Source organism: Strongylocentrotus purpuratus, unplaced genomic scaffold (assembly GCF_000002235.5).
Source record: "Strongylocentrotus purpuratus isolate Spur 01 unplaced genomic scaffold, Spur_5.0 spur5_scaffold_18, whole genome shotgun sequence".
Taxonomy (NCBI): domain Eukaryota; kingdom Metazoa; phylum Echinodermata; class Echinoidea; order Camarodonta; family Strongylocentrotidae; genus Strongylocentrotus; species Strongylocentrotus purpuratus.
In genome coordinates this window covers 25,968,772-26,029,719 of record NW_022145603.1, presented here as the reverse complement: position 1 = coordinate 26,029,719, position 60,948 = coordinate 25,968,772, and the positions used below count along the sequence as shown (strand labels likewise).

At 37.6% G+C, this 60,948-nt stretch overlaps 2 protein-coding genes across 3 annotated transcripts; both read left to right on the top strand.

Moving 5' to 3' along the window:
- Window positions 1-13,010: 13,010 nt before the first annotated feature.
- Window positions 13,011-25,816, top strand: LOC100893352 (indoleamine 2,3-dioxygenase 2). Its single transcript, XM_030989613.1, has 13 exons — window positions 13,011-13,337; window positions 13,822-13,917; window positions 14,853-14,975; window positions 16,211-16,344; window positions 16,943-17,063; window positions 17,868-17,964; window positions 18,546-18,597; window positions 19,289-19,364; window positions 21,767-21,848; window positions 22,352-22,444; window positions 23,301-23,397; window positions 24,450-24,532; window positions 25,133-25,816. Exons 1-13 carry the CDS (start codon window positions 13,269-13,271, stop codon window positions 25,186-25,188), a joined length of 1,179 nt encoding a protein of 392 aa, XP_030845473.1. The 5' UTR covers window positions 13,011-13,268; the 3' UTR covers window positions 25,189-25,816.
- Window positions 25,817-41,109: 15,293 nt separating this feature from the next.
- On the top strand, window positions 41,110-57,134 carry LOC105439248. 2 transcript variants are annotated; one of them, XM_011668035.2, is made up of 6 exons: window positions 41,110-41,213; window positions 46,207-48,392; window positions 49,448-49,498; window positions 51,483-51,530; window positions 52,917-52,969; window positions 54,510-57,134. In XM_011668035.2, the coding sequence occupies exons 2-6, from the start codon at window positions 46,326-46,328 to the stop codon at window positions 55,624-55,626; spliced, it is 3,336 nt and encodes a 1,111-aa protein (XP_011666337.2). In that variant the 5' UTR covers window positions 41,110-41,213; window positions 46,207-46,325; the 3' UTR covers window positions 55,627-57,134. The 2 variants fall into 2 exon arrangements, with proteins under 2 accessions (XP_011666337.2, XP_011666336.2); XM_011668034.2 differs by having other exon boundaries at window positions 41,116-41,223.
- Window positions 57,135-60,948: the final 3,814 nt, after the last annotated feature.

Below are 60,948 nucleotides of genomic sequence, written 5' to 3'. Positions count from 1 at the left end.
TTATTTATTAGGCCAATCATAAAAGCACAATACAAATACATTTTGACAGATCATGCAATACATAAACAATACAAGAGGAAAAGGGAGGGAGCAACGTGTGGGCCAGGGCTCACAAAAGTGAAATTCAACACTATTACCCGGAGGCATGTGAGCCCTCACATGTTGCTCCCAAATCAACTTATATATATTATAAACATAACATTGACTTACATACAATATTGCACATTGTTTGAAAAAAATACATCTTAACTCCCCCCCCCCCCCCTCTCCTTCCAAAAATTAAAACAAAAATGACAAATGTATTACATCGCATATTCCTACAAAGATGGATATCACTTAGATGTACCAAGGAAATTATAATCATTATGATACATGCGGCATTATATTAAAATAATAAGGAATTCAAGATAAAGAGTAATGGAGGCTGGTATCTTCAACAGGGTTGAGAAAATCATTGAAATCAGACATAGTGTATTAGTTATAAAAGACGCAGGATATAAAGCTTAGAGTATACAATGCCCTAAACAGTATTAACATGCAAGTGTATAAATGATGTAAGATACAAGTTTAACGATAATAAAATATAGTACCTAGCTCAGTGTTTAATATATAGGCCTGAAGAAAGCATGTCAATATATCAGTAATCATATTAATATGTAATAAAAAAGTAAGATTAATTAAGTACAATACAAATAATCCAGCATCATGCATGGTATATAATAAGAAAAATAAACGGAAAGTAATCAGAGGGTATAAAGTGAAGTAATTACATGTATAACCGGATGAGATAAAACTACAACTACGAACTATCTAATATTGCTGTTTTTGAAACGCGAAGAAAAGAAGACAGAGAGGATATCACTGCCTCATCTTTGACACTTATGGGAAGAGTGTCCCAAAGTCTTGGAAGTCGCCTTGAAGGAGAAAAGAACAGAGTATTTGTACGAGAAGGAAGATGGCGAAAGGAAAGAGTGTGGGGATGACGAGGATTGATGAGCATGTTATCAAGGAGAGCTGAACAATTACATAGACCGTATAGACATTTCATGGCAAAAGAACACAAAAGGTAGTCTCTACGAGAAGCTAGTGTATACCAATTGAGAGAGCGGAGTCTCTCGTTGTACGGCATCACTCCACGAGCTTGCTTCAGTGCAATCCGCGTGGCGGTTCTCTGGATCCGTTCAAGTTTGTTTTCCTGGGAACATGTCATTGGGTGCCAAGCCGGAATGCCATACTCTAGTAACGGGAGTACTAGTGCTTTGTAAAGACAAAATATGGAGTTGGATGAAGCGCCACGTGCAACAAGTCTTATGAAGCCAAGGAGGCGATTCGCCCGAGACACAATCGCATCCACGTGCGAATTCCATGTCAGGTCGGAACTTATAACTACGCCAAGGTATCTAAATGTGGAAATGGGATCTATCTGGGTAGCACCTAAAAGGTAAATAGGAGGTTCAATTCGATTTTTTCGTATCACATGCATAATCTTGGTCTTTGCTGCGTTGAATATTATGTTGTTCCTAAGGGCCCACAAATGCAGAGCATTTAGATCATCTTGGATCATCTTGGAGTTGGACTTCGTCCGTCGGAGATGTGATCTCTCTGAACTAAAGTACATCGTCAGCAAAGTGATGCATTTGTACATGCACCATACCGGTTAAAACTAAGGCTAGATTCAATTGCGACAGAGATTTGTGTTATCTCGTTCTTCCCATGTCTCTAGATGTATCTGAATTTCATTTCAAAACAGAGAAATCAATTTTTGTTTAAACCCCCCCCCCCTCCCCTAAAAAAAAAAAAAAAAACCAAAACAAGGAGGAGATAATGAGAATCGAATATAAACCCAAGGAATAACACAAAGTTTGTGAAGCAAATTTAAGCCCCCAAATGAAATCTAATAAACTGAAATAATACTCAGTCGTGATTTGTGTTCAAACTATCTAACGTGACCAAAATGTTGGCAGAAAATTAATGAAAACTCATATGATCCTTTCTTAGGTTTTAATTTTGTCAAGCGAGTCGTAACGCCCGGATGAGATCCTTGGAGCGTTCTAACAGCAACGAGACGTGAAACAATGTAGGCCAAGCCCGAGTGACTTTCTTTATCAAATACTGTCTAACTGTATTCACTATTTGGAAATGAGCTGTCTGGAAAAGCGTCAAATCGATCTTTCCAAATAATTTCTTTCACTTAATTTGATTTTTAGTTTGAATTTATTTATTTATACAGGCCTTACAGGTTTCCCTCAGTCAAGAGGCCGTTTTTCAGTTAAAGTGACTCGACAACATTGTTGTAGGCTGATGAAAATACTGCTAATAATTATAAGATAATTATGATTTTCTTTGAATTTGAAGGCATCACTGTGCAATACCCTCTAACAGTAAATTCTCCTAACCACTTTTGAATTTTCCAATCGTTTTTTCCATGAAAGTAAGACATAAGACAGGCTTTAAAAAAAATCTTTCAACACTTAAATGTCTGGAATGGTATAAAGAGCCAATTCCCTGCCTTGTGACGATTTACATTCACCTAAAATGGAATTAAATTGTTATAATATAGTTGGGAGTATTAAGGAATCTATCAGATCAAATACCCCCAATTTGTATCGTTAAAAATGGTCTGTTTTGACTCAATCTTTCAGATTATCTTTAATTGTACATTCATCATTGAAGTCAGTACCTTAGAACCATTTTCTCTCATCTGAAAAATATTACAAAGTCAATAAAATACAAGTAAATAGAAAATAGCATGAAATAGCATGAAATGCATCAGTCTAAAGAAACATTTTAAAGCCTATCTGCACTAGTTTGGCCAGGAGGGATAAGACCTTCCTGCAGGGTCAATGACAGGTGGTTATCTCATCAAATCAGCTTTAAATTAACATAAGAAAAAGAGAACCATAGGGGACCAACGGTCATCGGTTAGGCATTGATTGCTATATAGAGGGCTCAAGTAGCTATAATTAGTGCAGTGGAGCTTTAAAGAACACAACTGTACACATTTGTGCGAAAAGGTAAATGGATGACGATTTTATTAAAAACAGAAATGTATATCATACAAAACAGGAACAAATATATAGTAAGATTTTGATTTCAAGATAACATTATTTTTTATATCAACATTTTGTTTACTTTTTTTGTCTGTTCCACATGGCATAGCGGAGATAAGATATATAGCAAACTGTCATTGGTTGGGGGTAATTATGATATGTAGTGTCAGCTTCTACCATGCTGGTACCGACCTTAAAAAAAGATATATATATTTCCTAATTGTATTTGGTCGGTATGATTCGTTTTAAAGCAAAACAATATATCATAATTCAATTTTTTGGAGGTGGTGGTCCAGAAAGCATCGTTGCTACTTGGGTTTCCCCATCTGAGGCCCAGCTCAGAGGGACAATTGCATGTTTATCGTGTAAGACACCCCAAGATTGCCAAGCTCGGATCGGGAAATCCCGGGCTCGTTTTTTGTTGGGATTGGCTTCCTTTTAGACTGAGTAGTCTGCTGAAAAGGGTGAAATTGTTTAATTCTTCCACTATGATACAGAATACAACATAATTCACGTTCACGTAGTACATAGAACATCTGTTTCAACTTTATTAAAACTTCACTTGCTATGTAAATATAAATCTTTTAATGTTTTATTGACAAGGCTATTGTCTTAAAAACAAATTTATCTACATAATGTTACACTGATAAAACACAGTTTCATTTCGGAATTTGTTATTATATACTACATTGTTTTACTGGTTTTTATAAACATTAATTTTAAACAGTTATTTTAGTGTTAACCATAATTCCTTCTTCTTTCTTTCTTTCTTTATGTCTTCATCCTTTTTTCTTCTGTATGCACCTCCTTTTAATTTGTCTTCCTTCTTTCTGTACTTCTTATCTTTATTTCTATTATCACATAAATTTAATTACTGAATGTCAAATCATGTTTTTGTTTTGCCTTTTTACATTGTGCCATTTGCATGAATTTTATATGTTGCAATTGTATTTATGAAATCAAGATGAGTCAGCTTTTAGCTTTGACTTGGAATTTTATATCAATAAACCTCGGCGATTCAATTAAAAAAAAAAAAAAAAAATCCATTTGTCACTATCAAAAGGCGCTGCAGAGCATAAATGAGGTGGGGTGAGGGTTTGGGCATTCAAACGAGCATTCAGGTATTTACCGTTAAAGGGAACTCCAATCTTAATAGTAAACTACTCTAAAAGGAAACAGAAATAACCAGATAATCAGATTGGTGAAAGTTGACAGAAGGGTTATGGTATTTGAAAGTTGTAATCTAAATACGTATAGGCACTTCTCTTCCCATTTGTTCCAACACAAAATGACTAAACTTCCCATTTTTCAAAATGTATGACTCAGGAGGGTCTTTTCTTGTTAGGGAATCTTTATCAATATATGCAACCCACCATATGTTTTGAGACATGCCCCAAGGGAGAAGATTTTTCGAAGAAAAACCAAAGTTTATGACATTTTTGTACTCGACAAATGGGAGAGTTGTCCGTGTCTCTACGTCAGTGGCGTACGCAGGATTTTTTCAAGGGGGGGGGGGGGGGGGGTTAAAATCGGGTCCAAAATTTCGCAACGACTCAGGAAAATTTGAAAAAAAAAATCGCAACGACTCAGACAGCCGAAAAGTCGCTCAGTGGGGGGGGGGGGGGGGGGGGGGGGGGGGGGGGGGGTAAGAGGACACTCTTTTTTTTTTTTTTTGGTCTCGAAATTTGAAAATTTGACATTTTGCTCCGTTGGGGGGGGGGGGGGGGGTAAGGTCACCTTTCTTAGGTCAGCCATTTTTTTTTTTAATAATTAAAAAAAAATTCCAAAGGGGGGGGGTTAACCCCCCAAACCCCCCCCCCCCCCCCCCCCTGCGTACGCGCCTGCTCTACGTCACAATCCAGTGACAAAATTAGTAATTTGCGATTCGCATAAGTTCAAACAGTCATAATATGGTCCAATTTATTTCAAACTTTCTCCATTCTGTTTTTTCAATTATATTTCTTCAAATGTCAATACATATTATGCTCTTTAAAAGAAGTGAGGACACAGCCCGGCTCCGTGCCCCTGCTTGTGATCATTGCACACACATGACCAAATCACAGATACAGCAGAAAGGAATGATAAAAACAAACTTATTTCTGAATTAATTTGTTCTTATCTAACCCCCTATCAGTGATTGCCCTTCATAAGGCGTCACGACGAATTGGATTTCAAACGATACGTCTGGTTGGTGCCATTAGGGCGTTAGATGTTCTCGTACAGTTAATGCACATACATGATCATGTTTCCGTTCGATAAAGAAGTTATTGGCGCAAACAAGTAAAAAATAATTTGTAAAAGATGGTTCGATTTAAAAGAGAGAGAGAGAGAGAGGGGGGGGGTGATGATACATTCAGCATAGTGTACACTCGCACTGAATCAACTAAAGAATATCTTTTCAAAAAGATCTATGACATGATCAACCATGCGGTTAATGAAAATGCGTTTTAAATATCGTGCGATGTTTTGTACAAATAGCAGCTTCCATCAATCAGAGCACAACTAATGTAATATGTAGGGGCCGGGATAAAAGGATGTGAGAGGTACAGGGGTAGCAGGGGTTATCGCTTTGCAAATATGGGAACCCCCGGTGGACAATGCGCCCCAAATAATGCTCTGTGATTCCTTTTGTTGTTGGTGTACGTGTTGAGTTGAGGAGGAATAGAGAGAGAGAGAGAGAGAAAGAGATGGATGAGGGGAGGAAGGAAGAGAGAGAGAGAGAGAGAGAAAGAAAAAGAAATAGAGAGAGAGAGAGAAAGAAGAAGAAATAGAGAGAGAGAGAGAGAGTGGGGGAGGAATAGAGAAAGAGAGGGAGTGAGAGAGAGAGAGAGGGGAAGGGACAATGGGAGATTATAGAGAGAGGGATGAAAGGGAAGAAAGGGACAGTGAATAACAACGAACAAAGATGACAGGATCCTTTGCCGCACCCCAGTGGTTAACATGTTAATCAATTTCTATTTGATACCAGCGTTTCGTCAGTATGATTTTTACATGCCCCTGCTCTCTATACATTATGGAACCTGCCCCATACATTTCACCCCTCTCTCTCTCTCTCTCTCTCTCTCTCTTTCATTTCTCTCTCTGTCTTGTTACTTCTATATAAATATTGTAGCTTGAACTGACTCTAAGAACCAAGTTCTAGCTTGTTTTATTTTTTTAAATTTAGTGTTTTCAAAATTATCTTCAGATTAGTACTATACCTTTTCCAAACATTTCAAAACAGGCTCGCATCAGGAATTAGTACAAAGTTGTTTATCAGGTTTATTTAAACGTATATGAAATTAAGAATACTATAAACATGTATTTGATTACACAACATTTTTATTAAAAAAACTAGCACATCACTGAAGTTGGCCACTCATCTGGCTCAAGAACCATTGTCAAGGCCCTAGTCCACAATGCCACGTTGCCAATTTGACAACCAATAATCATATCCAAGTCATCCAAACGCCTGGTGACCAAAGGTTTCGGTGCGTATGTGTCACAGGTATTACAAATTATATCGCTCTTTTTTGTCAAATGTTAACAATGGATAATTTATCGAATCTATGTTAGAAGATAATAACAGATCTTTAAAAAAAAAAAAAGGGACATTGTGAACAAATGTGGGGAAGTAGTCTTAAAATTCATAACCTTCCTCTCGGAATATGGGATTACGGTATCAAAAGTAGATTGTGTAAATCAATGTTCAGCCCAAGCTAAAAATCGCCGATTCGAATGAAAATTTGATAAATGACAGTAACCATAACCACAACCTGAAGTCTGTGTTCAGTCGTACACTCTAAAAAAAAACTGCTCAATTTGAGTAAAAATGTTACTCTTTTGAGTAGTCAAAAGGGAACCACCCGACTTTTGAGTAAACTTTACTCAGCATGTGTTGAGTAACAAATCTACTCATCTGTTGAGTAAAAATATTACTCAATAAAAGACTAAATCTCTACTCAGTTTGAATGAGTCAACCTTTACTCAATATTTACTCCTTTGTTGAGCGGTTCCCTTTTTTTACTCAGTACTGGGTAGAAACGTAATCAACTCATGTCGAGTAAGAAACTGCTCATGAGTTGAGCCAAATTTTACTCAATTAACGAGTACATGTTTCGACTCAAATTGTTTGAGCAATTTTTTGCTCAAATATTGAGTATGATGTTATCTGGGTAACGCTTAGTTGCTCAATCAATTTTTAGTAAAAACATGTACTAAGTTAAGTACATGTTTTTACTCAATACTGACTAAAACAAAGGTGGATCCAATTACGGTCTTAACTTTTTGACTAAGGGTTTAACTAAACCGCTGATATTGTTTTTTTTTTTTAACAGCTGTTAAGTAACCATTATTTGTCAATAGAGAATATAAACCATAATTTTGCCTGATTTCTAAATTTAGCATTGATTTGAAGTTCTTCACTCACACACTATGCAAATAACATTATAAGTCAACGACATTTTAAATTCAGTAACATAATTTGTGGACTTTAATTTCCGAAATCAGTTTGAATCACAGTGAAAACTCAGAGTTCTCTCATCAAAGAAAGACTCTCATTATTAGTCCATCTGTACTAGGGTCCATGGTTTAATAAGATCCTTGGTACGAATTCCATAAATGAGACGATCAAAGAAGTCCCATATGACAGCTGCCTGGGCAGGGTAATCCAGCCGTAGTACTTGAAACATCTTGTATGTAGCAGTAGTCAACTGCTGCTGTCAATGAAGAGCATGAATAGGCGCTTCTCTCGAGGACTATATAACACTGTCCCTGGCTTCCTCGGTGCTCCTCAAAGCACCAACAAAAACAGTGGGCTCCTTCCTCTGAAGGAGGCCAGAAAAAATGTCCAAGCCAGTTCCTTCCTAGATGTCGGTTGGAGCTCTTCCAAGCTCGATCCATGAGCTCAGAATTTCTTCCCAACGTGTCACAATCATCTATCTCAGTTCTTTCGCATCTTTCTGCACGCGCACATGCATGCACGAGACATGCATATGGCGGACAATGAAAGATGGCAAAATATACAGTTCCTTAGGTAGACAAAGGAACATACAGCTGCAATTATGTAAAAATGTGTAGAACAGGTGTCACATGCATATTGACAGCTAGTTGCAATTTCCATTGATCCAACTTTCACTCGCACCCGAGGTAAATTCGGGTAAGAGATCAATGTTGAGTTAATTATCACCTGCCGCCGCGTAATACCCAACCGTAGTTTACTCAAAATTGACACAAACGAAGTTCTTACTCAATGTTGAGTCATTGATTTACTCTTTATCAAAGGTAACAAATTACTCGGATGACGAGTATCACTAAAATTGACTTCTTACTCCAGCTTGAGTACTGAATTGCTCATATTTTTGTTACTCAGCTTGTTTTACTCGGCACAATTTACTCGTTGACATTAAGAGTGTATCAAATATATATTAACACGCAGGGAAGGATGAACTTAATTATTGTCATAAATATAAAACAGATGGGTGTCGACGCTCTCATGTAATTACAGGCTTTTATTTCGGTTGAAGTTTTGGAAACCTGAGCGTTGTTCTTTGCCGTCAAAATGATTCTAACGCGCACCCTAAACAATATATTTAAAAAATTGTAAACCTTTCCCCAATATTGAGTAAAACGAAAACTTGCATGTTTGTTAGGTGACATCGTATGTGGTATTGAATTAATTGTTATCTTTTATTATCTTCTCATTGTCGATATATTGCGACAAACATCTCGATCGGTGCTGTATGGACAGCATTATAAGAATATTTGTTTGCTTGTAGTTGAGAAGTCGATTGGGTACCAACGATTAAAAGCAAACGACACAAAATTTACATCGACTTTATAAATCATTTGATGTGTACATGTAGCTTCATTTACGTCGTGATGAATGGTGTGAATGAATATACATTCCACATAGTGTGCACTTACATTGAATCAACGGATCAATCTTTCAAATCAATCTTTCCAAAAAGATTATGTGACATGATCATGATTGATGTTTTTCAATCAGAGCACAAGTAATATGTAGGGGCCGGGGTAAAAGGAGGTGAGAGGTACAGGGGTAGCAGGGGTTATCGCTTTGCAAATATGGGAACCCCCGGTGGACAATGCGCCCCAAATAATGCTCTGTGATTCCTTTTGTTGTTGGTGTACGTGTTGAGTTGAGGAGGAATCGAGATAGAGAGAGAGAGAGATAGAGAGGGATGAGGGGAGGAAGGAAGAGAGAGAGAGAGAGAGAGAAAGAAGAAGAAATAGAGAGATAGAGAGAGAGAGTGGGGAGGAATAGAGAAAGAGAGGGAGTGATAGAGAGACAGAGAGAGAGAGAGAGAGGGGAAGGGACAAGGGGAGATTATAGAGAGAGGGATGAAAGGGAAGAAAGGGACAGTGAATAACAACGAACAAAGATGACAGGACCCTTTGCCGCACCCCAGTGGTTAACCTGTTTATCAATTTCTATTTGATACCAGCGTTTCGTCAGTATGATTTTTACATGCCCCTGCTCTCTATACATTATGGAACCTGCCCCATGCATTTATCTCACCCCTCTCTCTCTCTCTCTCTTTTCTTTCTCTCTCTGTCTTGTTCCTTCTATATAAATATTGTAGCTTGAACTGACTCTAAGAACCAAGTTCTAGCTTGTTTTAATTTTTTTTATTTAATGTTTTCAAAATTATCTTCAGATTAGTGCTTATACCTTTTCCAAACATTTCCAAAACAGGCTCACATCAGGAATTAGTACAAAGTTGTTTATCAGGTTTATTTAAACGTATATGAAATTAAGAATACTATATACATGTATTTGATTACACAACATTTTTATTTAAACAAATAATAAGGGTCATCTGCTTTGGTTCCTCGTAGATTGCTTTTCAGTGCGTATGTATCACAAGTATTAGAAATTACATAGCTCTTTTTGTCAAATGTTAACAATGGACAATATTATAAAATCTATGTTAGACGAAAACAACAAATCTTTAAAAAAAGTCATTGTGAAAATATGTGGGGAAGTAGTCTCAGAATTCACAACCTTCCTCTCATAATATTGAATTACGGTATCAACAGTAGATTGTGTAAATCAACGTTCAGCCCAAGCGAAACATCACCAATTTGAATGAAAATTGTATAAATGAAAGTTAACCATAACCACAACCTGAAGTCTGTGTTAAATCTTATCAAATATAAATTAACACGCAGGGAAGGATGAGCATAATTATTGTCATAAAATTACACCGATGGGTGTCGACGTTCTCAAATACATTACAGGCTTATATTTCGGTTGAAGTTTTGGAAACCTGAGCGTTGTTCTATGCCGTCAAAATGATTCTAACGCGCACCCTAAACAATATATTTAAAAAATTGTAGACTTTTCCCTAATATTGAGTAAAACGAAAACTTGCAAGTTTGTTAGGCGACATCGTATGTGGTATTGAATTAATTGTTAACTTTTATTATCTTCTCATTGTCGATATAATGCGACAAACATCTCGATCGGTGCTGTATGGACAGCATTATAAGAATATTTGTTTGCCTGTAGTTGAGAAGTCGATTGGGTACCAACGATTAAAAGCAAACGACACAAAATTTACATCGAATTTATAAATCATTGATGGGTACATGTAGCTTCATGTACGTCGTGATGAATGGTTTGAATGAATATACATTCCACATAGTGTGCACTCACATTGAATCAACCGATCAATCTTTCAGATCAAAATATTATGTGGCATGATCAACCATGCGGTTAATGATAATATCGTTTAAAAAAAGATTATGTGACATGATTAATCATGCGGTTACTGATAATATCGTTTTAACGAGCGTGCGATGTTTTGTACAAATATTAGCGTCAATCAGAGCACAACGTAATATAAAGGGGCCGGGAGAGAGAGAGAGAGAGTGAGGGAGGGAGAGAGGAAGAGGGAGGGAGGGAGGGAGAGAGAGAGAGAGAGAGAATGATAGAGATAGAGAGGAGACGTACACGGGGTAGCAGGAGTAGAGGTCCATGGATTCAGGGAAGCATAGGTTATAGCTAGCTTTGAAAGTATGGGCGACCCCGGTGCGCATGCACAATGCGCGCCAAATAATGCTCTGTGAATCCTTCTGTTGTTGGTGTACGTTTTTTTTTTCTTCATAGAAGAGACCGACGGACAGAAGGAAAATGAAAATGAAAAATAAAACAAATTTAACCCCCCCCCCCAAAAAAAAAAGAAGAAAGAAGCGGAAACTGTCACTTTTTGTACATTAATAGCGGTTCTAGGACACCTGCCCCGTTGACAACCACCCTAGGATAACCGCCCCTAGGATAACCGCCCCTAGGATAACCACCCTCTAGGACAACTACCCCCTAGGGCAACAACCACCTAGGACGACCCGCCCTCCCCCCCCCCAAGGACAACTACCCCCAGACCACTACCCCCTAGGACGACTAACCCCTAGGACAACTACCCCGGACAACTACCCCCGGACAACTAGGTGTCCGGATACGTCATATAGCACCAGAACAAAAAAAGGGTGAATACATGCCCTCAAGTCCGACATATTACCTGGAGTTTTACCTGAAGATGGCGCTGTGCAGCTGGGTAAGATTTATACCAACAACAAACAAAAAAACAAAAACAAAAACAAAAACAAGAAAAATACAAATAAGAGAGAGAGACAGGTCATCATAATTAAATTTAACCCTTCTGTATACTGAGAACTTGTTCTTTTAGTTTTGAAAGCCAAGTAAGAAATGATAATAACGCAACATCAGTATCAACACTATATCACCATAAGTACTGTTTCGAACTGACTAATTATAAAATGGCATCTTCAAGTTGAAGTGTGGCATAGTGGTTCATTCTCTTGACTCTCAATTCAAGAGTTGATGATTCGAACGAGTCCTCGCCAATTTTGGTGTCTTTTGGTATTCTTTTTCTCCATACATTCAAGCATTCATGGAATAGTGCCTACGAAAAAAAATAAAAGAAATAAATATTGCCTGTATTCTCCTTGATTGCAATTTGTAATGCTTTTAACAAGGACTGTCCACGCAAAGATTTTCACAAACGGGGCTTAACTTGTCGCTGTAGAGAGACGCATCCTCCTAATGCATGTATTATTCCATATTATTAGATGTAACAACGCTAATTTGTTAATCTTTGCTAATGGATTGTTACGCTTATATATACCCTGTAGAGTAATTTTCTTGTCATGTCATTTCCAGTTGTTGGGCAGGTAATACAGTAGTGGGATTCCTACTCGTTCACACCCGGGTTCGAAATTAAGTCGATGCGCTCGTCCCAAGTCGGTATTAAGGCATTAATTCTCATTGATATGTCCTTTGGAGAGAACTTAAAATCGTCGGTCCCCTGTTTGCTTTCTAACAATCATGCACACGCTTGCTTAACAGTCATGTAAAACAAGCGAACAAACGCCCCCGTCAGGCTATACTAATTGATCATTGAATTTCACTTAGATGGGGCGGGGGTAAAGAATGGTAAGACTACAGAATTCCTTTTGAATCACAAATGCCTTCACGAACTGCTACGAACGCCGTACGAACAATTTTCGGACAATTGAAATTCGGGAAGACAATGGAAAAACAGGGAGATTCGTACGAAATGATCGTTCGTACGAACCTTTGTGACCGTAGCATAACTAAGCACAGATTTGACTACTATTTTCAGGCAGGTCCTATTATTTCATGTAAATGACTGCAACCCCCTCCCACCAACTCCCAATTTTCTCAAAGATGCGGCCCTACTTCCCAGGATGAAGGGGAGGGAAGAAGAAATTAATAAGCTCAAACAGATTATAAATTTCAGTCTCAGAAATGACTGTGTTTTACAACTTGCATATAATAATTATGTGTGTCACCAGTTAGATACGTCGGACGCTTTCTTGGTGATCAATTGACCTTTGACCCGTTTGTCTCGTGACATATAGTTTGCATAAACGATTTTGGATACAATGACCATCATGCTATTTGAATGGACGTGTATATTGTCATACAATATTTATTATCTTAACACGGTCCACGGTCCATCATATGTAACTTACTAGTAGTAAAGTACAGTTGATTTCAAACTTCCTTTGCATAGGTCCGCATATGCGGTGCAGGGTTTGTACATTTTGCGCGTTATATTACCGTCATATTGCCACGCATCGATTCTCCATTGCTTATGATCTTGGAAGAGATTGTTGTTCAACATTCAACTAGGTCAGAATTTATTCGGTTTTCAGCACGACGATCTTCGGAGTATGGCCGTTCCTGACCCACTTGATTATGACATTCATCCCAAATTCGGGTTTGTTCCCGAAAACCCTGCTGTGAGTATAATAATACAAAATATGTGTGTGTGTGTGTGTATGGAGCTACTATTTCATGAAGTCTTAGGTCGGTGTATACCACTGGACAGACTGCTATATGTTAGTATTATGTGGAGTATTCAACACTAAGCAGTCTTTAAAAAGGAATTCTACCCTGATATTAAACAGTTGGTTTAAAAAGGCAGAACAACTAAAGAGGTATATTTATTTTGTCGTAAAGAGATGGGCGCGTACCTACTACTGCAATCTGCATTATAACGTCTGTCACATACCAACACGTGCATGCCCCCACCCCCATCTCCCCCCTCTCTCTCTCCTCTCTCTCTCTCTCCCTCTCTCTCTCTCTCTTTCTTGATCTTGATATTCATGTGCATAACTCACTTCTTTCGTTCTTTCTCTCTTTCTCTCTCTCTCTCTCTCTCATATCCTCCCTCAATAGTATGGTAAGACACATATCTATCATTTTCGTTTTGTGTGTATGCAGAGAGAACTTCCGTCATACTATTACCCTTGGATGACCTTCACGGTCAATGTCCAAGATTATGTCCACAACAGGACGATCCGTGACAAGATCAAAGAGGTAAATATTTCCTGTTTCTATCTGAACCCCCCCCCCCCCTTGGATGACCTTCACGGTCAATGTCCAAGATTATGTCCACAACTGGACGATTCGTGACAAGATCAAAGAGGTAAATATTTCCCTTTCTCTATCTGACCCTCTATCCCCGTCTCTTTCTCTCTCTCTCTCTCTCCCTTGGCGTTCGTATACATACGTAATGATAGTGTATGAGAACTCTGTTTGTGCATATATATGCACATACATGTATACATAATACAATTAACAACAACATTTTCATACACTTACTGAGTTCGATAATTTCTGTGAAACGATTAATTTGACATCATTTATGTTTCTTGATATTCAACGAAGGCCTTAATTGAAAAAGTGCTCATTTCATTCTAGAGTAACAAAAAACATACAAAACACTAAATTATATGTATATGTATATATACATATATACAATACACATTTATTATGTGTAGATGTTTCTAAGTAAAGCATATATGGACTAATTTAATCAATATTTTATTTAAAAGCATATATAAATCAAGGAATTATACTAAATAACCCATTGCTTACTGGAACCGGGTGCTCCATGTATTAAGCCTATGGGAATTAGAGAATTCAGTAGTCAACGGGTTAAATAGCTCATAGTTTGTTCACAGCAACCGTTTGTTTTTGGGTTTCGTTCTTTATTCTAGGACGCACTGTATGTAATAGTAGTGGTAGCTATAATAGCAGCAGCAGTAGAGGTAATAGTAGTTTCGCTGATTTTGTGCCCGAAGCTCGAGTCACTAGAATCAGTCCTAATATCGAACATGTCGAATCTCTGTTTTACACTAAGTATCATAAATAACACATTTGATTCAATCTTTGATTGCTTTTAAACGTATTATGTATTTAGCTTATATTCTCGCAAATATTATATTATCATGATTTATTCATTATCTTAGCTACCGTTGCTAGACCACGCCCACCTTGGAGATGACGTCAGACTTCTTCGACTTGCCCATTGTCTTCTGACTGGTTTAGCCCAGTGTTATATATGGGTTGATGGCTTTGAAGGAGTCCCGGAGGTAAAAATGCCAGCACACTACCTTTACAAAAAAATAGAAATAAATAATTTAAAAAAAATTAATAAAATAGTTTTTAAATACCATTTAGCACGATATGATGATAAATAAATAAATAAATAAATAGCCTAAGTAGTAAATATATGATACTAATAACACCAGTTAACAGCAACAACAACAGCATTGATAATGCTGATGATGATGGTGATGTTGGCGGTGATGGTGGTGATGACGATGATACTACTAGTACTGCTACTACTAATACTACTACTACCACTAATACTATCGATTATGATGATAATAACAATGTCGATAATAATGATAACAAAGTAACATCAATAAGTAAAATAATGAGGGGAAGGATGATAAAATTATGATGATAATAATGATGATAGTCATAATTAAACAATATTGAAGATACTTTGCTACTTTTTTTGGAAAGAAAACCTCTTTTAGTTTGGGAATGTGTCTGTACTTCTTGCCTTTCCTGTGCAGTCTTACAATTATTGACTTACACATTATTGCATCCCTTTTTTTTCATATCCAACCAAGCAATAAATATCCAGCCACTTTTTATGTACAAGTAATGTGCAATGACAATGACAATGTCAATGACAATTTATTCTCATGTCACCCACATTGGGATATTGGAGAAGTTTACAATCAGTTTGAATTTGTCAATTAACACTGTACAATATGCAATGCAAATCGAATTAAAATTATTCCAAAAAATATAATTATCGACGATAGTGAGAAAATTTATGATAATAATAATGATAGCAATATAAGGGAATAATAAATATAATAAATACGCTAGTGTATTCCCTTGATACGTATCTCATGTACAATTTCGAGAATGAAAGTTTCTCGCACACCTCCCATAACTCTTCCCATAACTGCACAAAAGTTGCACTGTGTGTGGGAGGGGGGAGGGGGGGGGGTTTACTAGAAATATAAATCAGGAACATAATTGTTAGCTTATTCTATGATTGAGTCAGTATTTATGCGAGGCATTTAAAAACGATGTGGCGTTGCAAGAATGGACCGGGAAGATTGGTATACTTTTTGTTAAAGAAACATCTATCGTCTAGCTCATCACTCTCTATACCCCCTTCTCTCTCTCTCTCTCTCTCTCTCTTACTTCTTCTTCTTCTTCTTTTTCTTCTCTCTGTCACCCCCTCTCTCTCTCTCTCTCTCTTTCACCTTCCTCTTCTCTCTGCCCCCTCTCCCTCCCATAGATACTTCCCCGCCAGATTGCGGTACCTCTGAAGGGTGTGTCGGACAAACTCAATTACCCACCGAGCCCTATGTATCACACCTCGAGCTTGTGCAATTGGAAACTCAAGGACCCGGATGGTCCTATTGTTCCAAAGTATGTTATTATGTATAGATTCAGATTACATAATTAAAAAAAGCAATATTTAATAGATTCCTCTAATCGTAAAGAATCAACGCTGTTTTGTTATAAGACTTATCATTACTGGACTAAGGCTTATAGCGGAACATTCTTATTTCATCTTCCTTTCAAGGTTGTTATAATTATTTATTGCTTTTTTCTCAATGAAAAATCAGCATGTGTAACCGACACATGACCCTCTTTATTAAAATCAATTCCGTTATACATTTGTCATGGTCCTCCACTTTTTGTTCATAATATTTCACTGCAAAGGCACGATAAGCTTTCCCTTAACATGTCATTTTATATTTTCTTTAGCTTAGGACAATGTGAATAACATTTAAAGACAAATATCAAAATAGCGGCACACTAGCGACGCGACACTGACAGACGAGATATTGAATTACTTACTTTGTTTTCTCTTTTAATGTGATCCATTGTATCATAGCCAATTTGTTAACTGTTTTTAAAAAGAGGACCTTTAAATCTATACTAATGAAAGTTTATAGTTTTAGATTTTGATGCAGATGGAAGATATGTTGATTTTATATTCCTTTATGATGTTCTTTAACAGAAACGTGGAAACGATTTTTACAATGAACGGAGGTGAGAAGGAAAGTAATTTCATGACGTCGACGCTCCCGTACGAATTTCTTGCAACTGAGGGGTTATTTGCTGTCAGCGACGCTCAAAAGGTCCGTTACCGATAAAAAAAAACTCTTTTCATGTATTTAGTCAGCACAGTTTATCAGTCTTGCAATTGTAATAACGAATGTCCATTGTCTCATAATGCCTGATGAATTATATGTTCCTTTCTGTATTGTCATTTCCACTTCATGCTGTTTTTCCCCATAAATCATTATAGTTTAAAGGCGAAGTCCACTCTGATAATATGCTGATTTTTATAGAAGCAGGAAAATGAGTGGAACAGGTCAGTGACATTCTTAGCAAAATCCGATTGAAAATGAGAAAGTTATGAAGTTTTAAATCAATCAAATTCAAATTGGGACTCTCTGACATATCTTGCGACCTCCCCTCCATTTGCCCCGTACTGAAATAAAACAACACATTTATGATTTCCTACAAGAAAATGTTCAACCATACATTCACCGTAAATACAATTATTCCAAATAATTCAATGTTTCTATTCAACCCCTGTCAGTATTCCGTTATCATTATTAACGAAAACAAGAAAAAAGGAATGTGTATGTACAGAAAAAATTGGAGAGGAGCTCGTAAGATAAGTCACAATGTTGCCAATATGTGTTTGATCTTTTTTACGGTCTCATTTTCAAAATATAATAAGTTTATGCAGTATAAATTGGTTAAAAGATAAAATTTAATAAAATAAGGGTCGAAGAAATATGTCACTTTCTCCCTCTTTGCATAATACATACGCGCGCTCAGGCACGCACACAAAATCACGCACACGCACATATATTGAGTGACATACGTTATAAACCTGGTAGTTATATATTTTTCCTTTTGTGTAATTGCAGGCCGTGTTACAAGGAAATGGTGATAACCTAGCCATTTGTCTGGAAAAACTAAAAAACTGCTTACAAAGCTTGAAGAAAAGTCTCCTGGTTGTTCGAGGTGATTAATGTCTCATTGGTGCATGTTCTTAACAACATTTTTTATTGTATCCATTATTATTCTTCCAAAGTTTTGGAATAAACTTCCACTATACATAAGAAAAGCCTCATCTGATGCTGTCTTCAAAGCTGTGTTGAAGACGCACATGTTTTCATGATTTTTTTCCTTCATATTTTCGTTCTGCTGTGTCTGTAAATGAGCACTGTTAGGAGCAGGGATTTCATTCCAACTCCCTGGTTAGGAGCCTTGTTTTTATTCGGTGTAGTAGAGTATATATCGCTATATAATTTGATCGAATTGTTATCCTTATTATAACTAGGTCATTATGTACAAGCATTTACTATAATTATTGACTAATGCTGAAGTTGAGATTATTGTTTTCACTTTGTGTGTGTGTGTGTGTGTGTGTACATATATATATATTTATTGTTGTAACGTGAACAGCTCTACGGAATATAGTTGTGTTTTCTTCTATTAATCCAATCATATTATCCAACGATCATTTTTGTTTATATCTTAAAACAATATCTCTCTCTCTCTCTTTTTTTGTCTGTTTCCCTCATCTCTTACTGATTATGAAGATGGATGCGACCCAGAACATTTCTATCACAAAATCAAGCCTTTTGCCGAAGGGTAATGTTGTCTTCTTGTTATCAGATTCATAGCAAAGAGAATTTATAGCATGCTTGATAGAATGTTATACTCATATCAATACTGTGAGCACCCAGCATTTGTCTTGAGTTTTGCCACATAACAAATACAAAAATTGAAGCTAGATCATTAGGATAAGTGTAGATGAAGAGTTCAGTTCCATATAGTTCAATATGATACATCCACTTTTTATCAAAATTGATTTTGCATTTATGTCCTAATTTTCAGTAGATACATACATTGACACATTAAACAATTATCCTCAAGATCCATAAATGATCAGTCATGAAGAGTAATTTTCAAATGGCAACAACTTGAAAGAAATATATCCACATTCTTATTTTTTCTAAAACAAATTATATCTTCCCAATTGCTTTAGAGCACACTGTCTTACAATTAACGATGAGGGCTCTCTATTCACTAGAGACATTAACATTGAAAGGACTATTGGGATTACACATGAAAGATGAGTAATTTTACGATGTAATATTTAGAACATCAATAGATCTTGATATATTATTTCATCATGGCATTACATGATCGAAATGTTATAGAACTAAAGCAAATATAGTTCTCGGTGTATAATTAGGGGACTATATTGTTGTTTCAATTGTTAGAATGTTGTTTAATTGTTTGTTTTTTGTCTTTTTGTTTATTTTCATTTTATCTTCAGCTGGGATTCTCCTCCTTTTCACAAGAAAAATCTTAAGGGCATAGTCTTTGAAGGTGTTAGTGACGAGCCCATTGGTGTAAGGATAATTACTTTTCTTGTTATTTTACAATTAGAGATAAAGAGGTTAATATCGCCGCGGAAGTGGCGGGGATGTATATTTTCACATGCCCCCGAAAAATCTCCTTTTATATATATGTCACATTGCAATTATCATGGAATAGAAATAACAAAGTCTTCGAAATTCTTGACTGTTTCTAGAGCGAAATTAATCCATACCGGGGTTGAAATATTTGTCACAGAACTAATCAAGACCGGAAATGAGTAATTTTACAAAGCCATTGTGACGCACAAAGGTACCCGTTGTGCAAATTTGCACTTTGGGCTGTGCAGACAAGCGAATAAAGCAACCGAAATGTCAACAGTTTTGGATTTGGGCATATAATAAGTTTTGTCAACCTTAAAGATAAAGTTCAGTTCAGGTCATGCGATTGTATTGTGAAAGAAAAGGTGTGGAATGGACCAGAAACAGTTGATCATGTAGCATGTAAGTATTGGTATGTACTGCAAGGTTCTGGAGTCATGGTAAAGTAACAAGCACTGTACACAGAAAGATATGCACGGGACTACAAAAATGGTGTCGGGGTTAGTTACTTTGATTTCCTTATTTTTCTATGCTCATCACTCAGCCAGTATACATTTTTTACCAAAATTTGTTTGGCAAATGACATTTATTTATAATCTTAAACATTCAGTGTAAGATTCGTTTAATTATGTGAGAATTCATTTTCTTTTCTTTTTTTTAACCAGAACTCAAGTTTATCTTTAATATCTATCAGGGGCATGTGCCTATAAAGACGGGTGCCTCCAAAACCCAATGCTCGTTGCTCACGAAGCGTCATTTGTTACTGGCGTAGATCTGCGTCTGTGCGATTTTTGATACTACATCTGACGGTGACATCCTTCAAAATATGTTGGATGAAAATGAAGTCTGGAATATTTATTTCAGTTACTATTGTATAGGTGTCACGGTCTAATGCATACCACAGTGGATCACATGGTTTGCGGTTCGAATCCTGCCGCGGCACTGTTAAAACAATAAGCGAGTTCGTAAATAGATCTGGTACGCATGACCCCAAAATATTTGTATTTTCCTGCGGTACAACGTATAGCAGGAAAATGTTGGTCTGGCAGGCTTTCCCATAAATTTTGTTATTGATGTAATCTGTGAGTCATTACCTGAGTAATGAAGGATGAGAATATACCCACAGATCTTTTACACGATGGATATACGTCCCACATGTGCATTTCAGAATAATCACTGCCAAAGGGATGGAGGTGCTTCATGAATACCTTTTGTGTGCCTCTTGAAAAGAATACTTCCACCTGTGTATCATATAAATGTACTGTTGGTGCATACATGAATACTGATTACATAACTTTCATGAGCACGATCCGAGTATTCATCTCAATGGTTTTACAGTGTGAGTACGAATGACCTGTATCTGCCCATGCGCAAATCCTAATTACGAACTCGCTTAATTGCAACTACTTTCTAAAAATCAATCTAAGGTAATTTCAATAGCCTCGTGTTTGGCTAATTGAAATATCCTAACATGGCAATGACGTATTACGTAATCCTGGCACGGAATCGCCCTTGACTTTATTTTTTAGAAATAGTTGCTATCGTGTTTAATGTTCTTTGGCAAGAGATTCCTCTATATTTTCCAACCTATAACGAGGTATTTAATTGGTACCCGATAAAATGCGAACGTTAATATGGCCTGTTTGACATTTATACTTATAGATGTAAGGCGCCTGGTGGAAATATTCCCCGGGGAGCGGAGCGAGTGCACTTTCATGTGTAGATTAGCAGTTGAATCCAATGAACGAGGTAATGATAGTTACAATTTAGCGCTTAGAAACGCAGTTTTAAGCGCTAAAACATGTGACTACTATTATCATTATCGGCCAGTTGCCTTCGCATGCTTGATATCGAAGGTATTACAGCAACAACATGACGCCGTGTGCGCAAAAGACATAATCAATGTTTGTCGTGTTTAAATTTAAAGAACTCTCATTCCAAGATTTTCTTTTCTACAGCACTGCTGCTTCGGTATTTGAAATATTTCGGTAAAGGCGGACATACAGCGATTTCCGGGTCCTGTACCCAATCATCATTACGCGCGGGTCATCAGTTGGTGATGCATTATGGGACGTCAAATAGAAGCTAGTATAAACGTTAATCTGAAATAGAGTCAGTAGAACACCCCGCCTTTAACAACAATACGAAGCGTATACTTAACACTTTCACTAGGTTATTATACCTACATATAAATATATATATACAATTTCATTTTTAACCAATTGCGTATCTGAGCGAGGTTTTACTCTCTCTTTTATTCAATGCCACTTCTTTCCAGTTTTCCGATGTATATCTTATAATTTACATTTCATATTAATATTTATAATATTTTCCAGTGCGGACCACTAACAGCCGCCCAGACGCCAACATTACCCGTCTTTGATGCCGCACTGGGTATCAAACACACACCAGAAGAAGGTACTTAAATTGGCTGCAGAGCCACTCTCCACCCAGGTGTGGTAAATGGGTACCTGACAGGCCGGAAGAAATTCCTGGAATGATAGAGCGCCTCACTGTAGCTCGGCTAAAACCGGGGGTAATGATTATAACTGCAGGATTCTCAGCGAGAACAGTATTCGTATTGATGGGGCTATCCTGGGTTAAAAAAAAATATATATCTCATTTTTCTTACTGTTATCATTATCTTTAATAATGTCTGAGTTACATAAACAAGTACTAATTCAAACCTTTTTGAACCTAATACGTCAGATGATTTAGAAGTTTTGGACTGCCAAGGATCGACCCGAAAGTCATGTTTAGTATTGTAATTATGAGGCAAATGAATAAACTAACCTAATGTTGTCATAGAATAAAGTCAGTTATCTTCACTTTTATTTTACTTAACAAATTATGGTGATTGATTACATTTTATCATTCTTCCCGCGATTTCAAACATTTCCCTCAATCTCTTCCTGTGCTAGAGAGGAACCGTCTTCTTCTCCGAAAAGCCATGCCGCCTGCTCATGTCCGCTTCATCATAGCAGTTGAGAACGGCCCTTCTATCAAAGACTTCGGTAATATCCCAATCCTAGTTCTCCTTGATACGTATGAATATGATATAGCGTTGACAAGAGACATAACTAAAGCTTTTCGACGTGCACTCATCAGAGTAAAACGCAAAAATGAAACAGAAAGCCGAAATCGATCAATATAAACGGAAACTAAAAGGAACAAGCAAGGCGCGAATATAACGAGCGCTGATTGGATTCTTGCGTTTTACTCTGATGAGTGCAAGTCGAAAAGCTTTAGTTGTGTCTCTTGTCAACGCTATTCTCCGATTATGTAGTACCAATCATCTTTTCAGAAGATAATATACATTATCTATATTTAACCGGTTCACACTCAGTTATAAGGTTGCAATTCTGCCACAGTAGCAGCGCCCTCTGCGAAATACGCGTAGATGGATGCAAATCTGCACCCCAATTGCACCCTTATTCCTTAGTGTGTTGAAGTCTTACGCATCTGTTGATCCGAAATTTGCACACACACGCAACAAAAAAAATCCCCATGTGCTTTGTACACAATACATGTACCAATTGGTAGAGCAAAATATGTGCTATAGAGATACAACTTTTTCCTCATGGAATACTCTGTATGATGCCAAGTTTCAGATTATTTCCTCATTGCATGGCCGAGATTCCAAGACAGGGGAGGTACATATTTATTTATTATTGTAACGTGAACATCTCTACGGTATTGAGAGAGAATGAAATTAACCTGGCCTTTTGAGGGTTTTAAGCTTAAACGATTCCATTGTCGTTCACTCTGTGGCAACAGCATCGTTTTCAGCTCCTCTTCCTAACCCCTCCCCCCCCCCAAAAAAAAGGTTTCATTTTTATCTTCTTATCCACTTGTAAACACTCAATACAGTTGAATCAACGAAAGATCCGACCTGCAAAGACATGTATAACAGCTGTATCCATGCTATAAAGGACTTCAGAAGTGGTCACGTGCAAAGTGTCACCAGGTATGGAACCACAACGGCGTTAAATTCTTTATTTAAAAAAACAAACACCTGCAACGGTGGTTACCAAGAAATTAAACATTTGTTAGTGATAACAAGTTTTATGAAACATGACCCAGACTGCACCGCACATCATCACAACGTGTGCTGACAATATTCCTGGGAGGCATCAGGGAATTCCATCTAATTTCAGATAACGCCCTCACTTGGCTCTTCGACCTCGATTGTATCATAATTATTTATTTGCAATAACTCATAGACTTTCACAAGTACAAAGTAAATAGTATAAAGCACAATTGAAGTGTAATCAATGATTCTATGTTATAGGAATTAAGAGCACATTTCCCCAAGATGCCGGGTCAGAAAAAACAAAAATAAATAGTTATGACGAAAAGGCCTTCCTACCCTTTTGGGGGATTTTAGCTTCAAAACGCCGTATACAAAAGTTAACCCGCTTTGGATGTAAAAAACCCCCACATACACACAAAAATAAGATTTCAGTTTCAAATCACCTCTTTATATCTCATATCTTATAAGATCTTTTGACGAAATGATTTCAGTGACTTACGGGAGAGTTGTTGTTAATGATGTTGTCGTTTCTACCACAATGAACATTAAATAAATTTTCTAGTTTATTCGTGTTATTGCTTGAAGTTAGATGGCACACTTGACTAATGAAGGGGCTATTCGCTTATAACCTTGGGTCCCATCCTTTCTTTAAAACAAGAGGGCCTTGTTTCATAAACCTTGTTATCGACGACAAAGTGCCGATAACTGTTCTAAGCTTCTGAAATCATAGTGATTGGCTGAGAGAAACATTGTTATACAATAAATTACGGCACCTGTTATTGATAAAACGTTTTTATCAACAACATTATTATTATGGATGATGATAATAAAGTCAAGTCAATAATGATAATAATATTAATAATAATACTGATAATAATAATAATATTGATAATGAAAAAAATACAAAATTGATAACAATAATTGTAAACATCTGAAAAATAGCAACAACATAAAATCTTCCGTATTCTTTCACCTTTGTACATCAGTTATGGAGTAATCCCAGGCGCCAAGAAAGCACGTGATTCTGATGACCCGGAAGCAATAAGAGAAATGTCAAAAGGAAATGCAGGTAAGATGTTTGGTATTGTGATATACTGTTTGCAGTGTTTGGAATGCTTTGTGCTATTCCTTCAAAGAGAGTATACATGGTCTTACAAGGGGACATCGGTCAATGATCTTAAGTGGAATTCAAACCTGCTGGTTTAGTTGAACAATACGTTGAAGTTTTGCGGCAGAGATAATAGGGACACAACGGAGAACGTGGACTGCCCTTTTAAGGCAATGTGACGTCACTGCCAGTGCCTTAAAAGGACGTCACATTGCCTTTAAAGGGCCGTCCACGTTCTCGTCGTGCAGAATCTAAAAGTCCCTAATAACAGAAAATGGACACAAAAGAAATTTATTTATAAAACACGCTAAGACATTGCAATTAAAAACATTCATTTGAATATTAATGCATATTATGAGGGTTGTTTAAAAGTGCACATGTGCGTGGGCGTGTGTAAGTTGTATTCGCTACGTACGAGTAGGCTACAGTACGTATATTCTTATTTGAAGTGTGCTTTGTTATGTGTCCCCCAAATTTGACGTAAATTCGTGTACTGCCAAAGAGCATCATTATGTGTTCCCATATGTATATCTGTCTCTTCTTTATTTATCATTTTTCTAGAACTGTTGGGGTTCTTGAAAGGTATGCGAGATAGTACTGGGCCAACATTAGACTAACTGGAAGCAGTTCAGATGGCGTCTTCCAGGAGGCACATTATTGTACATTTAAGACTCGTTCAGATATTACCCGGTAAACCGCTGATTCTGCACAAAAACCACATGTAGATTTATTCTGATTACTGTAACATTTAAATGGTTGATTTTGTATTTGGCCATGTAACGTATTCATATAAACATGTACATATAAAACAAGTGTTTTCATTAGAACAAATGCTATTACAATGCTGCAAGGTCATGAGGATGATGATGATGATGATCATGATGATGGCTTACAATGTAGTGTATAGCGAGGGTATGTTATCAACATGTATCAATAAATTATTCTCATTATTGCACATAGCTATACCGAGTTTGTTTAAGATTAAACGTTCTTGATTTTTTAATTTTCCTACGAGAAGAATTAATGCTTAGTGTGTATTTTGATGGAATCGATGCTATAATAATGAAATAACTTGGATAGTTAGTTTAATGGCCTCACATACTCACAACATGCTCATGTAGATAACTACTCTATTCTAAGTTTGTGTAATATTCAATTGTTACTTTTCAAATTGCTTTGAAACGTGTTAATTTATACGTGTATCCCACAAGTATATTTGATATAATAAATACCATAACAATTAAATATGTTGTAAAGTCGCCTTATCTATAAAAAACATGTATTTACATAACAATAATGCTCATGATATGTACATGGCAGCATAATACCCATTATTTGTAAGATTCAACACTATTGATTGTATAATGTTGCAATGAGACGTATTGACTGTCGATATGTTATTATTGACAGGAAAAACGCTATAATATTAAAGTGACTTGGTAACATTGTTGAAGGTTCCTGAAAAAATTGCTTAATTTTTTTATAAAATGTTACTTACTATGTTCCTTCTACTGTACTAAGCCTCTGACATGCAAACAATCCTGAAAATTCTCAAACCACGAAGATATCTATGGTTTTCTTTGAAGGAGTCGATGTATGACACCCTCTAACAGTGATTCACAGTAAATTCTCCCAACCATTTTTGAGTTTTCCCAACCGTTTTTCCACGAAAAAAAGACATAAAACAGGCTATAAAAATCTGTCAACACTTAAAGATAAACTTTAGTACTGGTAATGCGATTGCATCAGAAACAGTTGATCATGTAGCACATAAGTATTGGTGTGCACTGCAAGTTTCTGGATTCATTAAATTAATAATAAATTTGACCGAGTCTTGGTAAAGTAACAGGCACTGTACACAGAAAGCTATATATGGGACAACACACATATGGTGTCGGGGCTAGTAATACCTTGATTTCCTTGTCTTTCTATGCTCATTACTCAGCCAGTATACGTTTTCTTCCAAAATTGTTTGGCACATGTCATTTATTTGTAATCTTTAACATTCAGTGTAAGTTTCGTTTGATTCTGTGAGAATTAATGTTCTTTCTTTTTTTTTTTTTTTTTTTTACCAGAACTGGAGTTTATCATTAAATGTCTGGAATGGAATGTAGAGCCATTTTATTGCTTTGTGACGATTTCCATTCACCTAAAATGTAATTAAATTGTAATAATATAGTTGGGATAATTAAGATATGCACATTCTGAAGGCCCTGTGGAGCTCCAGCCCGGCGCCTTTTTTTGTTACAGACGTTCACAATGCTGAGCAAACTGCAGTATAGGTACTGCCGCATCCTGTCATACAGGTACGACGCGTTGGTGGAAAGTGACAAATGTGGATTAATGTCTTGTTAAGGAACGTTTGTTCCAGACTGGGATTCAAACCCTCAACCCTGGGATTGAGAGTCAAGTGAAAGTACCACTATACCACACCACAAATATAATACGATTGTGTGCTACAGGCTTGCTCACCACAAGTCGGCCCGTAGAAGTCCGGAGAGCAAATACATTAAAAGTCCAAGCGTGTCTCCGTGCAGTTGGCTCCATTGCGACAAGGATTGGGAAAACAATCTGAAAAACAAACACACATACACACACACCCACACGAGAACAAAATATCTTCGTATAATGTATATTCAAAATGAGAATACAATATATGATACAATATCTAAGATATAAAGATAATGGCACCGATACTCAGACTTTAAAGCCCCTTGCACTGGTTTGGTATGGAGGGATTTTACCTCTCTGCAAGGTCACTGGCAGGTGGTTATCTCATCTAATCAGCTCTCAAATAACGTTAGAAAAGGGGCGTTATGGGGATCAACTGGTACAACTAAGGCATTGTTGGCTGTATAGAGGGCGCAAATAGCTATAAGTAGTGCAGTGGGGCTTTTAATGTTCCACTTGATACTAACTGAATGCAACTCTTCCCTCTTCCTTTCGCTCTCTTATTTTCCCTCTCTACCTTTTTTTCTTTCTTTCTCTCCCCCTCTCTCTCTCTCTCTCTATTATTATTTTGTTGGGCGTCCACTTTTTTTTTCGCTCATGAAATTTTTAAATTTGACATTTTGCTCCGTTTGGGGGGGGGGGGGGGGGGGGGGTAAGGTCACCTTTTTAGGTGAGGGGAGGGGGGGTAAGAGGACACTTTTTTTTGGGGGGGGGGTCCAAAAAAAATCGCAACGACTCAGCCAGCCGCTGAATAAGCGGGGGTGGGGGGGGGGGGGGTAAGAGGACACTTTTTTTTTTGGGGGGGGGGGTCACGAAATTTTTTAATTTGAGGGTAAGGTCATCCATACTGTATGAAATTGATCATGCGTGACTTATTGATAAATATTTTTATATCATTTGAAAGAAGAAAAAATATCCTTTTCAATCATACGAACATGCATATACACCCCTCCTAAAAACAGTTTTGATTTATGAAGTAATTTACCCGTAAATTTGAGTTTCCTATTTTCAGGAACGCCATGTACATTGTGCAAATTTTAGTTTGACACAATGCAGCTTTGAAATACAAACGATCAAGAAAATTCCTTTAAAATTCGGATTCAAAGGTAAGCGTGATAAAAGACAATTATTTCGCCCACTCATCATTAGAATGTCTTTTCCATTCTCTGGTTTTTTTTAATCCTGTAGTTTTGGTGTTACTTTTCTAGGCTGAAGGCATGATTTAACCCATAGCTTAAGTTAGTGACGTTTTTGTATTATCTTTCGATATAGAATGCTAAGAATTAAACATTATATCAATAGAAAGAGCCAAAATCACAGAGAATATTGAGACTATTTCGAAGACAGTATCCCTACGTTGTGCCCTTCACAAATAAGAGCGATTTTTTAAATAAAAACTAATCAATAAAGTCTCTAAATTGGCAATGCAGCTTAAAATATATAAACAGCATATTCGAGTATAAATTCATATTGGTCCATTAATTGTCAAACTATGAAGGAGTGGAAAATAAGATCAATAATATTGTTGCTAATATATATTGAGGGAAAACTGATTGATAATTTAGAAATCCATTAGACACGCCGGCCCAGACATCCGGAACTCTGCCCATTGTAATAAGAAACCTTAGGACATTGTATTCTTTTGACAAGGCAGCTACAACTATGTTATTGTCTAAGTATTGATCCTGTCGTGTGTAATTATACTGTGTTCATGTTCGTGTGTACATTGACTGTATATCAACAATGATGTGTAATCGTCCATGACCTAGCATCGTTTATCCATTCATGAAAGAACCTGCATTCAATCAGCAGATGTATGAGATTTATTCATTATTACCAACGCTCCTTCTCTCCCCTTTCCTTTTCTTCTCTGCAAGTCACTCCTTTTTTCATTGTTGTATCTAAGTTGAGGGCTGCGGGCACGTCAAGCTACTTTGCTTATGCTACGTTTACACTATGTTCCCGGCGGCCACGGCAACCACGTTTCAGGCCACCGTGGACGAAACGGGATTGACGTGACACAACGCGGGGGACCGTATGGGCAAACGTGACAGGCCGTGATTGCCGTGGATACCGTGTCAGATTTTTAAACTGTCAAAAATTTGCCACGGCAGTCACGGTGCGGATGAGAAACCTAGTAGGCCGTAATAAACCGGGGTAAACGTAACAAAACGTGACAGTCCGTAATAGGCCGTAACAAAACTTGGGGGTGGTCCGTAGTGGGACGGTTTAAGCGCCCGGCACGCTACGGCGCGTTGCGTTCCACTACGGTCTGACACAACGCGAGGTCTCAGAATACCATGATTGCTATTGCTTGGGAGACCTTCTTTTTATACCGCCGGCACAAACGTGCTCCAAAGCTGCCCTGCGTCCACGTTTCATCCGTACAAAGCCTTGACAGAACGTGAAAAACGTGGCAGACCTTGATCAGAACGTGGGAAACGTGAGGGACCCCATCAGAACGTGACGGGCCGGGAGGGAACGTTCTGGCATCCGTGGTAGAACGCGGGCCGAACCGTAGTGCGCCTTGGAGCCTCCGGGACTCAGCATCCCCTTCCCCCCACGGCCCGTCACGGATACCGTGGTAAACCGTGAGAAAACTTGGCAAGACGTAACAAAACTTGAATCCAGAGATAAAATTGGTCTAAATCCCACGGCGCTCTACGTTTCGTGCAAACGGGGCTGCCGTGGCTGCCGGGAACATAGTGTAAACGTAGCATTATTTATGTAGCCCTCCTGCATCTAATGTATGTTAATTATGCATTCAATATATTTGTTTAATTTCGTTTATTATCTGTATAAAATTATATACACTTACAACATTGTATCAAACCAAAATTATGTTCATGAAAATGTATGATGAAAAAAAGAAAAAAAAAGATGCAAAACCAATAAATCAAATCAAATCAAGCAAACCCGGACTGGGTTGACGAGTTTTAAATTGACATATGACGGCTATTTTTCTAAGGACAATTGCCATACGACGCGCCTCGTACGTGAACTATTTCTAAATCAAAATCGTGCACTGTCGGTCATCTATTGTATTTTTGATAAATTGAATCGAATAACGCAAAATCACTCAATTACCGTGGTGACGATTATGAAAAGCACTCAGGGATATAGTTAATGTTTTTTTCATCTAGAAAAAGTTGCCAACAAAATATGGCTCGTTTACACATTAACATAATAATGCCAAGTAATAAAAAGAAAGATCATAATGATAATAGTTTTTATGATTTTATGCATTTATATTCCATTTAAACAAACAAGATACAAATTCTTTAAACATTTTTTCTTCTTGAAAAAGCGTTAAAAATAAATAAAAATAAAAAGCCGACTGTATATTTTAAGATAATTGGTTTCGTCGCGAAGGGCAATACAACATATTTTTGTTAGTAAACGCCTAATGTAACTAACCTGTATGAATATTCGTAAATAATGATGTAGAATCGGTTTGTTGGATTGATCATTCATATTAAAAACCATCGCCTCGAATGCATACAGATCGTCATTGTAAAATCTATGAAACATCAATGTGTAAGCTATGAAAACACAGCTACACATTTCAATAGTGGTGTAGATATGCCCCCCCCCCCCCGTCCAAATAGGGGCTTCTAACCAATTTCCCAAAATCAATAAAATTTAAAATTCCTCGATCAATAAAAAACTTCCCATTTAGTGAGAAAAAAATGGTGCCCATCCTGAGGCGATATTTACGCCTACTGCCTTATGCGACTAACTGGACCATATACCCCTCCCCCCGTTGCCTCTTACTTTGATTCTTGTGAAAATATCATCGCAACGTTTGCATTGCTTTAATAACAATTTACAATTCTGATTAATGTTAAGATCATTATAACAATTACAGACCCAAAGTAAGGAATATGCCTAGTTTATCCTCGCCAACGCAGTATTGCCACTATAAGTTATTTCATGATGACGGCAATATTCTTATAGTTATACTAGAGTACCTATATATAGAGAGTAGCGACAACTTGCGCATTGACGCCATTTTGTTTCACTCGCCCGGCCGGTCTACCGCGCGCGCGCAGTGCATGTATAAACTTTGAAGTGCATAATATACTGTGTTGTGTCGGCCACATTTCAAACACAACTGTGCGAGCCAGAAAGCAACTCGCGCTATTGTTTGTATTGTATCTCAACACCCCCCCCCCCCCCCCGTACATGGAAAAGTGGGAGGGGGCTGAATGTCCATATACAAGCTAACCTAGCTTGCATCCCCCAAACCAAAAGTTTTGCTGCTCATAAGAGGGGTAGGGGGGGGGGGGGGTGCAACCATAACCCACATCATAAAATAAAGACATCACTGGCAAAAACAATCCGACCCATCCCCCCTCCCTTTCCATAGACAATGCCCAACTCACTCATAAAAATGAGATTTTTTTTTTTTTTAATCCATGCACATCAATACCTTTACACACATTATAAACATATCCTCTCATACATCTGTTTACTCACAATTCCAGACACAGAAGTATACCACCCCCCCCCCCTCCCCTCGACACACACACACACACACACACACACACACAGCTCCGAGTATAAATTTCACACAAAGTAACTTTGAAATTGGGCAATTCTTTTGTTTGTTGCTTTTTTTTCTTCAATTTATTTCATGTCATAATACATATACATGTTCCTTCTCGAAAAGACATCCTTTTCAACAATACATAATGGGTATGGTATTAAGATATGTAAGAAAAAAAGGGGGAGCAATGTAGACAATGATATATGTATTTCCCCATGAAAATCATGTCATATTATCCTTGCCCAGTGTCACAACTTTACCTGAACATGTACTTTAGTTCTACACGTAGTGATGATTCAATTTAAACTTAGAATAGAAAATCTGAATACCATTGCACATCTTCTTCAATTCCAGATACTGCACAACTTCTCCCATACCATTCCAGTATAGATTGTGCCCTTTTTTAAAAAGCGGTATAAAAATATGCTCGCCCTGCATCAACTTGATTTTCTCCAGGCAAGCTCCAAACTCATGTCTACATGTACATCCCTGACATGACAAAACAACTTAAAAATTTGGAAATTCAGACATTACACAATGGGACTGTCAGGATCATCAATTACTAAATTTTTTACCAAACATAACAAACTGGAATGTGATGGGTATCATTATTTATCTGAAATGTACAATTCAACTTTGCTTAAACAAGCAAATGTACATAATCATGAATTATGCAACAAAACACATGGGCCTACTGCAATTTGCAAGCAACAGCGCAAAAAATGGGTCAATCTCTACTTGCTCAAGGAAATCTTCCATCATTGGAATGGTTATTTCACAAAATGAACAAACAGAAACAAGTCTATTTGGCTAAGTTTGAAATTGGAAACTAAGAACTTCAGTTTATGCCCAAGTACAGTACAGTGGGTCCTCATTATAACAAACTCCTTGGGACCTAGGAAATTACAGTTAACCTTGCATAACTCGAAGTCACATAAGTCAAACTTTCCCTAAGTCGAATCAAATTTTTTGACCAAACTATACAAAACATGTGTTATTTACATTTCCTATGTCAAATTTTGCATACATGTAAGTCAAACTATTTCTTGTGATCCCAACAGATTTGACTAATGCAAAGTTAACTGTACCTCTTTATATCGAAACCTTGTTATATCAGGGCTAAAAAAGAATAGAATACAAATAAGCAGGACCAGCAAAATTACCTTTTCATAATTAGAGTTTCTTTTAACAGTGCTCTTTATAAGGAGGTTGTAGCATATTGTTCCCAAAATAAGTTGTGCTTTCTAAATGAGAAAGATGGTTCTACTGAATTTCTTTCATGGCAAAGAACTGGCAAATAAATATTACAAATATGATATATCTATCATCAATTATTTAAAGGGAATGTGTCCACTGCAAACACCTTTACTGTATATTCTATGAATACCTTTAAAATGTTAAATACAAGAATAATTTTTGAGATACAGGGAAAAAAAAACCAACCATAAGTCTTTGTGAGAATAATTCCCTTACAACGCTTGAAAGTGCTTTTTTTTTGCTCTAAAAGTTAACAAAATGTGATCAGAATTGCAAAATATTTAGGATAGCACTATTAAAAGAACATTCTTTTCACATCAGAATGTCATTTTTCAACACTCCTTTTAATACTATATCAGGATTTCTCTTACAGCAATTATAATGTAAAAAATTAAAGGTACAGATTTACATCCTCTTTGTATCAATACTCTCAGGGAACAGATAATCAGAGTGATATCAATGACTTGTATCACAATATTTTTGCATACTTAAAAAAAAAGGAGTTTGTAGAAATATACATTTGTTTGTCCTGAATCCAGTATTAGGATACACTGTACATGTGTATACCTACATGGTGTACTTAGCTCAAATAAAAGTTAATATTCATTGCCTAATTGCCCTCATACATGTATATTCACCCCTTCAAGTGTTCAAAACTAGAATGGAAATTACTTATTGCATGCTTGATTCATTTCACTTCACTTTTGCGGCTAGCTTCCTCATTGTCATGCTTTTGCTACCCAGTTCATTAAACTTCTTTGATGATTCTTTCTTACGATTGCCGGTTTGCTTCTTGCAAAAGAAATGTAGCCGCGATGTGATAAACTTCGCAAGAAGTTTCCTTTTGATGTTATGGCAGTCTGCAAACTTCACATCTTCAGTTAGCTCTTGCGCTCGTTCTAGAAGCACACTCTTCACATTTTTTTCATCCATGAGCTTGTCTTCAGCCTCGCGGAACATCGCTTCGACAGTCAATATCATCTTGAATGTCTTGTCTGACACACGAAGAAGGCATCCAGTTTTGAACTCTTTCAGCATGGTGAGCTGTGCATCAGGATGTGTGTGTCTTCAGCTGTCACCTCACTCATGCAAGTTTCGCAAGTTGTCTCGTTCTTCTTAACACTGGTGGCACAGTAGCCTGCAAGGTTGTAGAGGCTAGCGCGCTCTGCTGGAGGAAGACAACTGACATCGGGGTTGTCTGACAGGATGATGCCTGAGACTTCGACTTCCTCTGGGACCTGCACGTCCTGTTGCAGGAAATCAGCGAGGAATTCGCCATCATCTTGGCTGTAACTCCCTGAACGTGGCAGCGTGAGAAACTGGGCAGTGCTGATGAGTTTCAGGGCAAACTTGAATTCTAGTGGGGATGGGACCGGCTTCCTCAGGCGAACGACAGAAAACAGATTTTCCAAACAGTCTTGTGTTAGTCTACCTGTAAGAAGGTATTTGTGACCAGCATCAAGAAGCTCCTCAGCTAAGCTAAGAACTGATGTAGTAGTCAAGATGACCCCGGTTTGGCATGGCTTCCAGTCACCTTTACCTATCTTCATCCCCTTGAACACAGCTATGACATCTTGAAGAAATGACAGAGTTTCCTTGTATTTATCTGGCTTCATCTTGCTAAGGGCCAAAACAGGATGACGGCTTGTCATGATCTCGAACCAATGGTTCACCATTTCGATAAACCAAGCTGCAGTACGATGGTCTGCACCCCTGCTTTCTTTGTTTGCAAGGTAGATGAGGGCACTGCTCACATCATGGCTGATCACATGTGTAGCGCTGGACACTTTCATTTTCTCGAAGTGAGAAGGTGCAAGTTTGGCCTTGGTAAGCTTTGGTGCCAGCTTCAACTCGTGGTGCTCTTGGAAGCATGCAAGGTCATGAAGGGGGTAATCACTGACGATGGATGAGCGAAGATGATGGCGCTCTACGGTGTCTTTGGAAAGAACAAAATTCTGCCCACTTATTAGAGCTGACTTGATGTTTTTGAACAAATGAGGAACATCAGCGAGAAAATACAGCCAACCTTCTGTTTCATGCGGGTGAGGGATTCTGTAGACCGTCTGGCAATGTTTACCGCATATTATCCCAAACGACTTCCACATAGCCCGATTGGCGCTACCCATATCACTTGTTACTGCTTGGACATGCAGGCCGGTGTCTGCTGCACGACTGATGATGTCCAGAATGATGTCCTTGAAGACGGTTCCATCTGTTGAGCCACTTGTAAAGTGATAGCCAATCGTTTGCTTCCAGCGAGAGGTAACTCCACCGAGCATGAACACAAGCGCATGGTCAGCACTGCCACAGTGTCTTGGCAATGTCACATCGCCTACAAGGTGACCACTAGTGACATCATACTCGACTTTTTGTGTCAGAGACATTTCATCTAGTGTAAGACAGCAAAGTCGTTCTTCCTTAGTCAGACCATCAACTTTCAGCTTCAGCAGTTCAAAGACCTGCGTCAATACACCTGGCTGAAAAGACATGTACTGTAACCTCCTCTGAAGTGTGCGTTCCGATGGTAGTGGGTATTGCAGTTTTAATAGGACTTTGTATCCTGCAGATCCGCATGAGAACCTCAGCTGTAGGGCCTTCTTAACTGTGGCTGGTGACCACTGTACCCCATTCATAGCCCGTCGTGACATAGCGTTTAGCTGATCTTTCCCAAAGATTCGTGCTGTCCGCGATTCCTGTTTCAGTTTAGCTTTCTGAATAGCTCTATACTGTTTCTTTGTTTTCCGAAGTTCAGTCTTCAAGGCCTTGATTCGCCCTTGCATTTTCATTCTTGGTTTACTTGGTGGTACACTTGATGTGGTGGGGTAGTTCTCGTCTTCTGTGGCAGTGTCTTCAACTGGAATAACAAATAACAGAGGAGAGAAAAAATTACAATAACATAATAAGAGAACAAAATGTAATTTGTACCCTTCATTTTGAGACAAACTTATGCAAGTTAATCCCTTTTCTAAATCACATTGCTAGCATGAACATCTTAAAAGAGGCATTTTATACCTCAAAATCCTCCAAGAAATGAATGAGCATAATTTCATGAAATTAATGGAAATTTCACATACCAGTTTCCAAATAGAATAAATGCTAATTTTTTTCTAATCATGGAAACTTGTATTTTTCAACAAATGAAAAAGAGGCCCTAGTTGTAGTCAAACAGATTTAAGGGACAGCATCTCAAATAATGGACAATTATTGATCTTTTTTATTTGTGTGTATGTGTGTGTTGGGGGGGGGGGCATTTATCTATTTGATTTCAATGAACATTCTAAATGAATAAGAAAAACAATATGCAGCTGTTTTTGAGTATAACAAAAGCAGTCTCCCCCCCCCCCCATGATGTAAGACAAATAATTTTTCACATGTTTTTATACAGTCCTGGGGAGTGTTTCATGAAGGGTCTTGTCAGTGATTTTCAGTGACAACTGTTATAAGCTACTGAAATCCATGCATCTGATTGGCTGAGAGCAACTTTGTTAGTGAAAATCACTGACAAGACTCTTCATAAAATGCTCCCCTTTACTTTCGATAAACTGCATACATGCAATCCTACAGAATGAAGGCACACATTTTGTCTTCTAGGCAATTCCACTGGTTGGTCCAAAATAGTGAATGTGAGTAACCAACTTCTGAAGTTTTGAAGCTGCATTTACTACTCTAATATATACATGTATGTGCAGTGTTGTGAATAAAACTCATTTACCTTTAAACACCTATAGTCAGAGAACAGGAGATTAAGAGGTTACTCAATATCTCTCTAAATGTAACGTGAGTAACCATGGAATTGCCCTTCTGTAGTTTGGACAAAGGAAGTTAAAATAACGACAGTAGTTTGATGAAAATGATTCATTGATTCAGTACGTACCTGAACTTGAAGTTGATGTTGTTTTGTTGGCTGGGTTAATACAGTAGGTATGGTCAAAGGAAACGCACAATTTCTTGGTAGCACTAACAGCGTTTGGTGTACAGGGAAGGCGTTTCAGAGGTCGCCTGGGCTTCAGCACACTGCGATGGCAGAATATGGTTGGTACTGCCTGCCACTTCAGTTTTTTCTTCCCATCTGCTCTTCCATTTTCAAATTGTGATTCATCGAAGTGAATCTGCAGAAAAGAAGATACAATTTTGTTAATTCTAATTACTCCCTGGTCCTAAATGTAGGTAGTGCTATATATTTCAACAAATGTCACTGCATCTTGTCACCCCCCCCCCCTTCACATCACTAGGTCAGTTGGGAGAATATTAAAGTTGAACTTCTCATTGTCTGAAATTTAATAATTTTACTAATAATTACTCTAATACAAAATCCCCTAATCTACTTTAACTAACTACACTTAGTGACACTGACAAATACAGAATCTCTGATGAAATCTCCAGTGGTGCTATGTTGGGTCTCAAGAAAGAGATTTGATCATATATGAACAAGGGCTAGTGTCGGAATTCAGGAGAGCAGTTTTCTCTCGTCCTCCTTTGGAGGGCATACTTTGTATGACTGAATCTCTTTGTTGAGACCCAGACATTAGCACCAATGCCTAGATTTTATCAGACATCTCACTATTCCACATCAAATAGTTTTGATTCTGTTGCATCACCAACAGCACATGCGGATACGCTAAAAAGCCACCATTTTCAAATGTGAATTACAAACGGAACCATGAAGACCGAAACATCTTTGTTGTTTAAAAAATTCTGAAACTCATTTTTTTGCCTAAATTACTTTTTTTGACATTTTTTTTGGTAAAAAAACTGGGTCAAAATGAAAATGTGATAGGCAGATTCTTCATGAAAAATTACACCTGATTGTATACTTTTGTTTTCATAACATTTTTTGTCATGATCCCCACATCAAACAAATGATTTTAGAGAGGAAAAAATTTGGCTGAGAAAAAGGGCCTTATTGTTGGTGTTGACTTGTTTTTATTGTCCTCTTGTTCAGTCTCCCAAATCGGCCGTGCCCCTCTACTGCCAGTCTAGCGTTAACAATTAAGTTAGATCATAAGACTGGAGTGAAAGGATATTCATTTCTTTTTAAATTTCACTTTCAACTCTACTGCCAGTCTAACGTTAACAATCAAGTTAAGTTAGCTCATAAGACTGGAGTGAGAGGATATTTTTTTTTTAATTTCACTTTCAACTCTGAAACTTCAAATTTGTACTCTGTCTTAGACTAGCCTTAAGGGCTCTCTCGAAATGTTTTTTTAATGATATTATTCGAGAGAGCCTTAAACGGCTCCCATACCCCTGCACGGAGAGGCATGTAAACAAAACTCAAAAGTGGTCCAAAATCACACTTTCGCGCACCCGACCAATATTGGACAGTGGCTTTGATAAATTTTGTCCGAGTTTTGGTCTTAATTAGCGCTTTAATTTCAAAATCGGATCTAAAAATAACAAAATAAGAGCAATTTTCTTACCAGACCGATACAGCTCAGCTCCCTTTTCACGTGTACCGTGTGAATTCACGATGTCTACACAATGGTGATGACCTCTGACTGGCACTTCCGTAATTGTGGGTAAATTGTGCTGCTTCCGTATAATGCGCTGTATGAGTGTTATTCAGCGCATTATACGGAAGCAGCACATTTACGAAGTGCTAGTCAGAGGTCATCACCATTGTGTAGACATCGTGAATTCACACGGTACACGTGAAAAGGGAGCTGAGCTGTATCGGTCTGGTAAGAAAATTGCTCTTATTTTGTTATTTTTAGATCCGATTTTGAAATTAAAGCGCTAATTAAGACCAAAACTCGGACAAAATTTATCAAAGCCACTGTCCAATATTGGTCGGGTGCGCGAAAGTGTGATTTTGGACCACTTTTGAGTTTTGTTTACATGCCTCTCCGTGCAGGGGTATGGGAGCCGTTTAAGGCTCTCTCGAATAATATCATTAAAAAAACATTTCGAGAGAGCCCTTAAGGCTATCTTAGACCAGTTCAAGAGACCCTGAATCAGGTTACCTAGCAATTTCTTTAATTAAATCTTGGTTAGAGTGATTTTGTGTCTGTTTTAAAAGAGTGCAGCAGACACGTTTCAGTGACAGTGGCCAGTAGTCAGTACAGTGGCAGTGGCAGTGGCAGTGCAAGAACCCAGAAATTCGAATCCACTCTCAAGCTTTTTAACAATAACATCTGAATTCTTGCTATTATTCACCATTCATGTGTTTATACATTCTAAGACTAAAAGTCGGTTGTTCTTTAAGGTTTAATAAACATTCTGTTCAGTTCTGGTTGAATTCTGTAGACCAATTCAGACAGAAGAAAGGCATGCCTATTCTGCAAGTTCAAGTTTACATACATAACCTATACACCGATATTAATACATGGGACCGATACTTACCTCGCACAAACAAGATGAAGAAGTTGGTTTCCACCCCACTCTGCTCACTTTGTTCTCCCATATTTTTCGTCTTTGTGGATCTGCGGGGAACCTATACATCTTGTACCCCTTCTCTGATTTATTGCTGCACCCGAAGGCGCAACAACCCGTCATTTTGTCGTGTTCTTTAAATCACTGACTGTCAGCTCGAGCTCGTTTGATATCACGGTCGCGGTAAGCGCTGTGCGTTGCGCTGCGCTGCGGAGTGAAACAAAATGGCGCCAGGAGTCACGTGACCATCAAATTCCGGTCCCCCTATGTCGCTACTCTCTATATATAGGTACTCTAAGTTATACTAGTCTTCTCATTTGGTTATAGAGTTTGTTTTTCCTTTAGGTCATTTTCGTACATGTTTGCGTGTGATACTAACGTTTTCAACCATGTTTCACCAAAATCTATCATTTTCTGGCGCGACTGGATTTTGACATACCATTTCCAAAACAATGTTGCTCGTTGAAGCATGTATGGATTGCTGCGATCAATATATTATATCAAAGCTCATTACCGTCTATACGAAGCAAGGTATCACTGAATATGATGTTTATGAAATTATATAAACCAACTTGAACTAAAATATCACTCACCTGAGAAAAAGGAGATGATGAAAAGAATCGGTTTAATCGAATTCGTTCGTAAGCTATGGCCATGCTTTCAAAATGTGATCGTCAGGCTCGGGTAGTGGACACTGACAGTGCGATAATTACCAATCAACGCTAAATGGCTTAAGTGACAATAGGACTCGTTGGAGCAAAATTTATCTTCCAATCGACTCACTCATCATTAACTATATATAAAAGCAGGGCAGCGGAGCATCTTTCAAAGTGGGGTTTATCAATTAAAAAGGGCACTTTAAAAAGGGGGCATCTACAAGGGGTGAAAAGGGGGCACTTCTCACAATTAAAAGGGGGCACTCGATCATTATAGAGACGGAAGGGGCATTTATCAAAAGGGGAAAGGTGCGCTATATTCAGATCCTTCAGATTAATTTTATTGGTCCATTTGGAAATTCATTTGTTGGCATTACATAGGCACATGAACAATATACAATAGAAAATAATATACACAATTAGGTAATATACAGTAGCAAATGTACAATGACAAATTATAAATTATAAACCGTTTTTACATAGTGGAATTATATATAAAAAAAAGTAGAATAGATAAATAAATGGACTTCCAACACTATTGAAAATGTACGATTGCGTATAATTTGGAAGTAGTATTGTTGTTATATTTTATTATTATTATTTTTATCATTATTATCATCATCATTATTATCACAAATGAAAAGGGGAATGTGTCAATGACAATTATGAGAGAGTTTTAAGACTAAACAAAAACACTTTTCGATAAGATAGAGATAAATAGAGAGAGAGAGAGAGAGAGAGAGAGAGAGAGCCTGTTCCTGACACCAAGGATTCCAGTATCCTTGTTTGTCTGTTTTTTTATAATAGTTATTTATTATTAGTTAATCGTTCTGGTTAGTTGAACAGAGACAGATTATTACAAGATACAACTTCAATAGATTATTATTGATTGTTATACATGTACTTATTTTAATCTTACAGTTACAGGTACAGCTTAGAGTTAGATTGTTATGCTGTTATCAACCTTACATACATGAATGCAGGTTACATGTTACTCTTAGAGTTTGGATTGTTTGTACATAGGCCTAGTATAGTTTAGTTATACTCTTTGTGAGATTTGTTGTTATTATACTCATCATGTTTATACTCCCTATATATCTATGTAACATATGTTTTATGGACCTCTGCCTTGTGTAGATGAGTCTGAAATAAAGTTCTGAATTGAATTGAATTGAAGTGGAGTGATTTGGGGCCGATATTATTGAGAGTTGATGCGCGCCATCTACGTTAAATACCATTTTGTCTTTTGTCAACAAAAATGAACCCTGCCCATTTTTTCTAACCTGAATTGATATGCCAAAATATCAATCACCACCATTGGACTGTCTTTCTGTGCAACTGATGGGCTAACCAAATGGTGAGAAAAGGTGAGGATGAAATGAAGTTAATTTTGCATGAGAAATATGCACTGTTGTCCCTTCTTATGACCTCCTGAAACTGTTTTGATCGTGCAGCTGAATCGGATTCATGAACGGACATTCCTCGAATACCATAGTCCCACCCGTAGATGTGTGTATCAAGTGTGTGGTTTTAAAGGGAACGATTATTGGCAGTCGGTCGGTCAGTGCAGTGCGTGTGTAGCCTGCCATGACAAAAGTGCGTAGATCTAGATCTAGTAGAAGGTTTAATTTAATGTTATGCACATCATGAGAATAGCTACTACTAATTCATTGTGAACACACTTGCATGTTCGACCTAAGAAGTAAGAGTTAGACTATTAAAGAAACTAAACTAAATCTCAGACTCAGAGTCAGACTCATTGCATGGAACTTGCAGGTGGAAAGAAGACGAGAAAAAATGGGTTTGTTGAAATTTGCTCATGATGACGAAATCATGAAATGAAGCACTGTTTTTTACAGAGTGCATGCATTGTAGGAGTGGGTTTCTGTAGAATCTCTTTCAATGTACCCCTGCGGCTACATCAATGTTGAACTCTGCCTGCGCCACTGTTCTATCTCTGTATTTTCTTATTTACAGTATCTTTCTTGACAATCTTCACCTTTCTGCGAATTCCCAGGATCCTCCAATTTGCTAGGATTGGACAAATTACAAAGTCAACCAAAAAAGAAGAAGAAGAAGATAATCCCAAAACTGAACAAACAGAAGAGCCTAGAGTAGACTAGAGGCTTATGGCCAATCAATCGTACTCGTCATAGGCAGTGTTTAAATCTAGAGACTTGTGTCAAGATTTTAGTTAGACTCTAGACCAAAAAATCAGTCTATTTCGTTCTGGGACATGTTCCACTAATACTTCAACTGGCTTCACCAAATCCCTCATAGAGCATAGAGCATAGAGCATCAAAAGACAAAACATGTTCAACGTAGAATCTAAAGGCTCGGTCAAAAATGCCATTACAAACTGCTACGAACGCCGTACGAAAGATTTTCAGACAACGGAAATTCGGGAAGACAATGGAAAAACAGAGATTCGTACAAAATTATCGTTCGTACGAAAGTTTGTGACCGTAGCATCACTCCTCCAAGCAGATGGATCTTCCTATCTAGATTTTTGGTAGCCTAATTTGGAGACAATTTACCAATTGGGATACCAATTTCATTTGCTCAAAATAAAAAGTGTGATGAGCTAATTCCCCATGAAAATGACCCCTTTTGACCAACTACTTTTGTTTTCATAACAGTATTTGTTATGATGATCCTCACACAAAACCATAGGCTCATGTATTCAGAGAGGCAACAAATTTTGCTGGGGAAAATGGCCGTTCAGCTAAACCTGTGCATGCACACATGATAACCGTTAGTGATAGGGTGATAGTAATCATGCAAACCCACCTTTCATCAACCCATCGTTAGCTTAATTGGTAAGGACAGCGTAAGAACGTTAGAACATTGTAGTTGTGGGTACGAATGTCAAATTTATTCAGTTTTATTTTTTTCCTTTATCAATAGTGAAGCAAAGCAATAACTTTCAAAGTCTAATTGTCTGTGAGGTAGGCACAGCTACCTACACTTTGCGAGCCATAAAAAATGTGACCTTTACTTTGAATTCACAAATAATAAACAAATCTTGGAGCCCATATAGTGTCGATACTGTATGTATCAAAACTGAATCTCCAATATGGGGGACACGCTCTGAAATGGGAGAGAATTTATTTATTTTTATTTATTTATTTCTGATATTTATACAGGGTGGCACATATCACCAATTTGGTGGTCTTCCATGAGGCCCTGTTTGGTAATAATAAAAACAAATAACAGCATCAAAAAACAAAATAGATAAATACACAAGCATATAAACAGGTAAAATACAAATTGGCCATATGCGCGACTACTGATAAATATTCAAATATTTGTGTAGACTTCCAAAGGCTGAACATTGATTGTTGTGTGTTTGACGTGGAGTTGGTTTTGCAATCATTCGATAGACCTGCATGCTCATTGCATATCAGGCAGTAAGATTTGGGTAGGCCATTTCTACAAAACTGGCATATTCATTGTACTCTGGATGATTTGGTCAAAAATATTCCTCAATCAATAAAATATAGATTCTAGTGGAACAAATTCTGCATTGGATATAGACTCAATATTTCAGTATACTTTGTAATTCCTACAAATGTACATGTAGCCTTCTGGTTTGAAAGATACTGTAATGCCAAAACTTCTCTGAAAGGAGACATTGTACAAGTATGGGTTATTAACAAAAATTATTCCTTGGGCGGAAAGTCTGCCTAATATTAGGAGTGGCCGAGTGCTGAATCATTTTTGCTTATCTTTAGAATACCCCACCAATAGGGTTTATGACCATGAACGTGTAAGACCATGGGTTAGAATTAGGGTTAGGGTTAGGATTAAGTTTAATGTTACCTAAGAAACTTAATTCTTTAGATTTAGTTTCATTGGTGAAGCGTTGGATATAGACTCATGTCGGGTCAATTTTTATTGAGTATTGTAATGTTGATCACAATTTTTGTTGGGACTCAAACTGGCTTCTCTGGTCTTCCTAAAACAAAAATAGTTTCCGCCGAAGCAAAGTTTGCTCCCGTGGGCTAAAGTTACTAAGGTGGCTTAATAGCAAAAGGTCATGGCACAAAAAGAAAAGGTCCTGAATAAAACAAAAGGCATAACAGTTAGTGACAGCGGTGAATCAAAACTTGTAATTTGAAAAGTATAGATGGTATATTTTATGAGGTAGTAGAGATTATTAAAAATATCTCCAGTGTCCTATTTAATTGGTTCTACCTCAGTGGCATGAAGATATAATTTTTCAACAACTACACATTTTTTGCCTGCCAGATGCGCCTTTTTGTTGTCTTTAATCAAGGCAGAAAAACGAGAGAAGCCATTGACTGAAGGTTTGGGCAAAAACAAATTAAAAATAAGAATGAAGTTGCCTTCAATCAATAACAAATTGGCAACTCTGTGATGTATCTTGCGAGCTCCCCTCCCATTTGTCCTGTACTAAAATATTCAAAAATCTATATTTTCTCTAAAGAAAACTTTTAAACATACTTGCACCCTGAAAACAATTATTGCAAATATGTTTTTATCAGGGTTGTTTGATTTAAATCATGTCGATTTAAATCATGATTTAAATCACGATTTAAATCACTTGATTTTTTTCAAAAAAATCACTGATTTAAATCAACTTTTATGAAAAAAATTAGTTTTCTCTATTTTCTCTTCTTCTTAACAGATACTTTCAATGTAATCATTTTCATTTCTGTTCCACATGCTTTAGAGATACTTTAAAAGAATGATACACCCTCATGGAGTCTGATTTAACACCACTGTTTTATTTTCAAATTGTAAAAACAAGCAAAACTGATGAAAACAACAAGTTTCTAACGAAGTAATGATAAATAACTCTCTGTATGTACACCAAACTGTTAAATCTTCAATAAAATAATATATAAAATCTACAAAGGTGCTCAAAGTCCACAACTTGGATACTTTTACAAAACAGCTGAACTACTTGTATGTACCTCCTTCTTGTTACTATTAATACCCATTCTTTCAATTACTTAAGTTGAAGGCATATGTGTACATTTGATAAGAATTACATGTATATTTGCATGCTTGTGTATTTTCTTATCAATACCCATACATTCAATTACACAATTTCAAAGTACACATATATACTTAATAAGTAAGAATTTAAAAATGGGAAAGTTGCTGGGCAAGTGTTACTGTATGCAGCAATACAACTGCTGTGCTTGCTTGTTCATGTAATAGTTTGAAAAAACAGCACATCAATGATGTGGTGGACAGTGGTGCTTATCCTGCATCTTGCAACGAAATTTATTGAAGTTTTATTTGGAACTGAGGTTACACTGTAATGAAAACATAAAATGTGTATTTTGTTACAAGCATATCAGGAAGTGCCTATTGCAAATCTGGTTAAATATTACATTCAAATTAGATGTTAACGTACAGACTGATATAAAAATTTCAAGAGTTTAAATGTATACATAATACATAACATTACTTGGACTTCCATAAAATGTCCCTCTCTATAATGCAAATAAATAAAAAAAAATAAAAAAAAAATTACCCGTATATAAGTGGATTATTGTGTCAAATAGTACAATACACAATGTTCAAAAGACTACTTGACCACTATTATTGGTGTAAAACAGTTTAAATATAGTCTAAAACTTGTTAAGTGTGACCATTATTTTTCGTTGGAAAAAAATCAAAAAAATCTGATTTAAATCATAAAAATCCGATTTAAATCAAAAAAATCAACAACCCTGGTTTTTATACCACCCATGTACGAAACAAATCTATTCTGTGACTTTCCGTTATCTATAAATAGGAAATTAGAAGGTTTTGAAATGTCTCTATGTATGGAGCAATTTGAGAGAGGAGCTTGCATGATACATGTACCTCATATTGTTGCCAATTTGTGTTTTACTGATGACATTATGACAAGTTAAAAAATTCACGACTTTTCTACTTTCAATCGGATTTTGCTCAAATTTTCACTGACAAGTTCCTCTCATATTTCTACTTTTATTAAAACCAAATTAATATTAGGGTGGACTTCCCTTTAAAGATGTATTGACATGTACACCGTTACTTTGTGATTTAGATCGTTTTTTTTACTATTTGTACAAGCAAGGAGTTAAAGCTTATCTGTACTAGTGTACAGGAGGGATCAGATCTCCTTGCAAGGTCACTGGACCGGTGGTTATCTCATCAACTCAGCTCTCAAATAACATAAGAAAAAGAGGATCATGGGGGACCAATGGTCACCGATTATGCATTGTTGTATAGAGGGCACAAGTAGCTATATGCAGTGCAGTGGGGCTTTAAGTTTAAGATATATTGTAATGTGCATCATAACTTTGTGTTATTCATTGTTGTTTTTCTTTGTTGTGTGACTCTTTCAGGGCAGGTGAATGCCAGACAGTTGTCACATTTCATAGGAGCGGGCCTTGCTGATGACCACCAGCAGCAGGAAGAAGTGCAGGAGCAGGAGCTACATGTAGAGGGAGGGCTCCAGGACAGCATGGAGCACAGAGATGGAGGTCCAAGACAGCTCTCTCATGAAGCCCAGCCATACCATGGGGACGAGAGCCTCCTTCGCAGGAGCTACGGTGGATTCGGGGTCAACATGCATCCACAGGGCATTCCTCTGGGGTACAGACCCAGCGAAGAAGCGCCGCAGCGTGAGGACCCTCGAAACGCGATCCACCGTCCATACGAGCAGCGGGAAGTGGTTAACGTCCACCAGCCTGTGGAGCCTGTGAGATGGAGCAGGGAGGAGGAGCCGGGGTACGATGAGAGCAACAAGCAGCTAGCAGTTGCACAGATGATGGCAGAGATGCATCAGGGGAACATGCTTCAGCAGCGCAGTAGTAACCTGATGATGATGGCCAGTCAAATGGGACAAGGAAGGTATCATCCAGATTTCTTACAGACAGGAGGTAGGATGCTATTTGGTGCTCCACCTCCTAGAGTGAGCACAGAGGAACGCTTTCCCTATCAAGCGGAGATGATGAGACAAAACCAGGCTATGATGTTTGGTATGGCTCCACCGGCAATCGAGAAGGGAAGGTTTGAAGAACTCTTTCAGCAGCAAAGAGGTATGATGATGGACATGGCTGCTAGGGGAATAGGTGACTCCAGAATGCAGGAGTTTTATCTAGGACGGGGAGGGATGGTTGATCCTAGTCCTAGAGAGGCCATCCACTCCAGGAATCATGTAGACTTTGGACACCCTCGGGTGGGAATGGTGATGGGTATGAGCCATGATGGATGGCGAGGCTCTGCAGAGAATGTAGACACTGGTGAAGCTGAAGATATCAGGCATGAGGTACCACTAGATGGAGTCGAGACGAATCAGCTGAAGGTAGAATCACACATGACAGAGCCAAGTAGGGAACATTTTATAGATAGGCCAATCTTGCCACACAGAGCGGAGCAAAGCCCCGACAGTACTCCAAACATGAACATCATCCAACCTAATCATACATTTACAAATGAAGGGATTATTAATGAGAGGGCTGTTCAGAGGATTCCAGAAACTGTGGGTACTGTGAGTAATAATCTTCCATTACCTGGATGTGGGTCGTTAGGAGTCAGAGACACAGTGGCAGAGATGGTGATGGAAATGGAGAGAAGGGACAGAAAAAAGATGCAAGAGATGAGTGGTTCAGACGACACTAGCAGTTCGGACCAATCCGATTCAGAATCGGAAGCAGAAGAAACGGAAGGAAACAAGCCGAAGCACCACAGTATTCCAGCCCAAGTTTCACCTTGTGAAGTGGACGAGACTTCCAAAGTCCTGCATCCTGATAGGAATGACCTAAAGCTCCCACATGATTCCTACTCCCAGGAGAGTGGGAGTGAGAGTGATGAATCTTCCGTAGCTCCTTACCATGACCTTGAAAAGAACCCATCTTCTGTTAGTTCCCAGGATGATGCAGAATCCCCCGGTCCTACCCTGGCATTTTCTTTACCAGCTCCTATGACTATGAAAGCAAAGCTGATGGCTGCAGTGCGCCAAGATATCAAGGAAGAGGAAATGTCTGGAGATTTGAGAACCCATCAAAATTCAGATTTATCCTCTGATGAGAAACATGACAGTGGGGAAGAAGCAGAGGAAAGTGCCAATGATGAAGCAGATCCCAAGCTGCCCGAAAAAAATCACGAAAAGTCCCTGAATACCCTGCAACAAGATAGTCCTGACAGTGACTTATCCTCACACCCGGACAGTCAGCTTGACATCAAGTGTGTCAGGATGCCAATGTGGCGTTGGATCGGCCCCAAGCAGAGCAAAAGCACCCGCGTGACGCGGCAAAGTACCAAAAAGGGTAACCTGACGATCCGATTAGTCAAGAGGAAACAACCGCCAAAGAAACGTGGCAGAAGAAGAAAAGCTGTTGCTGTACCCATCACCAAAGAAAGCTTCCCGACAGCAGTGCCCTGCGCCCATCCCACCTACAAGAGGAGGGGCAAGGTCTTCCAGAAAGTGGTGATGGAGGACATGGTAGTCATGGATGGACAGATCATGACAGTCGCCAAGAGAGGGCGTCCCAGGAAGATCAGGACAGAAGGGGAACTCCCTCAAAAGGTAAATACGGTTGCTCATTAAAGCAAGTTAGCACGAAAAAGCATAAAAAGGCACAGTAAAAAACTGAATAATTGTTGAAAATTATATTCTGATGGCATTGAGGTAGAACCAAATCATTAAAAACGCAAAGTAAATATCTCTCCTACCTTGATTGGACTAAATTCTTTATTTCTAAATCTTTATATTTGCCAAAATACAACCCTTGTGTGTTCTTGAAATGTGTTTTTGTTCCATTACGTTGCACAAAAGTACTGTATGTTATCAATTATTAAGAAGCAGTCATACAGATGCAAACATTATTTTTTACAACCTAAAGTAAAATATATGAAACATTTTTCTAACTTGCATTTGGTTATTAAAGTTGTTGGAATGTGGACTTCATGTTTGGTTCGAGGTTCGATTCCTGCCGCAACACTAATGTCCTTTCACAGAACATAAACCTACGTTTGCCCTTCTTCACCCAGGTGTTAAATGGGTACTGGTGAGAAGGGATTCTTTGAATGCTGTAAGCACTGAAATCGGTAGCCTAACAGAGCCTGGATAATATTGGAGTGCCTTGAGGCTTGAGCACCTTACATGGTGGATATGTGCGCTATAAAGATATCCAATATTATTATTATACCTAATATTATTTCCTCTTTCCTTATTTTATTATCAAGATGGATAATTAGATCTTGTTTATTAGCATCAAAATGATCAAAAATGCATATCAAAGTCTCTTGGGCTTAGCTCAAAGGTTTGGTTTTGCGGGATGGAACATCAGTCTGCAGAGTAATGAAAGGCAGAATGACAAAGAAAAACAAACTTTAGCTGAAATTTCTGGAAAAATGTTATAATTGTTATTTTGTCTCCATGCATATTTGAAACGTACATGTACATAAAAATGGTCTACCAGTTTTATTGTAGTGCGATGATTAACAATTTCTGCGATTGTGTGCAGTTTGTATCTGCTAGGAGCTAGAACTTATCTCTCTCTCTCTTGATTTGTTTTTTCTTTTGTTTCTATGTTTCCCTTCCTCACTTTTTGTGACTGTCTTTCTTGTTTCTTCTTTCAGAGGGTGAGACAAAAGAGAGTTAACCAAGACGACAAGGGACCACCAAAGAAGGTATGTAATTGTAATGGGCCCATAATTGGTCGGTGACAACAAAATGAAAACGAAAGAAGCTTGGATATACAGTTGAAGTTCACTTTATTATTTATAAAATCAGCCAAAGCTGCAGTAGTTCAAACGAAGATTATTTAAGGACATTTTAAACTAGCTTATTCTCTCAGAGGCTGGGCGGCCCTATAGTTTGAGCGAATCTAGCAGCACATCCTTAACATAGTAACGGAACAAAATAAACTGAGCTACCAAATTCCGCACATGGCATTTAAATACTCCGGCACTTGACGAGGCTTAAAAATCACATGATCTTATTAGCCAATCAGGAGGACCCTTACAAAGACAAACAATTACAAAATAGGATATATAAAATGACCCTTGGGTCATCCGACCTCTAGACCAGTTCAATCTACCAATTAAGAGGAGTTATACAATGTACATATAATTAAATATAACCAATGATGACAAAGCACAATAGATAGAGTGATTTGAACTAAGTACCGAAGAAAATGGGAGGAGCCTACAGCCCCGCGAGAATGTCAGGTCCCTGGAAAAACAGTATATTGTCTAACGTATTTATCGGAAATGAACACCTGTAAATCTAATGCAGGAACTCAAGTCCAACATGTTTACCTGTTCCTGGCATACTATCAGGAACATAATTAATGCTAATCAACTATTCAACTTTTAGATGTATACAAAGTCAAACTAATAACCGTACCAATGATCAATTTAACCCAACTCCTCTGTTGCTATAGCGCCCCCTTTAGGTCAATTTGTTGCCCAAATCAGCGTATCACTACATAATCAGTTCAGCATCAAAACAAATCAGCTCTGCCTTGCCAATTTAGAGTGTGGTGGTGTGACTAATTCCTCAAAAAGCGGTCAGCTTTGAGTTGGTTTCAAGTTGGTTAGTTGGTGACAGAGACCCCTTAAAGGTAATACAAAGTTTTGGTATGGGGTCATGAATTTGATTCAAATGAACATATTGGAGGCATATGCGATCCTATAATATTCAGTGACCGTTGTCGCGGTTGAAATCGAGCCTAAAATTATGAAATTGTAAATAATAAACTCTTTATGTTGTATAGCTCCCTCTCAAGGTCAAGATATTTATTAAGCTAAAAAACAATTTTTCTTCACTAAAATCAACCGATTAGCTATTCCCTTTTAGAAATTTTATATCACAACTACATATTCTGAAATTGTCATGGTCGCAGCTACCATTGTACGACCGTAGGCGCTATTTGAAATTTATCAAAATTTACCGGGAGCACCGGTAAATTTTTATATTTAATTTTTCTCGAAAGCAGAAGTATTTTAAGGGCTAAATTTTCTAGCGCTTATAATACATCCACAGGGGCATCCAAATATATAAAAATTGTAAAGAATCACTATCCACCCAATTTTCAAAATTCCCCAAACTTTGTATTACCTTTAAATTTGTTGGTTTTGAGTTGGTTTAGTGATTTAACCTTAGGCCTTAATAATAATAATAATAATACTATGGAATATTTATATAGCGCACATATCCACCATGCTTGGTGCTCAGGCGCTCCAATTATTATCCTGGCTCTGCTAGGCAGCCAATTTCGGCGCTCACAGCATCCAAGGAATTCCTTCCTACCTTAAACATGGTTAGTTCAGAATTAAATAATGATAAAAAGCCTTCTTATTAGTGCTCCTATTTGTCATATTGTGAGGCTCATTATTGATTATTACCCCCGTTATAGTTGAGCCGCCAAAGTAACTAGCCCTCAATCCGATAGGGTACTCATTTACACATAGGTGGAGAGTGACAAATTTAGATTTGTCAGGACTTTAGTGATATGGCTTGTAGAGCTGTAGAGTTGGTTTTGAGGTGTGACCAAGGTCCTCAATATTGTTCAGTTTGGAATTGGATTAAGTCGGGTTCGACGTTGTGACTAGGATATGATTAATTTTCAGCTTCACAGTTTTCATGAGGTTTGTTCGATTACATTTGCAGAGAGGCAGACCAAGGAAAGAGCATGCTGATAAAGATCAAGTTAAAAAGGTCAGTGATTCCCTTGTGCACTTTCTTTTAAATCTACCCCTCCCCCCCCCCCCCCCGACCAAAGAATTTGTTCCCCCTTCATTTGCAAGCCTGTTTTCAGCTAGTCCGAACAAACAATAACAACCATACCAACCTTAAATTTCAATATTTCTAGGGCAAGGTCACTTTTCTAAAGGGCACATTCCTATATTTTACAGCACAAATAGGAAGAATTGGAAAGCGCACAACAAATCTCCAAGGCCAATGAGAGGGGCATTGAGGCCAATCAAAAGGGCATTCACAACCATGGCCTTGGTGGCCTTGGTGGCCTTGGATTAATATAAGCCCTGCCATACCAACATTATCAATAACAAAAACTCATTTTCAACAACAACAACAACAAAAATTGTATTACTAAATACTAGAAATGGAACAAAATTATATGCAATAAAAGAGAAAAAGTGTTACTAGGCAATCGTTCATGCCAAACTCCGTTCATTAGTACAATGAAAAGTCTCGCAGACCTCGTGTCTCATGCCTGAATTATTTATTTTGTCTGACCCTTGCTTTCCTCTCACCCAAGAACCATTGTCAATTCTAGCACTGATTATGTATCATATGACATTGTATTCTTTTTCCTTGTTTATTACCATCTACGATCTGATGTTGACTTTCTCTCTTTCTCTCTTTTTTTCACTGCTCTACCCATCTCCTCTGCCTTCCTACCTTTGGTCCTCTTTAAATCTCTCGCTCCGTCAGCTCCCGCATCGTACAAAACTGATTTCATGTACCTTTATACCCAACTAAAGCTGTTTATGAATGTACACTGTAGTTAACAATAACTAGAACTATGTATGATCATGATTATTTTGTTGTTGTAAATTGATAGCTTTAAAGTTTACCAGGGATAAACAGATTTCTGAATGGACAATAAATACTTCAATTTCAAATCCAATTTCCAAAAGTATCATGATCAAATCTTATTATATTATTTTGTTTATTAAACTCATTGGAAAAATTCCCTCTTTCTTGTAAATGTTTTGTATACAATGTCCAAAATGCTTGACATGGTCTTGTTAATATACAATTAATAACATGAATATTCACTTTCATTGCATGAATATAAATTTGTATAACCTGAAAACCACTTTCATTATATGATCCAATTAAAAAAATTATCATGATCAAATCTTATTACCGTTATATTATTTTGTTTATTAAACTCATTGGAAAAATTCCGTCTTTCTTGTAAATGTTTTGTATACAATGTCCAAAATGCTTGACATGGTCTTGTAAATATACAATTTAATAACATGAATATTCACTTTCATTGCATGAATATAAATTTGTATAACCTGAATATTCACTTTCATTTATTATGAAATTTATTACATTTTGTTGTGACAGGTCAAGAGAGTAAGAAGCAAGAACAACTTGCCTAGGAACGTCAAGCTCATCAGGCAAGTATCTCTTTAGTCTCTTTAAAGTGACTCAGTAATTCCTTGAATGCTGTGAGCATGGAAATTGGTAGCCTAGCAGAGCCAGGGTAATATTGGAGCGCTTTGAGCACCGTGCAGGGTGGATATGTGCGCTATATAAATATGCAATATTATTATTATTATATTGCCTCAGATTCTGAAACAAAATCCTGGATTTAGCTCATGCTGCGATCATAATCATAAACCTTAAGGTCAGTCGGGAATCCCATGACTTTCACAAGCAGATCACCTGTCTGATTATCAAGATACTTATGATTAGGAATAGAAATCGAACTTTCCATTTTCCTAACGGTTTCTATAACACTACAGTCTACTGGGAAAAATGAGTATGGTAAAACTGGTCCTTCAAAAATTGTTATTGTTTTGAAGCTCTATTTTTTTAGGGCTTCAATATTACACCATATTACAGACACTGATAACATGTAAGGCCATGCATCTCAGATTTAACATTGTTAAACTATGCCTTTAAAGAGAAGGTGGATTCTGAGGAAGGACAAACACATATTCTGAGCTTCCTCTCAGATGCTGGTTTGGAAGACTATATCGACTTGCAGTAGAATAGAGCGGCGCCAGAACCCAAGTTGGATTTGGGGTCTGTATGTCTGGTTAAATATTATCTCTTACTTTAAAGATAAAGTTTAGTTCTGGTCATGTGATTGCATTGTGAAAGAAACGTGGATTCGATCAGAAAAGGTTTATCATCTAGCATATAAGTATTGGTGTGCATTGCAAGGTTCTGGAATCATCAACATGGTAAGAAATTTGGCTCAGTCTTGGTACAGTAACAAGCACTGTACACAGAAAGATGAATATGGGAATACCCAAACACCTGGCGTAAAAATCTGTCCCAATTTTTATGATGTTACATGCCATATTTATAATATTAAGGCATTTTAAAAGCCATGCTTGTCAGGGAACATGTTTCATCTGATGTTCTTCCAAACTTTGCATAATACAATGATAACAATCACAAATTATTGTTCACCTCTTCCCAGAACTCAACCTTCTCTTTAAACATTGATCCATAGAATGCCAGGTTAAGTTTTTAGGGTTAATTTTATACACTTTAACTGGACACATATTTTGATTGGTTAACTTAAAAAGTACATTTAACTCTGCATTTATAAGTCAAATCTGTTTGGAGAGATGTTCTTCATTTGCAAAATTTAACTTAGGAAGTGTACAGTAAATAACACATGTTTTGCATAATTTGGTAAAGTTATATGATTTGAGTCAGGGAAAATTGAACTTGTGTGACCTCGAATTATGCAGAGTAAGCTACTAACTGGGAAATTGAAATAACCCCACCATCACTGATGTGTTGACTGCGCATGGTGATTCAGTTGAACTTTGCAAATCTGAACCACTCACAAAATTTCTGCCGTTACGTATGACTGGTTTTAGAGTAAATGACTGCGCATTCAAAACGCACACAATATTTACTTGTAGTCTTTATTTTTTTTTTCAAGATCTGTCTTTGATTTTTCTAATATGAATACAGCATTCCTGCCCCACAAAACATTGAGAGCGAAAAGGATTCCCCGGACAAGAAGACAAGCCGCGTTGGCCATGGAGGGAAGGACTTTGGCTGCCCGTTCTGCGGGAAAGAATTTAAGTGTGGCTTCCGGCTCAACAAGCACATGCAGACGCACATCCCCAAGGAAGTCCTGGAGCAGAACAATGAGGGAACCATCCAGATGCAGCTGGCCCTGTCACCGGATCGAGAGAAGCGGATGGTGCGCTTCGACCAGTGTCAGTTCTGCAAGCAACTCTTCATGGACCTGAAGGCACACATCCGCAGGGTTCATTCTGAAGCAGAGGAACACCTCTGCAGCATATGCGGGCACGTGCTCCGCAACAAGGAGAGTCTCGTCGCGCATGAGAAACGCCACAAGGTTGTTGCTGCAGGTAAGAAGGAGTTCGTCTGCAAGGAGTGTGGCGCCGACTTCTTCTTCCAGACGGGACTCAATCAGCACTCGAAGCGCCACCTCTCAGAAAGGGCGTGCGTCTGCGAGATCTGCGGGAAAGCTTTCAAGACCACGAAGGATCTTGAGAAGCATAAACTTGTCCACACGAAGCCACACTCATGCCAGGTGTGCAAACGGCGGTTTGGGCAGAAGTCCAACATGAAAGCTCATATGAGGCAGCATTCCGGTGACAAGCCGTTCCGCTGTGACCTCTGCAGTGCTTCCTTCACTCACAACGTCAGCCTGAAGACCCACAAGAAGAACACTCATGGCATTGATTGGTGGAAGGAGAACGGAAAGAAAGAAGAGACAGATGAGAAAATGGAGAAGATGGCGATCATGAATGCATGCCTGGACTATTTCGGCAATACTGGCGGTGGGAATGGCCCAAAGTGGGAACCACCCGTCCCTCCCTCTAATCCCAATTCTAATCCTCATCCTAACCCCATTAATCCGCTCCACTCTCTTAATCCCATCAACGCATTAAACCCCATCAATCATTTCACCCCTATCAACCACGGTCAGATGAGTGAGGGTAACGATGACCACACCCCAATGCACCTTCCACACTTCACCCCACTCAACTCGTTGAGTGCGATGCACCCTGATACCAGGCCACACCCACTTGAAGACATCAAACCGATCGTCTAGACACATTCTATCTTAAAGCTCGGTTCACACATAGTGCAGTAAACCACGTTTAAAATGCTTGGGCAAAATGAAAAACCCTATGCATAGTGGGTTTCACATTTCTGTTTGTTCTAAAGGGAAGCCATTTTTCAGGCTTCTGCCTCATTTCAGAACCTGAAATCGCACTAATTCAGACTTTTTCAGCCTTCATGCTATACAGCATATTTTGGGCTCCGAAATGATGAACCACTTTTCATTCTCTTCAGATACAACCATCTGGTAGTTAAAACACAAGATTTTGGCGTAGGCACCTTTTCATCATCCCAAATTTCCAGTCATTGATGCGTGAAATGATTTTATTATGCCACAGCATTTTTATGAAGGCGATTTACCTGTTCAAATGTGAACAAGCCGTAATAATTTTTGTTTGTTTCATTGTAAGCAATACTTGTGTACCATGTGACGTGAATAGTTGATCCTTCATCTTTCATGCAAAGCAGAATCAAAGCCTAGCCTTGAAGCTTGTTGTCTCGCACTCAGAGTGAAAAAGATAAACAGAAGTCAGTGTCATTGAAAGGAAACACATCCTATCAACAATTTTCCATAGTTGTACAGAATAAATGTTAATCAGTTTCATACAATGGTGGGAACGGAATATTATGTGAGATAGAGTTTAATAGAGGTTACTGGATATTATTAATTTCAGCAATATTGGACTTGGCTATTGCGTATTATTTATATATATATATATATATATATATATATATATATATATATATACTTTAATTCATTTCGTTAGATAGACATGGGATGGAAATAACCTGTAGTGTATTGTGTTTTTGCCCAAATTAACTTGCCATTTATTGCATCATTGGACTACTCGAATATTCAAACAGCTCTAAGTGAAATCCTTCTGAGTGAAATCCTTTAAATTAAATGTAAATGTATATTAGCACTGTTTAACATCATCAAAATGTACAATTAGTTCTTGTAGTTTTCAAATTTCACTTTTTATTTCGTCTGATATAAGCTGGAGTACTCGGAGAGATAATAAGGTAATACAGTCAAACCTGTCTACAGGGACCGCCCAAGGGAAACACAAAAAGTGGTCTTTGTAGACAGGTGGTCTTTGTAGACAGGTTCCTTTAGTACATGTTTCAATGAGAAACTATTTTCAAGGGAAACAAAAAATGTGCTTGTTGTAGACAGGTGGTCACTAAAGCAGGTTTTACTGTTCAATGGTCATATCATTTAATCATCTGAGATGTGCGGGGTAATGTATTGGGCAAAGTGGTTTGGACTGGCCCTTGCAAGTACTGACTAAAGTATTTCAAAACATCCTTCCAAGAATGTTTAAACTTGTGATATAATGTTTGGAAACAAATGAGTCTTTTTAATGTTGTCACCAACCACTCAAAGAGGTCCTCGCCAAATCAGACAGAGAGGGCTGCATTATAGCTCAGTATTTTATTATTTTTTTTATTATTGGTCTAGAATTCTGTTATGGATGATCTTTTGGTTTGTATGGCTTTGGGTCTGGGATAAAGTAGAAGTAGTTCAAGAACATGTATTCAGTTCAAGTAATAGTAGCATACATTTGAGGAGGCGTGATAGCTCAGTTGGTAGAGCAGTGGTTTCATTATCCGGCAATCCCGGTTGGAAACCAAGGCGATGCGCTAGTGCCCTTTGGTAAGGCATTAATCCTCATTACCTGGTCTCTCGGAGAGGACCTTAAGCGGTTGGTCTTCTGGATGCTTACTAACAAGCATTTATGCTTTCTTAGCAATCGGGTAAAATAACCACCACCACAATACATAGAAATCTGCTATAGTAGTAGCAGCAGAATTAGTAGTAGAAGTAGTAGCAGTTGTATTAGTAGCATTAGTAGCACTAGCAGCAGCAGCAACAGTAGTAGTAATATTATTATTAGTAATAGCAGTAGTACTAATATGAGTAAAGCAATCAAAAGCATTAAAGCACTCCTGGTTTTGATAAAAGCATAATAAGTTATACCATGAGAAAAAAGTCTGTTCCAGTATACAGCATTTGTATCTGCTTAGAGTAAGTGTATGCCTGACAAGCCTTTTTAAAAATGACATTATTTACTCTCTTTTTTTAATTTGAATCGATTTACTGTCTCTTTTTAATAACTTTCTTCCTTGCCAAGCATGCTCATGTGATAGAGAATATTGGGATGATGTTAATATGCAATAACCTTCATTGTAATTATCATAATTGTATATCATTAACTTTGTATTATCAATTTCTATCATTTCTCGTATATAAATGTATGTTGTTTCCGTAAAAAAAGTATGCCATTTCAATTTTCATGTGTATTTTTATTTCTAGGTACATGTTTGAAAATGTGTACATTTTATATCATGTATCGCTTCAAATGGATAGAATGTATTCTTCGCAGTATGCTGGTAATTATCATTTTTGTACATGTAGCTACAGGCATGTAAATGTGTACATTTCAGATCATGTATCTCTGAAAATGGAAAGTACGAATTTGACTTGTTACCATGGTAATCATCGTCTGATCGATTGCATGTTCATTTTAATAGGTGGTATACAATATATGGTGGTATATGTATGAATGAGGGAGTTTACATATAGATGTTGTGGAACTGGTGGAAATGATAAGAAATAACGTCGGCTACCTGCAAGAAGGGCTGTTATTGCCATAGACACTACATGAACTTCTTGCGGTCTTCCGGCCTTCTTGCAGGGAGTGACGATAAATAAATGTTTGAGGGTTTGGGGAAAATCATCCTCATCACTCTGCCTCTTTGGTTCAGCATTTTCACAAAATCTATCCTGAATAGTTACACTATAGCACTGCATATACAATGTATGAAACAAAAGCTTTGAGTACTGTGATGTTATAACTACATTGTATGAGGTGATTAAAGGTATAGACCAGTTTCGGAAAAGCCCCCCTCTCAAAAAATGAAATGGAAGCTCTTATTACCAATCATGTGAGAGCATATGTTTGAACTAATACGTGATTATACAAGTGATTATACAAGTAAATTATATCTATCCGAACTGGATAGATATCGCGTAGTCCCATATAAATCTTTCTTTGTACAGTGCTTCTAACTTTACCAAGACTGGGCCAAATTTCTTATCATTTTGATGATTCCAAAACCTTGCAGTACACACCAATACTTATATGCTTGAGGATCAACCTTTTCTAATCGATTCCCCAACGTTTCTTTCACAATGCAATCGCATGACCAGAACTGGTCTACACCTTTAATTTTTACCACAGTCACAGCATCATGACAGACACTGGACCCACCTTAGGTCAACAAATAATAACGGTCTGACGTCTGGAGTCAGACAGGTGTCTGTTTTATACCGGTAGGTTGATTGTGTTATGAGGTTCTTTAGGGGTAATGTAGAGTACCAAAGTTTGACATCGTACTTGCTATTAATCTGTTGACTACTGAATTATCTAATTCACATAGACTTAACACAGGGACCACCGCGTTCAAGTAAGCGATGGGCTAAGTTGTCACGGTGGCTGGTTCCAAACAATTATGTGCTTAACAATGGTGTAAAGGACGCATCGGCCCCAAGCCCTTGATTCGCCCTGCCATTTGCTTGAATGATTTTGTAGTGAACATCATGCTGTTAGGAACTAGGGCCCTGTTTCATGAAACTTGTTATCGATAACAAGTTACAACTTACTGTTATAAGCTACTGAAATCATGGCATCTGATTGGCTGAGAGCAAATTTGTCATAGAAATTTAGCATTTGTTATAGATAACAAGTTTTATGAAACAGGCCCCAGTAATCTGACAAAGAACAATATGATGTTTGCACTTTGATATGCTGGTGCAGAAAGGTCATCAATTCAGTATCACATCAACTGTAACAAAATACTTGAAACGCTCCATTGTATGTTTCATCGAGCATGTAGAATTCAACCACTTACATGTTTAGTTGAAAAGGTTGAAATAGTGCACATTTGGCGAAGTAGGATGTCTATTTGCTAGCATCTATTATTCTATTTCCATTTTTTATTTATTTCTCAGTCACCTTTTAAATTGTCTTTTATCTGTCAATGTACTTGTTTTGTAGAAAGAAGAATCGCTATATCTTGTCTTTTCGGTGCTAGATTGAAGAAAAACGTATAGATCATAGTTGTCTATTTATCAATGTTTGTATTATACGATTTGTACTTCGAAGTAATATATTTAGGAAAGTGACAATGGTTACTCTAAAGCTTTTGTAAAAATGCTCTAGTAATGCTTATTCATTTGTTTGTAGGAATATATTATCTTTAAACCACTTGGCAATAGAATATCACTTGGGCTATGGGATAAACTTTCTTTCCTCTATAAACTGCTATCTACCCTTTCAATGAGAGGATTGTCAAGATAATAGCCCCACCAAACTGGTTGTCTCTTGCTTTTGAACCACAGTTTCTTCTTCATCTGGTAATATTCAAGGGGCCATGTAGCCTACTACAAAGATGGGCTGATGGTTGCAAGAGGTATGAGGAAGATAAATGAGACCTAGAGGGGTCTTAATTCTGTGAGTAACGTCAAGATACATGTACATGCAGTTCACATGCAGGAGATGCATGTAAGTTTCATTTACGGTAAAGAAAAACTGGTGTCATTTTGAAAAGGATGTTATCTCGGGTCCCTGCAAGAAGGTCGCTTCTGCCATGCTCAATACATACTGGTAGTTCAGACAACCTTCTGGCAATCGGCTGATGATCTAAAAGAAAACCTAGGTTATGCTACATTATGCAAACCAAAAGATTCTAGGCCATGTAAAATTGATTTCATGTTGATCGTCCCCGCCCGCTTCCTTTTTGGGGGCCGCCTCCTATTTTTTGTTATTTTTTTTTTTTGTTTTTGTTTTTGTTTTTGATTTTTTTTTTTTTTTTTGATTTTTTTTTTTTTGAAAGAAAAAAAACATGAAAAACACTGCTAAAATGGCTCTATTTCTGATTTAAAAAAAAAAAAATTGTCGGCGGCCATCTTGAAAAAAAATAGCCTCGACTGTCGGGGAAAATGTACCGAGCGGCCATTTTGAGCGGCCATTTTGAAATATCAAATATCAAATAACATGGTACACCCTCCTCCTCTTTTTCAAAAAATCCGGACGATCAACATGTAATCAATTTTACATGGCCCTATCTAATTTAGATCTGCTTTGCAAGTTTGATGAATGCAATTTGCTCGAGAAATTGTTGTTCTTGTACAGGAAACTGTCAAAGATGTTGAATAAAAACAGTGCTTTATTTAATACCCTGTCACCTGCATGAAGGGACGGGTCCAGTATGCATGTACTGCTAACCTACAAGGTTGTAATTCTTA

What these genes read in the sequence shown, in the direction of transcription:
- LOC105439248 (XM_011668034.2), top strand. An exon ending in ACAAGGGACCACCAAAGAAG is followed by an intron (nt 49,499 to 51,482) that starts GTATGTAATTGT and finishes TTACATTTGCAG; the next exon opens with AGAGGCAGACCAAGGAAAGA. An exon ending in AGGAACGTCAAGCTCATCAG is followed by an intron (nt 52,970 to 54,509) that starts GCAAGTATCTCT and finishes ATATGAATACAG; the next exon opens with CATTCCTGCCCCACAAAACA.
- LOC100893352 (XM_030989613.1), top strand. Translation starts at nt 13,269, where the DNA reads ATGGCCGTTCCTGACCCACTTGATTATGACATTCATCCCAAATTCGGG. An exon ending in TTGTTCCCGAAAACCCTGCT is followed by an intron (nt 13,338 to 13,821) that starts GTGAGTATAATA and finishes GTGTGTATGCAG; the next exon opens with AGAGAACTTCCGTCATACTA. An exon ending in CTGTCAGCGACGCTCAAAAG is followed by an intron (nt 17,064 to 17,867) that starts GTCCGTTACCGA and finishes GTGTAATTGCAG; the next exon opens with GCCGTGTTACAAGGAAATGG.